Here is a 60948-nt window from a genome sequence, read left to right as displayed (position 1 = left end):
ACATATTTGCGTTTCTCGTTTGGCGGCGACCTCTTGTGGCTGCAGTCATTTTTACAGCTTCAAAGGAGGAAGTCAGGCAAAGTTTGACGAGAGGCAAAAAGTCCTTAAAGGGAGGAGGTCTTCATTCAGAAGCCCGGTGTTCAGGTCCAGTGTGAAACCAAAAGCAGAACAGACCTTTTAACTTTAGTTAAATTACATAACGTAGTACCGAACCCTAACCAAGTAGTTTTATGTGCAACGGTGTGTAGCTGTAACGCTGCTACCTCCATTTTGTTTTGGGAACAGTGATATATGTATCGTCGCTGGCATTTTGGAACGAGGGAGAACAACTGATCAAACTGTGAAGCTGATGTCACTCCAAGATGGTAAATGGGTCATTTACTGACTGATCATGACGAGCTGTTAGATTCAGGGAATTCATTCTGAACCAGCTCCTGTATTATTTTCCTCCTGTTGATGCACTGGTCAAATAGTGAGCAACGTTGGCAAGTTGACAAAAACCACCAGGAAATAATCCTTTATCCTCGCCTCTGGCATCTCTACAGCTATTAGAGCGTTTATATATGTTTAATCCATTAATGAAGGATTATCTTATTTGCTTTGTAAAGACGAGGCTCCGTCTTTAACACTGTGCAGCTCCTGGTGGATTTAAGTAAAGGACCGACTCCCCCAGCAGCTCCCAGAGGACCTGTTGTACTCAAGCTGATGAGACTATCAGAGTGATCAGGAGGTTTCTGACAGGTTCAATCCCTGCGGTAAATCATGTCAAAGTGTCTGAGTGAATCACTGAACCCTGTCCTCAACTTTAATGAGTCTGTCTCGGTCACGTCTGCGAAATTGGATGAAAAATAAAACTTCATCATTCCCTCCAGTTAATGACACGTCAGAAGTTTTGAGGAAGCGACAGCTGTCTCGCCACCCACAGCTCCACCGCTGTTTCCTGTGATCACGACGACCAGCCAACAGGTTTGTTCAGATGCTCTGACACCCACCTAGCTACTGTGATTTCAGCTTCACTTACATCAGATCGTCTGTTTGAAGAGCCGGACGTGACAGCCAGTAATTAAACTGTCCTGTCTCGACCTTTAGTGTGTCGCTTCACAGCACAGTGGGACTCTGTGTGTGTGTGTGTGTGTGTGTGTGTGTGTGTGTGTGTGTGTGTGTGTGTGTGTGCTCACACAGGAACATTAATGTGTGTTAATGAGATTCAAGCATCACTTTCAAACACAGAAATGTGGACATGCCTGAAAACACATCGAACATTTTAAAGAAGAAAAAACATCAAATGGAGTCAGAAGTACGTCACGCCAACATCTTCTTCTGTGGTTGTTTTGAATATACATGTGCACACAAACGGCCGTTAGTTCATGCCAAAGCAGCAACACAAAGCACCGACACTAATCATACACATGGTCTGTTAGTCTGTGCGTCCACCAGGAAACTCTCTTCACCATGTCACACCCTTCACTGACTATCTGAAAGAAACTGTTCATGTTTTTTCAGAGCACTCGATGTGTGAGCAGCGGCGGCCATCTTGTGCCGTGAAGCCGACAGAGGTCAGATTATCCAAACACATGAAACACACGACTGATTCTGCTTCAAATGTAGGCAGCAGGACTGTTGGTACTAAATTGAGAGTTACTTAAGGAAAATGTAGCTCATCGCAGCTGAGTACAACATCACAGTTTCAGTCAGTATTTCTATTTAATCATATTTTATCAAAATGCCTCCCTGTCTGTTTGATTAACTAACATCTTATAGAAGAGATTCCTTCATAGGGCCCAAAGTGTCGTCGCAGCAGAGCGCTGTAGACCTGGTCGAGTCAACGGTGCTATATTTTTTACAGCTTTTTTAAAGGGTGCATTATTCACACAGTCAGATAGACTCTGCTTTAATGATCAGAGAGGCTGCATTCAGTAATATAAAACGTGTCCATGCTCACAGTAATGACATGGCAGCGAACAGCACAGCAGCTAAATTAAAAGCTGTAGTTATAAACTTAAATCCAATCTGAAACAGGACAGAGGAAACCCAGTGAAGCTGTAGCTTTAAATATTATGTGACAGCTCTGATGGAGCTCAGGATTTATCAGCTGCTTCACTCTGAACTGTGTGTGTGATGTTTTCATGCATGAAATCCTGACTGTTGCTGTCGGCCTGTCGAGAGGTAATCACTGCTGTGCTTTGTGCATAAATGTGAGTGTACATCCAGCCTTTAGCGCCTCGCTCTTTACTTAGCACCCAGAGTATGTGCTGTTTAACTGGCCAAAGGAAGTTGCACACACTGTAAATGCACTTGCGCTGTGGACAATATAATCTGGTAGTAACTATGAATTGGGGAAAATACAGTGACGGTGCCCAATCGATCTAACTAGCTAAGGGCAGCTGCAGCTTGAAGTTACTGTTACAGTCATCGTTCTTGGTGTGAACGGCCCTTTAGAGGCGATGAATCTCATCCGTGCTGCTTCGCTCTCAGCTGCAGCTGTTCTGGTGTTGTGTTACAGTTCGACGAAGCCATCGGAGATACATTTTTTGCTAAAAGCAGAGAAACATACTGAGCCCACCGGACTGGAATCTGTCCCTGAAAAACAGAGTCAGTGATAAGACACAACCCTGCTGGAGTCCATTACCCAGTGAGAATGTGTTTGACTTCCTGCTGAGAAGTTAGACACAACTCTTGCATTATTTTTCATGGACCATCATCCTGCAAGTTCCCAAACCACACAGAGACTCGATGGGCAATCTCATGCAAAAGAGCGAAAAGAGAGCTCCCGTTGTTTTCATCATGAACGAGAACACCTTCCACAACAATCTGATCGAGCCGTCAGCTATCAAACAGAGTCGCACCTGGTGGACACAGAGTAACAGAAACAACAAACCAAACATTTACCAAAGAGGTTTTCCTCCACAGAAGAGATTTTGGTTTACAAGGCTTTGGGTAGTTTTTAACGGCTACAAACGCATCCATTCATCTCCAAAGTAGTCGTAGCAGGAGTCAGAGAGAGAGAGAGACCGTCCCGTAACTGGAAGGTCAAACTTTCAATCCTCCAGCAGCTCCATGCGTTCTCTGAAATGTCCTTGGATGAGCGGTCGATTCACTCGTTTTGTTCTGTGTCTGGTCCTCCTCATTGAGAGGCAGCAGACAAAAATCCCTGTGGATCAAAACAGTGTCGACAAATAGAAGAAAACGGCTTTTCAGATCAATCGATGATGAGCATTCCAGCAACTTAGCACAGAGAAACAAGCTTTCGCAGCAGACATGCTATCACCATGCTGTCAACAAGGCTGTCTGTCCTCTCAGTGTTGGACATTTGTTAAAACTTAAACTGCAGGTTTAACTTCTACAAACATATCTCAAGGTATCTGAAGAATTAGAAAAGTGAAGCGTTGGGTTTGTTCTTCCCCTTGATGTCTGACCTTGTATTTCCAAGAGGCACTTTTTGTCGTTGAGGACGATCAAGTCTGATTTGGTACAATCATTCAACCGGTACGAGGTCCGTACAGTTTCCTCTACACATGCACGCAGTCGACACTTGGCACCAAAACAACCCGCCTGGTCTCACAGCTGCAGGAGTTTGCAGGACGAGGAGGAGCCGAACATCGCGGACTCACAACCCCTCGTCACAGAGCAACTTCCTGTCTGCTGGAGTTGCCGTTGGCTGAGGGAGCAATGATGGCGGCGGTGGGCGTGGTCTTCTTGATGGAGGTGAGGCGTATGTGGGAGGTGCTGTGCAGGTAGCTGGCCTGGCGCTCGGGGCGGGGACCTCGACCACATCGCAGCTGACTGAAGAAGAAGAAGAAGAAGAAGAAGAAGAAGAAGAAGAAGAAGAAGGAGTTAAGCAGGTTCACAAAGTATCTGCAAGGCCCTTTACTGGTGCCGCCCCCTCAGAGCCGACCCAAGTTTTAGTCAACGAGAAGAGTCATTGGTAACTTTATCATCTGCTCCTCGTCGGTTGCAAGACAGAGCGCTGCTAACTTCTGACCAGCAGGAGGAGAACGTTTTGAGGAGCAAGAACCAGAACCCAGTGAACGAAGTTGGACCAGCACGAAGCCTCCGTGACCGATGACACGAAAATATGTTAACTGTTACAATGTTGATTTAACGTTAGAGCGCTCTGAGCAGGAATCTGACGCAAAATCAAAGTCACGAGTGCGTCCTGAGTCAAAAGCCAAAGGTCGGTTATTATTATTAGTTATTTGTTCTGACGTACGACCGGCCTGATATGATGTTATACTGTTCCCAAACAAGTCAACATAATGTTCAGTCTCCGGCCACGGTGCAGAGCCGCTCTCGTATCCCATCTGTATGGAAATTAAAGCAATTAATTTTGGTTTTGGATTGTCGTTGTGACAAAGCAGCAATTTAAAGATGTCATCTTGGGCTCTGAGAGATTTTAGTGGAGATTTTTCTCTTTTAATTTTTCACTTTTTTCACATTTTGATGATCAGTTAAGAACATAATCTGCAGATTACTTGATAAATAATAGAATTGTTAATTGCAGCCTTCGTTACGGGGGCGAAACACAAACCACCAGAACGTACGTCTGAAACTTTAGGCTGCAGTTTTAAAGTTAGTGTAAGTGTGAGGGTGAGGCAGAGGTCATTGGTAGATGAAGGACGTCTCCAGGAATTAAACACAAGTCCATGTACTGTCCCCAACAGAGAGTCATACTCGACGGTGTGTGGGGACTGATTTTATTTTTCCCAACAGTCACGACCCTCAGAAACAGGGAAATAAAGATTGTTAATGAACAAATAACTAAGTTCAGATGAAACTTCACTTTCAGTAATGAGAAATAAATCCAAAGACAGGTGAATTACTGCGCGCTTCATGCTACAGCCACATTATAATTACTCCCCAGAGGTGCGTTTTATTTCCCTGCCTGTTCTCTGCTCAGCGTCAGGATTTGCCTGTAAATCTGACCCAAATGAAGCACAAAGCTCATCCCCGGGTTACCGTGTCTCGCTGTGACAGTCGCAGAGTTTGGAGGGATTGTGCCAGAGTTAGCGTGAAGTTTTGAAGAGTTTCCATCCTGCCGAGGCAGAATAATGATAAGTTTCAGGATGCTCAGTGGAAGTGGGAGCACTCAAAAGAAGATTTAGAAAATGACGAGGCCATGATTACTCCGGTCTGCGGCGGCGTTATGGAGCCCATTTACAGCAGCAAATGAAGTATTCAGCGTCCTCCTGAATCTTTCTCTGAGTGCTCACAGTTCGACAAATGTTCAGCCTTCTGGAAAGTTTAGATTAGTCTACAATTGCAGTTTATCGTCGTCTGTACACTGACTGCAAAACATGAGCAACACCCTGCCAATACTGAGCAGCAGCCTGTCTCAGCTGTCTTGATCTTATCCCTGAGGCAGCGTCATATCTTCTTATTTCCATTTTCCAGGCACAGTCAATAAATAAAGAATTGTTCAAGCATTCGCTCGCTGCATGTTTTCAATATTTTACATGTTAAGGCCTGTTCATCTACATCCAGTATTATCAGTGGACAAAGTTAAGGGCGACTGAAGCATGGCAGCATCCAGAGACTCTAACCTGTTGAAGTGTCGGCGGAAGCTCTCACTGAGCAGGTAGAGGGCGAAGGGGTTCACGCAGGACGAGGAGAAGCTGAGGACTCTGGCCAGCAGGGTGATGACGAGGTGAGCCAGCGACAGATCCATCTGGTGGTAGTGGAAGGAGCGGTACATGTAGAGCACGTGGTTGGGGAACCAGCACAGGGCGAACAGGCCCACGAACACCAACACGATCTTGGCCAGACGCTTCCTCGTCTCCATCTGCAGGAGCACAGATAAAAAGACAGGGTGAGAATAAAAATAAATCAGCCGGACGGACGGATGAGAGACGACGAGGGAGACGTTCTGCAGCTCGTTCATTTCAACAACTAACACTCGACGCTGTCATTTCCATGTAATACTCAGGGAGACGTGCTGGGAGCTGCTCAAGTGGCCACTACAACTACTGAGAGCTGTGTGTTGATCCATGTGATTAATGCACTGCAGATACAATACGTAACCCCCGGCTCTGACATCGGGAATGTATCAGGAAGAACAGCCGTTTGGTGACTGATGTTAAATGTGATTAATTTATATGCATAAATCAATGAATATTTAAAGCCGCAGGACATTTGCATATAAATGATCATATTATTTTACATTCAGATGAGCGTCTGTTACATTCAAGCCCTTTTCAGTCAGTTCACATAATGTCGACTGTTTCACAGCGTAGCAGAGTTTTTAAATCTGGAGTCTGAACGCATCACTTCAGGTTCATCACACCTATGGAACAGGAACAGTTCACGTCAGGCTCAGTCATCATCTCCTCCTGATGATATATAGTCAGGCTCAGTCATCGTCTCCTCCTGATGATATAAAGTCAGGCTCAGCCATCGTCTCCTCCTGATGATGTAAAGTCAGGCTCAGCCATCGTCTCCTCCTGATGATGTAAAGTCAGGCTCAGTCATCGTCTCCTCCTGATGATGTAAAGTCAGGCTCAGTCATCATCTCCTCCTGATGATATAAAGTCAGGCTCAGTCATCGTCTCCTCCTGATGATATAAAGTCAGGCTCAGCCATCGTCTCCTCCTGATGATATAAAGTCAGGCTCAGCCATCGTCTCCTCCTGATGATATAAAGTCAGGCTCAGCCATCGTCTCCTCCTGATGATATAAAGTCAGGCTCAGCCATCGTCTCCTCCTGATGATATAAAGTCAGGCTCAGTCATCGTCTCCTCCTGATGATATAAAGTCAGGCTCAGCCATCGTCTCCTCCTGATGATATAAAGTCAGGCTCAGCCATCATCTCCTCCTGATGATATAAAGTCAGGCTCAGTCATCATCTCCTCCTGACTTTGACATTTTGAAGGTGATCTGCTAGAAATTTGATGTTATTCTCAGAAGAAGAGTTTTATCTGCTTTCTACTTGAAACTTGAACTTCGTCTCTCAGAGTTGTAACTTTTATTCTCAGAAAACTTCATGTCTGAATTTATTTTAAAATGTCAAAAACAACAAAAACAGAAATAAAAACGTCTCCAGACAGCTCGTCCGGTGAAAGTCGTTATTCACACCCTCAACGGTCGGTCGAGCTCGTGCATGCTACCACTGTTAGCTCAGCTGAACTACCTGATGCTAACTCTGCTAGCTCAGCAGCTCCAGTGAAGACTGATCTCGGGGCTTCTGCAGACTGATCACAGCAGACGAGCCTCAGGAAGGATTCTGACTGTATGTAAGCGAATGAGAAGATGAGCCTGCTTCTCACTCACACTCAGGCTTCAGGATATTACGTACGACATGTGGTACAGGTCGACAGTGTGTGTGTGAGTCCTCTCAGTGTTCACGGTTGGTTGTTAAAGATCCAGACTCAGCCGCTCTCTTCTGTTAGCTTCTTCCGTCCAGTCTGCAATCAGCTAGAAAGACATTAAATGCTAAAATATCGAGCTACAAATGGCTTCAGGTTTTTTTTTTCCTACTTCAGCTTCCAAGTCCATCATGCATGATGAAGGACGGCAGCAGATCCACACGCTTAACTGCAGTTATTTTACACCAACAATCACATACTTGGGTGGGAAAATGTAATCATGCTTGACGAGGCGAAAGGTCCGACTCCCACAGGACCTGCATGCTAAAAGCTTCCTCCTTTATCTCCGGTGATGAAACAGATGGAAACAGAGCGAGGTGGACGGAGGAGGAGGAGGAGGAGGAGGAGGAGGAGGAGGAAGAGGAGGTGGAGGTGGAGGAGGAGGAGGAGGAGCAGGAGGAGAATGGATCAGGAGTCATTTTTTAAACACCAAATGCATTATGTGTCCAGCGGCTGCAAGGAGTTTGACCTTGTCAGGCGGATGCTCACAGATTGCCGGAGACATACGGAAAAGGTCGGTCGTGTCACTCATGCACTCTACACAGGTCAGCCATGTCTGCACACACACAAATGTCAACAGTGTTCTTCAGAGTGCTTCTCGCTGTACCGCAGACGTCAGACACGTCAGACCTCTGACCTTCAGACGGACTCGCTCCCGATGTTGCAGTGATGGAGACACTTCAGAGCTGGATGTCATTACTCTTTTCTCTCTACATGTTTCCAAATCCATTAAAGCTAACGTGCACGTTAGGCTCTCAGCAGGTATGTTGTTGACACACACACACACACACACACACACACACACAGAGCGCTCGGTGATGGTTTTATTTTTTTCCTCTCAGATGCATCTGTTTGATATTCTGGTGAATCACTCAGTGGGACGTCATCAGCAGTGAACTGGAAGTTTGTCAGTAGCAATCAGCCGGAGCAGCGTCACAAACTTTTGTCTGCCCAGTTGTTCAGTGTCAACTGAAACTGTGTGTACTCAACACAGACACACACACACGCTGTCGTCATGTTTTTAAAGCTTTTTGGAGCTGACGCCTCGTTCTGTATTCATAAATCTGTCATTTTGGAAACACGTATGAGCTTCAGTCCCACTTCCACCACTCAGACATCTGTGACCTATTCATGAACCAGGTGAGACAGCTGCCAAGAGACAGCATGAAACCAGTGGGTCTTTTAAACGGGTCGGACATTTTCAAGCCGTCTTTGTGGCGTCAGAATCAGGTCTCAGAAGCTGAAACAGGGACGACCTCTGCCGAGCGAGAGACCGCTGTCGAGACGACGTTTCAACATTTGTAAGCATGAAACCACCAGCTAATTATAGCTTCTTAACGATGTAACATTGAACCTAAAGATACGTTTCTTTAAGCTGGAACTCATCTGTGGTTTGCAGAAATGTATAATATGGATATTTGCTCTGGTTATTGGGCCGACCAGGACACACTCCAGCAGACAGGATCAGATATTTCAATGCCGGAAGATAAATGAAGGTGCCGGGATCAGGAGCCAGTAATGAAAATCAACTGTAACTTTTGCTAAATAAATCACATAATATAACACAATGCCAGACTTCTTTAAACCCAAATCATGATATTGTCCGAGCCCGACCCGGTAGAACTCCTGTCTGAACCTAACCAGCCTGTGATGGTGATGTTGCAGTAGTCATGTTGGGAGTCAGGGACACTCAGTCCAGTCAGTTGTTTGGATCTGAGGACGTGTTGCATCAGAGAACATGTGGCCCGTCTGTCGGTTCCTGTGGGAGTTGGACCCTCTGACACCTGGAACGCTCACCTGCTGCGACGCCATCCACAGCTAATTTGCAAACAATAAGAAGATTAAGAGAGTTTGGCGAATCGTTTGATTACATTTTGTCTGAGTTAATTTTTTCCCGTTGAACACTTGTTTAATTAATCGGATTCTGCCAGGTGAAGAACAGATGCAGGTCCCAGCTCACGATGAGGAAGTTGAACGAGCGCCCGGCGGCGGCTCACCTCCTCTGAAACGCCTGTTAGAGACGAGAAAACAGTAAATAAAAAAGTAAACCAACAGCAAACGGTGCTGATCACGGAGCAGGGATCATCTCCGCTCTCCCGGCTGCCTGCTGCTGATTTGTGTTTGCTCTGATTTGCTGCCAGCGCTCGGGCAGAGTTTGGCGTTTCTCCCAAGATCCTCTTAGGCACCTGCAGCTTCAGGCCACAACTCATCTGGAAGGGTGGATTATGTGAGCTGTGTGTGTGAATGTGTGTGCGCGTGCATTTTCAGAGGTATTTCCTTGCATATATGCAGCTCCATGTGTGTATGCGCCACACCTGCAGCGTCTGTGGCTGAGTGTATTCAGATGTCTGTAATAGAGTTTCTCCTCAGCTTACTGATGATAAATCTTCAGAGGTCTCCAGCAGAGCTGCTAACTGCTGCTTTTGTCACCGAGCAGGAAGCTTGCAGAGCCACCTGGGAGCTTCGGGGCCACCAACTCCCATTAGAGGCACATTTGAGACGAATCGACACCCGAGGTGACGGCGGTGCAGCGAGCCGGCAAGCTGTCACTTTTCTGTGACACGCCAGAAAATGCTGAAATCCAGAGGCAACATTTTTCACTTTGTGCACTTGTTATCCTGTCAGGTCTGCAGATGAAATATCTCCCATCATGCACTCGATCATGATTCTGCATCGATCATGCAGTTAAGTGGGTTCTGAATCCATTCCTGGAAACCCCACGTCTGATTGTTACCCGCCCCCTCGTCTCCAGTTGATTTCTCCTCCTATGAAAGGGGACGACCCTTCGACACCCTCATGACGTCAGTCATTCATGTGCTCATGTAAACAGATGCAGCTGGACGTTTCCAATATAACGTCTTCAGCTGTGGTGATTATTATCATAATGCTGTTTCTATGAGGGAGCTGCTTCTCTCCCAACTCATTCACAACTTCACAAAATCAAAAATGATGGAAAAAAACAAACATGATCAGCTCAACAGAAGCGAGTGAGACAAAAAAGTACAAAAATCAGAACATCTCTGATGCATTCGGTGGTGAAAGTGTGAACAGAGATGTGACCGAGAGGATGAAGTGTGTGTTCATGTGTGTCAGTGTCACTGATGATTGTCAGACGGTTACTTCACGTCTCTAACAACAGAATAAATTATTCCATGTCCACTCGCTGCCACGACAACAGGAGAATATCAGGAATTCAACTTGTTTCTGTTTGAGTCACTAATTATGTGTACGAGGACGTGAGCTGTGTGTAATGAGCAGACATCTGACAGAAACAATGAACTGCAGCTTTTGTTCAGTGGCCAAGTGTGTTTGGCTCATACATGTGGAGCCAGTGTTCATTGACAGCAGCTCACATGCACCATAAACTAATAACATGCTCAGCTGGTATGATTTATGACCATGTTTAGAGCGCTGAAGCGATCGTTTATGACTTCAACAGAATAATTCTTCTGATTATTCCAGAAAAGATTTTTCTCCTTTTTGAAAATTGGCATAAAATATTGATAGTGGGTGGTCGGTGCTGATCCAGACCTCCTGGAGGAAGAAACGCCTGGAGTCACATCAGACTCTGCTCTGACCCGACGGGAGCAGAGCTCAGAGATTACGTTTGAACTTGTGGGATTAAGAAGTGGATTTATCTTCACTCCTGTTGATCAGCCTGACTGCAGCAGCGATCCGGAGGTGACCTCCAGGGTCTGTGATGTTGACTGCTGACTGGAGCTGGAGGGGAAATGGACTTTACTTCATGAACGTAACGTTACAGAGAGCAGACGGGACAGAAAAGAGGTTCACCTGTTCAGACTCACAGACACTCGGTGTACTCGCTAACATTAGCTTACGGCTAATGTGCAGTGAAGTTATCTGGCTGTTTGGGGCGAACAAACAAATAATCCTGTGGTCGCTTCGCTGCTGCTGATGAAACCTATCAGTGACTAACGTTACATGTTAGTCCCGTTCTCCGACGTCCTTCCTCTCTGACTCTCCTGTAGTCAAAGCGAGAGGCGACCGAGTGAAACGCAGCGTTACCTCGAGGAAGCTGGAGGATTTCTCTGGTTTGAACATCGTTGAACACAACTCAACAACATGTAGAGAAAAGGTTGAGTCGTTTTTAGACACTTCAATGCAGAAATGTGCAACGTACAAATACATTCCTCAGCCGTAGAGGGTTTAACCACACGTGACGTGTTCCAGCTCTGTTCTTACTTCAGTCTATCTGCAGCACACGATAGCATCGAGGTTCAGCAGCAGGGTCTCATCCTCTCCAGACTGTTTAAAATATTGAATGCATAGAGGGAGCACAGTTAGCAGCGCTGGTTAGAAGAAATCAGAAAGACCGGCTGAGCTCGATCTTCATCAATCATGATGAAAATCTAATCTCGCTTTGGTTTCTCCTGATCAGCTTTCTTCCCACCGAGCGCACAAATCAAGTTTGATGCATCTGAGCCGAGACTTTCCAGCAACGGCGAGCTTTAAAGGAAAATCGATCCGTTTGTTTGTCTCCTGGCTTGTTGTGAATCACAGTGACAGAAAGAGTTATGCAAATTCTTGCTTTCATACAACTGATTTGAATTCAGTCACCATTCTGCACACGACTGTCGAAGGAAGTCACAGAAAGGTAAAGACTGCTGTGCTGCACGGTGACGTCAGAACACAGAGTAATAAACAGATTAACACAAATTAATGCTTCAAACGTCCTATAAGGAACTTCAACTAGTTATAAACAGTCTCAGTTTGATACTGATGACCATCAGTGCCAAGATTGTCTATTCCTGTATAGTTACAGATATTCTTATTGCCTGTCCCTGAGTCGGTTTCTGAAAGTTAAACTGAATCGAGGCGTCTCAGCCTGAGGAGTGAAGCTGCTCTGTCTGGTGGTGCAGCAGAGGATACCGGTGTTTCTGACAGCAGCAGAACAGCTGCTTTATACAGTGCTGCCGTCTGTTGTCCTAAACCCCCTATCAGTTAGCATGTTAGCATGTTAGCACACCCTGTTTCCTCGTTTGATTGTTTGGTAAAAAAGACTATTACCAAACAATCAAATCTGTGAGCTGCGTCGGTTTTCTTTGACTCGCATCCAAAGTAAGCACACGCAGCAGATCAAGATCTTTAGACACGAGGCGGCGGTGATCGTACAGCGTTTGTCCACAGGGGGCGCCAAAATCAACACGATAAAAGTTCATCGTAGCTGCTTTAATATACAAATAATTATAAGTGCAGCTTTAAGAAATGCAGGAAAACTGTCAGGTGTCAAAATGGTTGTTAGTATTGGGAATATGGTTACTTTAGATGATGATCCACTCATCTATACTAACAGTCATATAACACACACACACGCACGCACACACACACACACACACACACACGCACACACATACACACACACACACACACACACACACACACACATGCAGCTTTTACTTTTGAATGTGCAATAAACTCAAGAGGAAATGAAAACCTGCCAGATTTCATTCACAGACGTGAATCTGAAAGACGTCACTGCACGCACACACACACACACACACACACACACACACACACACACACACACACACACACCACACACACACACACACACACACACACACACACACACACAGTCTCCTCTAAACGTTGTGTTGCTCGAGGGTTTTTCTGCTCCTCCTTTGTCGGCGTCATGAATAAACATGAACTCTTGCTGTTGTTTTTGCATCAGAAGCAGAGAAACAGAGAAGTTCAGCTGCTGCGACGACTTTCTGTGTTTTATTGTTGCTGCTTTAGTGGCTGTTGTGTGCGTCGTTATTTCTACTACTGTTGCTGTTTTTGTCGTGTCGGTGCTGCTGATGAATGCAAGTGAGACAATACAACGCAAATGCAGAATAATAAGTTTATTATACAATACATATATATATATATATATATATATAGAGAGAGAGAGAGAGAGAGAGGCGACATGTTCTCTGCATTCATGCACTCATAATCCGCTATCTGCCAAAATGATATCAATTATCAGCAACAATCCAAACATTGTGCTTCTGTCATTATAATAAATACTGCACACAGCTGCTGGGTGCTGTGGATTTGGGGAACAGCTTTTCCCTCTGCTAATATTCACTAATGAGAAAACAGCACTTCATTCAGACCTGCAGCCACCGATTATCTGTCAACATATTGATCAGAAACAATTTTCTAACTGCTGTAAAACACAAAAACTCTCAGCCCAACAGCCTTAAACATGAATAGAAATGTGGCCACGAGCTACAAACGAGCCGACGGAGCAGGAAGACGAGCTGCAGGCTGATTTACAGAAGCTGGGCCGTTAATTCAACACGTGAAGGTCCCTCCCAGTGCAGCTTTAAGGGGAAAGGTTGGTCGTTTAACAGTATGTGTTTTACAATGTGTGAATGTCAAGACCTTAAAGTTGTCACTAAATCTCCCTCAGCAGACTGACGATGACACATCTGAGTTACTAAAGACGTGTTGAAGTATTAACCTGCAGGACGATGGTGTCGTTAACTGTGTTGGTGTTTTAATGGACAGCAGACGGAGACAAACGCGTCCTCACAGCAGAGACTCTGTGAGGACGCACAGTCCAATCTCAGCTGTTTTTATTTCATTTGTTTCACTTTAATTCGAACAAAGAGGTTCAGCCTTGGTGAAACTGTGTTTCAGCTTCAGCTCCGGGTCATTTTCACCGACTCCTAACTTTATTTTCTTGCAAGGAGTTTGTGCAGAATGAAGCACAGAAATCCTGCAGGTGCAGCTTTATACTGAACCCTTCACGATGCTTTCAGCTATATTATATATTGTATTTGAATGTGTTTCTCTCTTGGTACATTTTCTCTTTGCTCTCGTCACTTTAGACGAACAGTAAGAATATTTTTACATTGTGTTATTCACAGAGCATCACCTCCGCCGATCACTGCTGCAGTCAGGTCGATAAACAGGACTGAAGATAAATCCACTTTTTAAAGTTCCTCGTCCTCCTTCAGTAAACGGCTCCGGATCAGAACAGAATCTGAAGAGACTCCAGGTGTTTATTCCTCCAGAAGGTCTGGATCTTCATACACACTCTCCTCCTCCTCACTCAGGTGTTCCTGATCAGGTAATTAAGCCCGGCCCATATGTGGGGGAGGTTCAGGGAGAAGGAGCTCTCTCTTCCAGACCGTCAGAGTTTCCTTCTCACTGTCGTTGCTAAGTGTTTCTTTGGCGGAGGCCTCGTCGTCCTGTTTTTGTGGATTCGTCTGTTAGTTCAGTTTGTTCGTCTTTTTTAGTTTTGGGAGGGAAGTTTTGGGTCGTACAGCCCCCTGCGTGGAAGTTAAAGGCAGCTGACAAATATAATATAATAATAATAATATAAAACCTTTTCGGTCCTGTTTAGTTAATTTGTTTGTTTGTTTGTTTTTCTGAAGCTAGACAGCATTAAGTTAATTTATTGTATATCTACCAGTGTATTCGTGTTTTTATAAGATGGAAAATGAACAAAATAAACTAACTTTTTGCTTCTTGCCACTGAACATAAATGTATTCTTGTATTTTCCTTTTCTTTCAGTCTGAATACAGCATGAGATAATTCACAGACCTACACATTAAACATGAATTTGACTCATATAATTCTTTCTTATTTATTATTTATCAGACTTGAATGAGGTGCATCGTCAGGTGTGTGTGATGCAGCACGTCTCTCTGTTAACTGACGGCTCTGAAGCTCTGGATATTATATTTATTTAAGATCAACAGGACGTGTTACATGTTGAACTGAACTGTCGTCGGTGCGTCTGTGAACGTCCTGCAGGACTGTGGTTCGTTCTGAAACACCTCACAGACCTCCTCACGTTGATGACGTCAGCAGGGGTTAATTTTCTCCGTCACTCGTCGAAGATCTCGTCCACTGTCTTCACGATGTCCAACTACATGTTTCTCTGAGCCTCTCTCTCACACAGACCTACTTCCATGTGACTGTCTTTAATGAAACAGGGCCACCAGGCTCAGTCCTCAAAGGATGAAACACATGGGTGGTGCAGGGTTGATGATGATGTAAGATGGCAGGTGTAGCGGGGAAGTGACGAAGCCTGTTGAGCTGGTCCATTACGTCCCGGAGGAGCGTCTGTCTCTGAGTGTCTGCAGCCAGTGAAGCCTCCACTCTGATCTGCAGTATCATCAGTCACTTTGAAAAGATTTTAGATTGTGAGGGGACTTGAATTCTCAGCAGTAGGAGTCTGATCCAGCAAAGTGTTTCATGAAGTGAGAAGTTATTTCTGTGAACTTTTTAAAGTTTTCTCTGGAGACAGTCGACAAACCTGCCACAAAGCACCTGAAACCTGTTGGCTACCAAACATCCCCGTCCACATACTTTTGTGTACTTATGTGTTACACCTGCGATCTGTAGCGGGATACATCACATTATCCTCTGCATACAGGGCGACCTGAAGAAAACAATCTGTTCAACAAGTCTGAAGTTCACCTGACTTCAATAAGCATAGCAAAGGCTGCAGGTAGCGGCACCTAGCACGTCTTCACGGTTCAAAATGCAGTTAACAATCACTCCATCACTATCACACTCACTGACACGAACCACGAGTCCACACGGGTCATGAATTCATGTCACCGACTCACAGAGCTCTGCTGCACGCCAACAGGACAACAGGTGAGGAAGAAGCAGCGAGCAACATCTGGATCTGCAGGAGGTTTTTATAACAGCTCACTAATCAAAGACTGTTAGATTGAGATTTGGTCGTCAGGTCCAGATGCAGGACAAGAAAACAAAGTGTTCAGTCTGGAGTTCACCGGCTTTATTTTTGTTTTATTCAACCAGCTTCTTCTGACTTCTTCGTAAAAACGTCCTGCCGCACTGAAAGCAACGCGCTGTCTGTATGTTCAGAAGTATTTGGACACGCTGTCACTGCAGCCACATGTGACAGCTGAACACTGCGACCCAATCACCTCCTGGTCCCGACACTCCCCTGTTCACATGTCCTGACAGGAACTCACTGTAGGTTTGTGAACTGTGAGCCGCCTCAGTGGAAATACGAAGTCGGCCCGAGATGAAAACGACCTGATAAATGTGTGAGATGTGAACTGAGCGCTCGCTGAAGATGAAACTATGGACTGTTGGTTCTGCAGAGAGTGAACCAGGCGCTGATTTTTCACAGCTCACACTCGTTCAAGGGCAGAAATGTGATCTTTTTAAAATATAAACTTAGAAAACTAATATTTAGATCATGTACCACCATAAAAAAACATTTTGTCTCACCAGCTGGCTTTATCCAAGCCAGCTAGCTCGACCCACCTTGATGTACCTGTTCTTTGCTTCCTTGAAGGTCGGTGCTGTTGAAATCGACAAACGGGGGGAATTCGCGACGCGAAACGAACGCAAAGAGATTTCGGTTGTTGGAGTTTTGCACACACACACACACAGACACACTCACACCTTTGTCTCCTACCTCAGGTCGTCTTGTCCTGGACTCGATCCCTCGACTCCAGGTCACCAGTCGGCGTCCTTCACCACTGGACCATCTTCAGCGCTGATGGACACAAACAACCAGAGAGAGAAGAAGATCAGACCTGGAGAGGAAACTTTGGATGGACCACTTTCTGCTCTGAACTTTCTCTGAGTTTAATCCTTGAATCTTGTTGTTGAGATGTCTTCAGTGTCAAACAGGATCCTCCTGTCCTGTTGTCCCAAATAGTCCAGTGGTCAAGACTCTGAGCTTTGGTCCAGATGACCTTTTGAATCCACAACTTCTTTGTCACGAACGTGCTGAGACCCAGAAACTTTTAGACGCCTTAAATTAAAAACAGCAGGGATGTTTGCCCTCCACGCTTCAGGACATCAGCACAGCTCAGTAAATGCATCTCTGCCACACAAAGACCTGAAACCTGGTCGCCTCCAGACTCCTCAGGAAGTTGTGTCGCTTCAGAGGAACGTTCGTGACAAAGAAGTTGTGGATTCAAATTAATAAACAGAGAGCAGTTATTCTGTTTCTTTTGCCAAAGCTGGAACTGAACCCAGGTCACCTGGACCAAAGCTCAGAGTCTTGACCACTGGACTATTTGGGACAACAGGACAGGAAGATCCTGTTTGACACTGAAGACATCTCAACAACAAGATTCAAGGATTAAACTCAGAGAAAGTTCCATCCAGAGTTTCCTCTCCAGGTGGATGAAGGTGGACTGGATGTGCAGACTCGTCCCTCAGTCTGATCTTCTTCTCTCTCTGGTTGTTCGTGTCCATCAGCGCTGAAGATGGTCCAGTGGTGAAGGACGCCGACTGGTGATCTGGAGTCAAGGGATCGAGTCCAGGACAAGACGACCTGAGGTAGGAGACAAAGGTGTGAGTGTGTCTGTGTGTGTGTGCAAAACTCGAACAACCGAAATCTCTTTGCGTTCGTTTCGCGTCGCGAATTTCCGCCGTTCGTCGATTTCAACAGCACCGACCTTCAAGGAAGCAAAGAACAGGTACGTCAAGGTGGGTCGAGCTAGCTGGCTTGGATAAAGCCAGCTGGTGAGACAAAATGTTTTTTTATGGTGGCACATGATCTAAATATTAGTTTTCTAAGTTTATATTTTAAAAAGATCACATTTCTGCCCTTGAACGAGTGTGAGCTGTGAAGATAAGTGCCTGGTTCACTCTCTGCAGAACCAACAGTCCATAGTTTCGTCTTCAGCGAGCGCTCAGTTCACATCTCACACATTTATCAGGTCGTTTTCATCTCGGGCCGACTTTGTATTTCCACTGAGGCGGCTCACAGTTCACAAACCTACAGTGAGTTCCTGTCAGGACATGTGAACAGGGGAGTGTCGGGACCAGGAGGTGATTGGGTCGCAGTGTTCAGCTGTCACATGTGGCTGCAGTGACAGCGTGTCCAAATACTTCTGACCGTACAGACAGCGCGTTGCTTTCAGTGCGGCAGGACGTTTTTACGAAGAAGTCAGAAGAAGCTGGTTGAATAAAACAAAAATAAAGCCGGTGAACTCCAGACTGAACACTTTGTTTTCTTGTCCTGCATCTGGACCTGACGACCAAATCTCAATCTAACAGTCTTTGATTAGTGAGCTGTTATAAAAACCTCCTGCAGATCCAGATGTTGCTCGCTGCTTCTTCCTCACCTGTTGTCCTGTTGCCGTGCAGCAGACGGTGCAGCGGTCACATGTTGGTCGCTGCCTGAGTCGTGGCCTCCTGCCAGCTCCGGCCCGACGGTCCTGCTCTCTGTCCAAACCGCACAAGAACTTGACAACAGGTTCTGTCACTCGGGGTGCTCCTGCATCATTTCGAAGAATCCCGCAGCTGTCAATCAGCTGTCACTCGAAATGACTCCAGCTGCTGCTGCTGCTGCACCGGCACACGCTGACAGAACCAACAGGAGGGTGGACCTGTCAGACCATCGCTGGACGGTCACGCCGCTCTGTGTCTGTCGTCCACCTCAAACTGCAAAACATTAAATCCTCTGACTCTCAAAGTAAATGTAATATTTTGACTGTGAAGCTGAATGAAGGTTTTCTTTGCCGTTAGCTGAAAAACGTTTTAGTGAAATGATTCAGGAACAACCCCGGCGGTGTCGGAGCTGAGCCCGGCTGCTGGAGGTGAAGGTAAATGGATTCAGCAGCAGTAATTATTTAAAGCGTTTGACTCGTATCTAAAATCATTTCCTCTTTCACCGTCGGTCTTCAGCTGCGTTCTGCTCTTTGTTGGGCTGAATAAAGTAGTTTCATGCCAATAACTAAGTTCAGCCGGAGCCTCCTGCCAAGTCGATGCCTGTGACGCCTGCGGTCTGATTGATTCTCCCAGAAAATGAGAAAAACTGTTTTTAAATGTATTTTTCTGTCGAACACCTGAGAAACACCGACATGTTGTTGTCGTGGAGCCGTCAGTCAGCTGTCACTGTAAATAAGAGTGGAGCTGCGACGGTGACGCCGCCGCTGAGCGACAGTCACTGAGATTAATCCTACAAAAATGTACAAACTCGTTATTTGTATTAACTTATTTTCACTTATATGAATCAAACGACACAAATGTGTGTGTTCAGTGAGATCAGCTGGATTTTACTGAAGTGGTTTCTGACAATTCTTGATTCATGTTTCTTTATTTTTCTTCTCTCTTGTTTTGAGAAAACGTTCTCGATGAGAATGTCGTGACTGTTATTAACTTACCTTCATCACGTCCTCCTTTTCTTTTATAGCCACAAAAAAAAGCAATGCAAGTGATTTTCTCTGATCTCCACGCCGCCAACACTGCGACGCCACATCTGATTCATTCAGCTGATCTGAATGAAACTTACAAATACTTAAACAGAAATCAGGAACTCCTTCACTGCACATGTTCTCTGCTGGTAGCATCCAGAGATGGCTCTGGTTTGTATGGAAGCTGAAAAACGAAATGATCTGTTGTCCCTGACGTTGATGGTGAATATGACTCATGATATTTATATTTAGTATCTCATCAGAACAAAATGTTTCTACTGATACGTTCAAATCATTTCACGTTACTTTCGTGTCGGACCTTCGGCCCGGGCCCCGGGGACCATCTCCCTCTCCCGGCTCCTGCTGCCTCACATGTCGATGGATCTGGATCGTCACACCCTGAGCTCCACTGGATCCTCGCTCTCCTCTGTTTTACTCTCCTTACATCTGTGTGTCTGTCAAATGTGATGCCTCTTCACTCTGATCTCTCTGTTTTACTGCTGATTATCTCGGTTGTCCTCTTCCAGGTCACCACGGTGGAGAGGAGGTCGTGTGCCGTCATTATGTTTCAGAAAAGATCACCGGACCGACCCGGACCGACCCGGACCTTCTGCCACCACAGATCCTCTGCTCTCGTCATTATCGCCCCCTGCCCCCCTGTAATTTTCAGCAGAATAAAACCATGAGAAGTATGAACATGTATTTGTTTGGGTGGTCTAAGCTCATATTCACATTATCACCTTCCCTGACAGCTCCTCTCTCTGTGCGACCTCTAAAGAGCGCTGACCGTGGTGACGTCCTGTCGCAGCACTTCACAGTGTGTGAGGACGGTGATTACGAATCAGCCTCCTCTGATGAAAATGAGTTTGACCCTGGACGAGCAGCAGATGCTGTTCACTGACCTCTCTCCAGCATCGACCACACATTTACGCTCCTTTATAAAATGTTTTGTTCATTTGTTTCACTTCATCTGGTTGTAAATTAATACTGTTGATGGAAATGAGGTTCATTAATAACCTCTGTCACCAGTGTGCACAGCTGAGCTCTTATTATTATAATTCATCAGATACTGAGGAGATAAATGTTTTCAGCTGATCTACAGAAACGTTTCACAGAATCTGAAGTCTGAAAAAGACCCAGTTTACTGTCTGAACAGTTTTCAGAGACTAGAATTAAACTAAAATATTAATTCTCTCTGACTAAGAGATTAAAATGGCAGGAGGTTAGTCGACCAATTAAAAACATGTTAGTTTGACAAAATATCATGAAACCTTCCTGATAGACCCGATACTGCAGTCATGTGGCTGAGTTGTTTTTTAAATTTCACTCTTTACTGATTATTGACTGTCCTTCTGTTTATCTTGAGTTTCTGTATTAACCTGTCCTGATCTTTAAATTCATGTATTTCTGAGTATATGTAGTACATGTACATTAAAGAGTATTTGATTGTGTTTTTTTTTCCTGCAAACAAACAGATGAACTGAACTAAACGTCCTACAAACTAACTGACAAAATATTTTGTTTGTCGACACCAAAAATTAGTCTTTTCTGAAGGATGATGAGGCCTCCAGCTCTGATGTGTGTGTGTGTGTGTGCGTGCGTGCGTGTGTGTGTGTGTGTGTGTGTTATCTCTGGGAACATGATGAATCGGCTCTCTCAGATAAGATAGTAGGCGTGTTTGGTATTGATGTGGGCGTCTGCAAGTTAATTTAGCAATCGGCTTCCGAACCTCTGTCGATGTGAAGATACGGCCGGCCGGCGTCTGAAGAGGCTTTTCTCATTGAAGACCCTTCCCAGAGCATCGCTGCCCCACGGGGAGACAAAGACGATCTAAGTGTAATGAGATCAATAAGACGACGCGAGATGTGACGAGACGGATCGAGACGAGAGGGAGGAGGACACGGAGGACGTCGCTGAGAATCTGCTCACGTTTTAATCGTTTCTAATCTAAAACCACATTCATTAACATGAACAACAGCCTCGACTCTCCTGGTTTCAGTCTATCTGACTCTCAGTCAGGACCCAGTCTTGTCCTGATGAAGCTGAGCATGGTCCGGTCAGAACGAAGACTGGACCTGAAGCTGTGCGGTTTAGAAATGTTGTTTATTCCAACTCGTGCTGTACGAGTAACTCGTCTGCTCAAGATTAATGTGCCCACACTGTCAGTGGCCTGTCAGCCGTCCGGCCTATTGACAATTGTCAATAAAGACTTGTTTGAAAGCTGCTAGGCAGGTATTAGCAGCAATGCTAACAAGGCAGAAGCGTGCTGCTTTGATCATCTGTGCAGTCCTGTGAGGAGCTGGACTCGAAGGTGGCCCGGAAGACGTGGACAGTACAGCCTGTCCGTCTCGCAGAGAGCAGTGGAGGTAAGCTGACAGACGAGGGCGTCCACATACATTTGGCCATATAGTGAAGCTGATACTCAAGATCTGGGAAACAGAAGCAAATGTTTCCTGTAGGAATAACTGAGTGGATCAATATGTGAATGATCAGCGCAGCTCGTCTTGCGCAGAGCGACGGGGCTGTTGTCTGATGTTGTCTGATGTTAGAGCTTCACGCGCTGCCCGACCGTCACAGTGTGGGTCTCATGTTTCACTGGTCGTCTCTGATCCTCCTCCTCTCTCGGCTCTCAGCGTCAGGAGCTGATTCACTGTTTGTTAGTCTCCATTAACCCGGAGTCTGTCGGGGTCAACCTCACTGCAAAGTGTCCCTCAGAGCTGCAGTCACACAGGGTTCATGTCCCTGAAACGACTTCCACCTTCAGTATTTATGAGTTTTTAGGCCGACATCTTCTATTAATGGTCTCCACACAGAGAAGAGGAGAGCGAGACAGCGACGACTACCACTGGTTTATGTATCACACTGGATCCACGTCTGGAGCGGCAGGACCAGCGCCGACACGTGGAAACATTCACGTCTCAAGAATGATTTTTCCCGTCTGAAGTATTTTGAAGTATTCATGTTAGAAACAGCGTCTCTGTGCACTGGTGCTGTCGGATCAGACGACCCGTGGTGCATTTAAACCGGCAATAGACGACCTTTTTACTTTAACGTCTCGTGCTGCAGTAATCAGTGATGTCACAGTGTGCTGGCTGCAGAATAATGACATCATCCATGTAGATTTGTTCCCTCACGGCACGAAGGAAGTAAATCTGCCACTGCGTAACCCAAACAGGAAGAGGCATTGTTTTCCCCGGTCACCATCTTCAGGTTCGATTTTTCGCTATTTCTACTATAAATTAGTTTTGCAGCCGCCCAGATTAGCAAATGCACAAGTTGATTAAGGAAAAATAAAGTCAGAATACAACAAAGTCAACAAGTCTGGATTCTGTGATTTCTTCCAATCGATAAACAGCGTTCAGTTTAACGTCGATCGACTGGGACGTGATGCTCTTTGCACCCACACCTCCAGCTCGGCCTCCAGCCCGGCCTCCAGCCCGGCCTCCAGCCCGGCCTCCCGCCAGGCCTCCAGCTCTGCCTCCCGCCCGGCCTCCCGCCCGGCCTCCCGCCAGGCCTCCCGCCCGGCCTCCCGCCAGGCCTCCCGCCAGGCCTCCCGCCCGGCCTCCCGCCAGGCCTCCCGCCAGGCCTCCCGCAACTTCAGAGGTAAATATTGTAGCCGTGAGGGAGGTTCAGTGCAGGACTGTGAGTAATCACTTCACACCAGCTCCATCTTCACAGACGGAGGAGAGGTCAGAGGGAGGAGGGCTGAATTATTAAACAGCGGCAGCAGCAGCAGCCAGTCGGCTCAGCTGATCGATGATGGAGGCGGAGCCACAGCTGAGGACAACAATAATACTGTGACTGTGATCCTGTTAATCCAGGTGTTTCCTGTTTCCTGTTTCCTCTCTCTGATCGGACAGTCTGAGGATCGAGAATGAACGGGATGTGCTCAAGGTTTGAAACCTGCAGAATCTCCTCGTTCATTCGTTCATTCATTCATTCATTCATTCGTTCATTGGTCCGCGGCTCACCTGTCTCTTGGTGTGTTCGCTGAGCTCGCCCGGCATGTCGTGGGCGCTCTTGATGAGCGTGCGGGCGATGTGGTAGTAGTAGATGGAGATGATGGCCAGAGGGATCAGGAAGTAAACCAGGAAGATCATCACAGAGTGGATCTTAGGATGCATCTGATTGGACAGCGGGTACGGCACGCAGTTCACAAAGGTGACGTTAGTGTTGTCTCTGTGACCCTGAGGAAGAGGAGGAGGAGGAGGAGGAGGAAGAAGAAGGAGGAGGAGGAAGAGGAGGAGGAGGAAGAGGAGGAAGGGAGGAGGAAGAAGAAGGAGGAGGAGGAGGAGGAGGAAGAGGAGGAAGGGAGGAGGAAGAAGAAGGAGGAGGAGGAGGAGGAGGAAGGGGAGGAAGGGAGGAGGAGGAGGAGGAAGAGGAGGAGGAGGAAGAAGAAGGAGGAGGAGGAGGAGGAGGAAGAGGAGGAAGGGACGAGGAGGAAGAGGCGGAGGAGGAGGAGGAGGAGGAAGAGGAGGAGGAGGAGGAGGAAGGGGAGGAGGAGGAAGGCGAGGAGGAGGAGGAGGAGGTGGAAGGAAGGAAGGGAGAGGAGGAAAGAATTCAAGAAAGAGGAAATAAGAAGAGAGTAACAAGGAGAGAGGAGAGAGGGAAAAGGAAAGGAAGTGAGGAGACAATGAGAGAAGAGGGAACAAGGAAATGAGGGGAGGGGAGGGATGAGGAGATGAGAGAGGACAGACAGGAGAGAGGACAGACAGGACAGAGGACAGACAGGAGAGAGGAGAGAGGACAGACAGGAGAGAGGACAGACAGGACAGATCGCATCACATCAGTGAGGATCATAAAACAGATTGTGAGTTAAATGGACGCAGCTGTCGGTCATAAATCTGACTCTGAGTCAGTTTATAGCTGTTTGTCTGCTGGAAGCTCCTCTGAGACGAAGCTGATGGTGACGAGCCGTCAGCAGGACGTGATAGACAACAGTTGACTCGGGAGCAGGACGAAGACAGAGCGTCTCACAGTGTGATCAGGTGATAAACAGTCACGGTGAGTGTTGTTGTGTTTTACCTGCATGGCGACGACTTGTGAGAAAATGGCCTCGGGGACAGCCAGCAGGACGGACAGCAGCCAGATAGAGACCGCCTTCAGACACGTCCAGAAGACGGCGCTGGACGTCTGGATGTCCATTGGGTTCACAATCGCCTTGTACCTGATGGACACAGAGACAGAAATGTCCTTTTAACATGTAAACACAACAGCAGACATGTTTCCATGAGCAAACATCATGATGCTGCGAGACACAACGAGATGAGAGGACGGTCCAGCTCCTGATGCTTCAGTCACTGTTCACCTGCTGAGGTCTGACTTCTCTGACACACTGCTGTCTCTGTCTCTGTCCTTTCCCCCTGTCCTTTCCTCGTCTCCACCACTTGTTTCCTCCTTCCTTCCTCTTCTTCCTCTTTCTCCTCCTCTCCTATCTTCTTCCTCTTCTTCCTTCTTCCTTCTTCCTCTTCCTTCCTTCCTCCTCTTCCTTCTTCCTTCTTCCTCTTCCTCCTCCTCTCCTTCCTCCTCCTCCTTCCTTCCTTCCTTCTCCTCTTCCTCCTCCTCCTCCTCTTCTTCCTCTTCTTCCTTCCTTCCTCTTCCTCTTCCTTCCTTCTCCTCCTCCTGCTTCCTCTCCTCTTCTTCCTTCCTTCCTCTTCCCCTTCCTTCCTTCTCCTCCTCTTCCTCTCCTCTTCTTCCTTCCTTCCTCTTCCTCTTCCTTCCTCCTCTTCCTTCCTCCTCCTCCTCTTCTTCCTTCCTTCCTCCTTCTACTCTTCTTCCTTCCTTCCTCTTCCTCCTCTTCTTCCTCCTTCCTTCCTCTTCCTCCTCCTCCTTCCTCCTCCTCCTCCTCCTCTTCTTCCTTCCTTCCTCTTCCTCTTCCTTCCCCTTTTTCCTTCCTTCCTCTTCCTCTTCCTTCCTCCTCCTCATCTTCTTCCTTCCTTCCTCTTCCTCCTCCTCCTTCCTCCTCCCTCCTTCTTCCTCCTCCTCTCCTTCCTCCTCCTCCTCCTTCCTCCTCCTCTTCCTCCTCTTCTTCCTCTTCTTCCTTCCTTCCTCTTTCTCTTCCTTCCTTCCTCCTCCTCCTTCCTCTCCTCTTCTTCCTTCCTTCCTCTTCCTTCCTCCTCCTCCTCTTCCTCATCTTCCTCTTCCTTCCTTCCTCCTTCTCCTCTTCTTCCTCCTTCTTCCTTCCTTCTTCCTCTTCTTTCCTTCCTCCTCCTCCTCCTCTTCTTCCTCCTCCTCTTCTTCTTCCACGTCCTCCTCCTTCCTCCTCCTACTCCTCTTCTTCCTCCTTCCTCCTCCCTCCTCCCTCCTCCTCCTCCTCCCTCCTCCTCTTCTTCCTCCTCTTCTTCCTCCCCCTCCTCCTCCTCCTCCTCCTCCTCCCCCTCCTCTTCCTTCCTTCTTCCTCTTCTTTCCTTCCTCCTCCTCCTCCTCTTCTTCCTCCCCCTCCTCCTCCCTCTTCCTCCTCCTCCCTCTTCTTCCTCCTCCTCCTCCTCCTCCCCCTCCTCTTCCTTCCTTCTTCCTCTTCTTTCCTTCCTCCTCCTCCTCCTCCTCTTCCTCCTCCTCCTCCCCCTCCTCCTCCTCCTCCTCCTCTTCCTCCTCCTCCCCCTCCTCCTCCTCCTCCTCCTTCTTCCTCCCCCTCCTCCTCTTCTTCCTCCTCTCCTTCCTCCCCCTCCTCCTCCTCCGCCTCCTCCTCCTCCTCCCCCTCCTCCTCTTCCTCCTCCTCCTCTTCCTCCTCCTCCTCGTCCTCTCCTTCTTACTGTATGTCTTTCTGTCTGACGTCCAGCAGACAGGAGGCTGGAGGACTCAGCAGTGTGTCTCAGCCTGGTGAAGACTTTGTATATTTCCGTCAGGATTTAACGAACTCGTGTTCTGTCAGATTACAGTCTGATTACTCGTCCAACAGATCCACTGTCTCTCCTCACGCCGCCTCTGATCCAGAGACGAACAGGGTCGCAGCGAGGTCGGATCGGGCCGGGTTCACTCTGTGGCACAGCTCGCACCTATAAATCCTCCATCGTTGTCCCGTATCTCACCGTATGTTTTATTGATGCAGTGGGTTCATTGATTATTTATGTCATGTAGGAGCTGTACGTTTTACATTTTGTCCCCAGGCGGGAAAGTTTGGTGCATGAAGTCCAGGCTGAGACGGTGATGCAGGTGTTTGTCAGGTGTTTGTCAGGTGGTAGAGATCCTGAAGGTCTGCAGCAAATGTTGGACAGAATACTGAACAAAAGTTATCCACTATTTTCTATTTTATTTTATGTTTCTGCAAACCACAGATATGTTGAAATTCATGGAAATTTATGTAAAATCATCTTCAAACGTCTCTCCCAGTCCAGCCGGAAGTGAATCCAGAGCTGTTGGTGAAACATTTGGAGAGCTGGCATCATTTTGAAAGGTTATAGGCTGATTTTTTTTGTTTAAACACACTGAATTATTTATTTCCTTTTCTCGCCTGAATGTAAAAATCAGCCTGCAGATGAGCTGTAACTGCCTCTGCTAGCTAGAAAACACAACGGCTCCACATCATGTCGTCTGACATGGTTCAAGTTCAAATTTAATTACAATATCGCTGATAATGACACTAAACACATGTTTTTCTGGGGAAATATTCAGCTGCCTGTCAAAAAGAAAGACAGTGACCTCATATTACTCCTGCCTGAGAGTCAGAGGGGAAATCACCTCTCTAGTTCTTTATTTCCTTATTTACAGAAACTTTGTGCAGATAAAACAGTCACAACAAGCTGAACAGACTATTCAAAGAGCAAAATGAACACAAAGACGTGAACTTGCATCGTTTAATTGCATTTGAAATCTGATTGGCTACATGATGCATCAATCATCCAGAGGCTGGCGTGTGAGTGGCTCAGGAGAGAGGGGCGGGAACAAAGAGTGGGTCTCCTGTCTATGAGACCACTCATTGGCTGTTGCAGGACACAGGGCGGGCGTAGAAGCTCATAACTGGTCAAATGAGCTGTCAATCAATAGGTCAGAGGTCGGCAGCCATCTTAGGTAGCTTTGATGGTGTTTTGCTCTCAAACAATCAATAAAAGCATGAAGACTCAACATGTGACTGAACTTGATCTGGAGGACGTTTCAGAATAAGAGAAGACACTTCCTGTTGGAGTGTGACACATTATTGGTGAGTGTTGTAAACGTCTGTCTCTTGGCCAGTTTGTGTGTTTTCACATGAGACGCTCCGGCATGAACAGGGTGGTCTGGTGACGTACCGCTCCACTGAACACTTGAGGTGTTTCCACTGAGCTGCGGTCGTGTTGTTCGGCGAAGCAGCCGGACGACCTGCGGCTGGCTGCTGCGGTCCGAACACGTTCGTTTGTATGTTTCAAACGAACCATCTGACCTTCAGGTGGACTTTGTGCCTAAACCTTAAAAAAAGAACGTGAACCTTCAACATATCCACGGTGGCAGAAACATGTATTAACGATGTTTCTTCTGGTGACTGGTTTGTGTCCACACAGGAAGTCCTGGAAACACTGAACAGTGTAAAAAACAAATGTCTTTAATTAAAGTTAGAGAGCAGGATTATCTGAATCGTCCTCGTGCTGCAGCATCAACATCTGCCTTCAGTGGAACGAAGACACTAAACTTCAGTGTGACTCTTACTTTCAGTCTGAAGACTAAATGTCCCTCAACAACAACCCTGGAGCCCCACAGCAGTAAACACGAGCAGTAATCTACAGGACGACCTGAGACGGAGCCGGAGGGAGCTGCAGCTTTACTTCAGTTCCAGGGTCAGTTTCACCCGTCTGCATTCAGACAAACCACTGCTTCAGCTCTGTCATTCACTCAACACGGAGCTGAAACAGGATCATTATCTTCTAATTAAGATTAATTATAACAGACCTAATAATTCAACTCTGTCTCCCTGAAATTATGGTAATTACATACGACTGAATTGCAAATATAGTTTGAGAGAAGCGAGGAAAGATATCTGGTGAAAAACATTCAGACAAGAGGTGGAAGGTAACAGAGTATAAATACTTAGTTACTGTCCTTCAGTCCATGTCTCAGGTGTCTGTCCTGTACCTGAGTATCTCTGAGACTTTCCCTCTCTACATCTGAACACAAACATCTGAACTTTCTCCTCCTCACAGCTTCAAACAGCCTCGTTACTTTAGTTTGATGCATTTGAGGTGAATTATGGATCATTGTTATTTGGCGTCATCGCACGCCGCCTTCCCAACATCACAAGACTGATGTCGACCTATCAGAGCACATCACGCACGGCAGACGCAGCGAGACGAGACAAAGACGTAAAGACGTGAACAGACAGAGAGGGAGGCTGAATGGGGAGAAAAGGCGTGTTAGTGTCTCGTATCTGCAGAGAGTTTCTTATTTTCTCTCTTTGTTGCTGCTCGGGACGCTTTACCAACCCAACATGTGGCTATTTGACGTCCTGGGAATGAGACTCAACTATCAACTGTCTTTGTGGTGCGTTCAGGAACAGCTGGGACAAATCCTACTGACTCTACCTTTAACTTTAATAGTCTTTGAATTATATTGATATGACGTGAGCTTCAGTTAGCTTTGACCACAAATGTCCTTCAGAGGGAGACTTTTTACTCTGATACTCTGAGTACATGTCAGAGCCTGTACTCGATTACTTTTACTGGAGTAAAGAAGCTGAATCAGCACTTCTACTTTTACCAGAGTCTGTTTTTACACAAGTACCTGAACTTCTCCTGGAGGAAACACTGTGTGGACTTTCTCAAAATTACAGTCACGTAAGAATAAAAAATACTAAACCACGATAGATTAATAGTTTAACAAAATGTACAATGAGTTAGTGCCAAATGAAATAACAATAAAAATCAGATAAATTGAGGAAAAGAAGTTGGAGAAAAATTAGAATAAAATAAAATAAGGTAGTTAAATGTGTGAAAAGGTGTGTGGTGCATCATTAAATATCCACAGTTTAATTATAAAGCTCTTCATGAGTTAAAAACAGTTAGCGGTTGCTAACAAGTGTCTGAATGAGACTACAGAGGTTGTCGGGGACATTAAACGTCCTCACAGCGAACACGGAGACTCGTCTCCTCACTAGTCCGTCTTTACAGGCCCACTTTAGTTACACACTGTTCTCACTCTGACTTTACAACTTGTACATTGATCAGTTTATAGAAACCTGGATAGTAATTGTGCAGTAAGACGCTCAGTGGTGGAGACGTTTGAGTCATGTGACCGTGATGTCGTCTGTTTGTAGCCTAACATACAAAAACATGTCAGAGCTGCTCTATTTAAAGTCATATTGCTGCTGAACATGATCCAGGAGTTATTTTGTTTCCATCTAAACATATTCAGCAGTCGTATGAAAATGTACTTTCTAATAAAAGTCTACTTGTAAGTTATGTGAATTATGAGTCTGAAGGATCCTCTGACCCTCTTTATGGCTCCATTAAGTATATAGACACAGATTTCACACACGATGAAGATGTGGCAGATGAGATGTACGGAAGTCTTTATGATTTAGTTTGAGCCGTAACTCGCCCAGGAACCAGTATAGAAGAGTAGTGTGTGTGTGTGTGTGTGTGTGTGTGTGTGTGTGTGTGTGTGTGTGTGTGTGTGTGTGCTCATATACTCATACACTACCTCCTCTGTGTCATTGTGCGATATGATTGGAGCTGATGAATGCAGCACAGAAACACAAAGTCAGACCTTGAACAGAAGCGTCACCTTCTGCAGCGGAGGCCTTCTGTGTATCGCACCTGCTGGATCCAATGTTTTCTAAACCTTCATATTTTTTTCTTTTTCAAGGAAAGGTCACACCGACTGCTTCACATTCATTCAGCCACACACACTGGAGGCAGGAAGCTGCTGAGCACATGCACAGCTGTTCATCCACAGAGCGGTCAGAGAGGTGATCTGTCTGAGAAACACTGACGACTAATCAGGACTCAGCGAAGGTGGTCGTCAATTAATCACAGGGTTTGTATCATGAAGTGTCCTTCAGCAACACACAGGTTTGTGCTCAGGGTTAATGTATGGCTTTAAAAACTGATATAAACTATATATTACTGGAAATGATATTACTGATATTACTGATTTTATTGTGAAGCAGTTTTAGGAAATGAAACGTGTCTGTAGCTGAATCAGCGGAGCCACTTTGTTGGCGTCGATTCTTCGATAGGACTGTGGAGATCGAGACAGGAGCGTCACTGGTTTAAGACACACCTTCACGCAGGTGGACCAGCTGTGGTGGAAATGCAAATCCCAGCTGCACCAACTCAAACTGAGTAGAACTGGGCCGGCAGGCGTGATGGAAAAATGGCACGTTGCTGAAATGGATCTGGTGAACATCTGGGAGTAAGAGAAGTCGGTTTTTGTTGGACGTTGATCAGGGGCGGACTTACCATTAGGCAAAACTAGGCGGTTGCCTGGGGCCCCAAGTTCCTGAGGGCCCCATAAAAATCCTCATACACTTATGGTTAATACAGTTATTACTTATTTGCGCACATTAATTATGTTTTTGATTAAAATCCTCTCACTAAAATGCAGCAGAATGCTAATCGTATTATTTGTGTGTCGGGCCCCCCCTTCAGTCTCCACTACATTGGATCAGTCCATCTTACTGCACATGTGCAGAACGGATCCAGGAAGACAGCAGCAAAACGAAAACAAACGGCGCGAAGTGGCGAGAGAAGAAGAGGAGAGTATAGAAGAGAAAAGTAAAGAAAAGAGACAGATGAGAAGAAGCTGCCCCAGCCGAGCTGACAAGAGGAGAGAGAAGGAGGAAACAGAAAGCTGATCTCAAGTTACAGGAAGTGACGACTGTCCCTGAAGACATGTTTTGTAGTAAGAGCTAACAGAGAGGAAACTTTTTCTATTTTGCTAAGTGTTGACGTAACCGTCTGTGTCTTCCTGTTTCCGTCAGTGTGACGAGCTGAAATCCATGTGGGATGCAATCATTGTATCATTGTATTCAAAATCATGTTGGGATCATGTAACTACACTGGCTGCATGAGATACACCTCTTGTTTTTACGTTTTACATCTCTAAATATTTTTTAGTAATTTTTATTAATTTGTATATGTAAATATTAGCATTTTAGCTCAATAGCTTCTCAATAGCTTTAAACACAGTATCTCTGCTTTAAATATCCCACATTTTTATTTTGAAAACAGGAAGTCGGTACACGCTGTAGCCGTCTTCTCCGTGTGTTTACTGTAAAGTCTGTAATACGGGTGCACTTGAAATGTGTGAGTGGCTGCGAATGTCGAATATCCAACTTAAAACTAACTTCACTGAAGTCTTGTCATGATGTATCTTCCAGCTGGCCCAAGACGATTGTTTAAAGAGTTTTGGCTGAAGAAGTCGCCCCACAAAGGAAGACTCTTTCAGTTTATCACAAATATTAGCATTACATCATCATTTTGAGGGTACATGGTTTTCACTGGGCAGGAAGGGTTTGAAATATGTAACCAGCAACGTAAATGATGTACAGTAGTGGAGTAGAAAGTGCAGTATTTGCCTCTGAGATACAGCGGAGCAGACAAAACTGAAGTTGCATGAAATCCTAAAATGTCTACGTCAGCACTTGAGTAAATATACTTACACTTCACCACTGGGTCAGAGCCTGATACTGTGTTTGTGTGTTTGTTTTCAGAATGAGGGAGAGAGACAACGTGAAAAAGGGACAGGAAGAGAGGGACAACAGGTCAAACACATAATACATGTGTATTCTGTTAAAACGTATGTGTCTGTATAATTGACCTGTTGTTTTGTGTGTTGTCTTCTCATTTCAGAGGGCCCCATGCCTGCCTTTGCCTTGGGCCCCAAATTTCTTAAATCCGCCACTGACGTTGATGCAGCACTGAAACTACATGCTATTCTGTTAGCTTGTCTGTTAGCTTGTTGATTGCACCTCGCTGATGTGGTTTTATCTTGAAATGGTTTGCACGGAGAGAATCAGGAGAATCTCAGCTTTCTTTCGAGGCGTAAGCTGTGCGAACTCGCCCGACCCAACTTTCCATCAGCACGGGGGTCAGGAGTTCAGGACTACATCTCCATTTTTTTGGGTGAACTGTTCCTTTAAACACTTTCAGGGCTAACTCACTGTCAGATTGGGGGAAAGTGAATAAACAACACTTTCGCTGTCGGGCCTCCAGCGGCTCAAACTGCAGCAGGGGGCCGACGTCGTGTCGTCTTCATAAGCGGAGCTGCACACGGCGCTCGCATGGTCCCGTCCACCGACATCAACATATGTTACCATAGCGACCAAGCTGGTGAAAAATAGTCCTCTTTTTGTTAAAGGAAGGTTTTGTCGCCGAGTCCATAATTGCAGCTCTGAATGCAGACAACACTGTCCGTGTGTGGAGACGGTAATTTCCTGACTGATGTAACCTGGAGGACGATGAGTCAGACGCAGGGACGGAGCTGCTTCCTCATGAATACTCAGACTGACCTGGGTTCAGTCGAGCTGCCCTCTGGTTTTACTTTTGAAATGATAGAAATAAAGGAAGAGGAACATCTCGTAAAAATCAAGTTTTGGAGTCGAGCAACACACGGATCGCTCTTCAGCTCCTTCCGTCCCCTCTTAGTTTCATGACCTTTCTCAATCCTTCTCGTCTTCCTCTCGTCAGTTTCCGTCCTCTCCTCTCCTCCGACCACCCGACCTCTCACAATAAGCCGTCTTCTGCTATTAAAACCTTTTCGTCAGGTGATTTTGAGACCTCACCGACACCCCAAACGGGTGCATATATTCTTCCTCTCCAGGTCTCCTGCCGTTCAACGCTTCAGCTACAGGAAGCTGAAAGGAAAATCAATTTCACCAACAAAGCTGGTGAGAAATCCTTTCTTCCTCTGCAGCTCGGCTTTGATTCCTTGTCTCTGTGACACAAACCCTCCGTCCTCCGGGCCCGCAGGAATACTTTGTTCCCTCTGTTGTCAGGATGACGTGACCTCTGACCCCTGGTTCCTGCACTGGCTGCTCAATGATGTTGGTGATGTCACAGTCAATCTCTCAACAAGACATCACAGAAACTAAAATAGATCCGGTGGACAGGAGGACAGCTCTGCCTTCTGATGAGATACTGGTGGTGTCCACACACCAAACTGACACCAGAGCTGCTTCTTGCAGGCGACAGTGGACAGGTTTCCATCAGTGTCGCATGTTGACCACATTTTGAGAAAATCAGCAGAATCTGTTGTTGCAGTGATGTTATTAGGATAATTAGGAGTTATTATAGCAGAAGAAGAGCATGTAGGGGGGTCGACAGTCACGCTCCTGAAGAATATGATGGTTCAAGGACAAGCCACCGACAAGTCGTCAAGTCGTGATCAGAGGCTGCCGAGTGAAGAGGCAACTGGCTGTGGAGCCAGAGGAAGGACTGCAGGAGGGTCGCCATCATATCCACGACACACCGATGGGAGAGGGTGCCCACCTGATGACCCCTCCCCCACTCAGGACTGCAGACACCAGGTAAGTGCTGATTATTATATTATAAGTGTTACAGCTGTTGATGATCATCATTTGTCTTCTGTTCTGCTTTCAGACGTCTGAAGGCAGGAAGAAGAGAAAATGTGTCTCCTGTCAGAAGAAGTTCTGTTCACCGGATGATGTTCACAACCTGGTAAACCTGATTACACTTCCTTTTAGATTGTTTTAATCAGTGGATCTTTACGGACTAAATGAATATACATGATTAGAGAATGGACACAAATTAGGACTTAATGAGCGCTTCAGAGGTCAGGAGTCTCTTCTGCTTTCACGCCGGCAAATCTGAATGAATCATTCTTCAGTTCTTCTGGTTTCTGTTAAATGAGCTGAACGACTGACTGGTGCAGAAGCTAACTGATCTAACCACATGTAACATGTCCATACTGACAAAAGTAAAAGCATGTATGTCCTCATGAGCCTCTGTGAACTAACGTTAGCTTAAAGCTGGTGGTTCTGACCAGGTGGAAACGTGTTCGTGGACTCATTAACTGAATAATATCAACGCAGATTCTTCAGAATTCATTTTCACTTACTCACTAAATCTGTTTCTGCTGCACTTGGTGGACAGGTTTTCAGATTTGCATGAAAACAGGTTGATGTTGAACTTAACGTCAGACTGAAGTTAAAACCAACTGGAGGCTGATGTCTTCATGTCTTCATGTCTTCATGTCTCATCACAGCCGGCCGCCCAGCTGCACTCAGCTCTGGTGTTCGTGGACAGATTCATCTGAAAAGTGTGTTTGTGTGCATCAACTCGGCAGGAAGTGATCGGGCTCCAGGAGCCACTCCAATCTTTATGCTAATTTAGCCTCGTTATGCTCGTCAAGGACCTTCAGGCGAGTTAGGAGCCGTTATGGGCTCGTTAGTGGCCTTTAGTGTCGTTAGGGGCTCATTAGAGGCCATCAGGGTCAGACACAGAGCCCGCAGCTGTGTGGTGAGGAAATGAGTTTCCCGTTAACAAGCTGATATTACAGCGTTTCAGTCGGACAATGACGCTGCCCGTCAGTAAACAGGAGGCGGGACCAGGAGACGCAGCGCTGCTCTGGAATTAAAAACACGCCATCATTTAGTCTGAAGTCAGGACATGTTCATGTTCCAGTGACTCTGAAGGAAGCATTGTCTTTAAGTTTATTATTATAGAGACACAGCGGATCTTAATGCAGGCTGGTGCTGCGGCTCCTTCTCAGGTTTAATTATCACACATCTGAGACTCTTCTTGTATTTCTGAGCTTCTCTTCAGTTTCATTTTTCAACATGCAGATGACACTGACGACTGGAGACACGTTCAACACTGATTTTCAATACATTTACGATAAATACTGTTACGATAAAGTCAGCAGGTTAAACTCAACCCACAGGTGATTACACACCTGATGCACAGAGTCTGCAGGGAGACGCTCGTTGTCAGGCCGTTAATTCAAACTGCTGCCTGCTGCAGTTCATTCGATCACAACGCTGCAAATACATCAGGAACGTGAACGACCAGGTGAGTCACTGTGCTCCATATAAACATCTTGTCACAGCCGGTGTGTACGAGTGTGAAGCAGCTAGCTAATAAATCAACCAGACATCGTGATAAATGATGATATTTAAAGCCAGATGTTGGAATTCAAAACAAGTTTGAATGGATGGTGTTGATGATGAAGGTGAGCGATGCGTCGAGCGGCTCTGTTTAAAAGAAAAAGGTTGTTTTCTGTTTATTTCACTGACATTTAGCAGCTGATCTAAATCTCCACAACACTCTTCAATATATTCATGAAGTGAAGAGCGTTTGTCCAAATCCAGTCCAGATCTGTCTGCAACAACAAACTCTGATTTTATCACCAAATAAGACTAAACCTGATCGTGACGCCAAAACAGGTGTTTTAATCCAAACCAGGACGTTTTCTAACCATGAACCATTTATCTGTGTTTAGTGCCGAAAACTAACCAGAGTAGAAACACAGAGTTGTGATGAGAAAATTCAACATTAAGAAACTTTGAACTTGCTAACATTTATTCTGGAGATTGGGTTGAGAAATAATCAGAATATTTTTATGATTTTATGGTTCAGAAGTTAAAAATGCTGCAGTTAAAGAACAGATGAGGGCACGTCTATTTCAACAAGGGAAGTAAGAAAGCAATAAAACATTTCTGGTTATAAACAACCTCAGTGGCCATTCAGCTTTACATTTCTGAGTTGCCCCTGAATGCACCATGAAGCCTCAGCACAGGTTTTTATTACATTTTTATTTTGGTACAAACTTTTAGCTGCCTGTAAAGTGGATCAGCTCGCTGTCTGGGGCACAGCGGTGCTTGGAGCTAAATGCTAACGTCAGCATGCTAACATGTGAGCGTGTGACGTCACTGCTAACGTGGCGCAGGTATACTGTTTTACATATTTTTCCCATGAGCTTCGTTTGTGAAAGAAGCTGTAAAACAGAGGATTCATTTTTGTTTTTGAGCGTCACAACCGTCGTGAAATGACTTGTTTCACTGTCAGAGTTTGAGACGTTCGGTCTGATAACATTTGGAGAGTCGAGAAGAGCCGCGCAATTACATTTTTTGATGTCTTTTCAAGTTAGCCGGGTGCTAATCCAGAAGTCTCTAGTGTGCAGGCGGCACAACACGGATGATCTGCTTAAATTATTCGCCGGGTAGTTGGAGCTTATTCGGCTTCATGCTTCAATAGGAATGAACGAGGCTCCGTCTCCAATGCTGCATCCAGATATGAATTGTTAGATCCGTGTTAGCATGCTAACATTTGCTAATAATGCCTGCAGCTGAGGACGATGGGAATGAAATCACTTTTTGTGGGTATTTGGTTATAAACTGATGAATTCAACAAAATAAATGTAAAGTCAGAAGATCAGCGAAGTTCTGACAGTTCATCCTGTGAGGAGCAGCGATATCAGATGCTTACGTGACGTGGTGAACAGGAGTCGGATAATATCTGGCAGATTTATTGTTTCATATCGTTTAAACCAGAGTCGGTGAAGGAAGGCCTCGTGTAAAGGTCGACTGCAGCTCAGTGATCTGTCCCAGCTGTGTTGCTCCCAGCGTCCACCTGCAGGCTCACAGCTACAAACAAAGTTCAGCTTTGACCTCCTTCTCTTCCCTCTCTCTCTTACTTTAACAGTCTCTCGCCCCCCAGCTCCTCTGCAGTCACCTCATCTTTTATCTGCAGTCAGCCGCAGTAAATAAATGCAGGGACTCTGTTGGCTGCAGCTGGAAGTGTGCTTCACATGCCGACAAACACGCACACACACTTTACACTGAGCGTCGATGACTTCCTGTTCAGACGTGAACAGTCCGTGACGCTGACTGACTCGTCACTCGCTGCTCAGTCTGCATGTTTCTCTTCGTTCAGCAGCAGCGGGACGCCGTCTGAATCTATAAATACGTTTCTACAACCAACAAAGAAACAAGCGAACACACACAGTGGAGTTCTGATCCGCTCCACATGTTGCAAAACCAAACAGGAAAGATTCGTGCTGTCATCATGTTTCCGGACGGTGTGACGCATCGATTAGGACTAATGGATGAGTCAGACTTCCACTCAGGGTGACTCAAGTCCTGTCGCTTACCTAACTTCCTTTACCTAAACAGACAGATCCGTTTTGAGGGCAGTAAATGAGTCCAGCCGAGACCTCCGAGTGAAACTCCGAGTGAAACGGCAGAATACAGTTCTTGAAATCACCGTCCACACACGTTATCAGCCTGATAGTCACGGTGCCTTCCAGAACCATTGGGAAGATAAAACCAAGTGCTGAGTGGTAAATGAACCGACCCGCTGGGAGGAACGTGGAGTCCAGTGATCTGACACCACTGTGATCACGGCGAGGTTCGGTTTGAGGCACAGACACACACCACACAGACGACAGCTGACTGCCGACTTCCTTCAGAGGGAGTAACTCTCCACACCAGCAGGTGGCGGTAGTCTGTCGTCGTCATTTAAAAAGGGGAAACTGGAAGACTGCAGATAAACTGTTGTTACGATAAAGCAGTTGTAAATGGGGGGAGTCCTAACACTGCAGTGTTCAGGTGTCCACATACTTTTGGACATCAGAGGTGAAGTCTGTCAGCTCAGGAGACGTTTCATACAGAAATCACTGGTTCCAGCTGGTGAAGTGAAAATCTTTAGTCGTTCTTATCAAAGTAAGAAGACAGTTAACAGATGAGTGGACGGTGAACTCGTATTAAATTATTAGATATCGGATCACACTCCCGCCACACTCACTCCTGGTTGAACTCCTCACCTCTGACTGTACGTGTTGTATTAAACCGATCAGACTTCATAATCTCATTAGAAGTTATTTGAAAATGCACATTTCCTTCGTGCCCCCGCGGTGTTACATGCGTGTTATTGGATGTTTCACTGGTTTATCTGGTTTACCAACAGTGTGGGCAAATCAGTTTGTCCCCGCGGCGCCCTGAAGGTTCTGGCTGTCAGCTCCTGTTTACGTCCCAGAACTCAACCAGATTCTGGCATTTTCTTGTTTGCTCTCCTCTGCTGGTGAGACGGAGCTGACCTTGGTTTCTAAGTCTTCCTCGCCGCTTTACTTGGATGAGCGTGTCGGAGCGACACAGAGGGCTTAATATTTCATACAGAATTAAGCTGTTAATTGCTAATTACAGGAGCGTGTCATGCATCATCAGAGGGACTTAGTGGTGAGGACGGATCAGGTCCTCTCCACCGTACAGACGCAGGCTGATCACTGGTCAGCAGTGATGACATGACGAGCAGACAGGAAATAACATCTTCCACGGTGGCAGCAGCAGATATCACACACACACACACATACACACACACACACACACACACACACACACACACACTCGGCTCCTCGCTGGGGGGTGTATTATAAACCTCTGTGCATCTGAAGTGTTTGTCGAGTGTCAGCCGGTGAGTTGTTTCCATCTGCGGAGCCTGAGTCAGCCTCCACGACGCTGACGGCATAAATTAAAAAGCGGTTCTGGTTTAAAGTGGCGGGACGCCGACGGCTCGGCTTCACCTGTCGGAGGACGGACAGCAGAGATCTACAGCCAGGTGTCGGTCCACAGTGCGGCTACATTAAATCTGATCCTGTGGGTTCTTACTGGTGAACAGATCTTCACCTTCACAGCGAGTATTTGTGGAAAGTTTAAAACACCTCAGATCGGTTGTCTGATAGTTCATCACATTGTTGCGTGGTCATTACAGAGTCACATGAATCTCTCACGTGTTGCATCAGTCGAGGGACATGAAACACAGCAGATGTACGGACGAAAAAACAACTAAAAAACACAAAAATGCATCAAAATTTAAAGGGAGAGTTCAAACCAAAATGTAAATCCAGTCATTATAATCATCATGTTGTTTCTGCTTCAGTATTCAGTTTGAATCTGTCTGACCAGGTTCAGTAAATCTGTCAAACCCTTGATCACTTTCTCTTCAGTGGTATTATGCACATATCTTTATATCTTTTCCATAGTGATCCTTCTGAAAGTGTGTTCTGGTCTTTGCATGTACACACCTGGATTACTTCACTTCACTTTGTGACCTGTGCTCACCTGTGTTTTAGCTTTTGTGTTGCTCCTTTGTATTTTTTATTTTGCACTTCCTGGTTTTTTGGATACTGTTCTATTAAAAGCCTGTTTTTCGTCCCTCGTCCTGCCTCCTGAGTGTCTTGCATTTGGGTCCCCACCATTTTTCCATACCTGATACCGGACCCTGTTTTTGTGTATATACTGTAATATATGATCTTGATTTGATGACCTGTTGCAGTGATTGTTTCTTGATGAAGATCTTTGTGACTGAAACGTCGACCTTTTCTTAATAAATCAATGCAGAGGTAAACAAAAACAGCGTGGCAATTATTATTTTTCATTGGACAACGACACTTCACCTGACTTTCCATCAGCATGAAGGTTATGACTGGATTTTGGGGTGAACTGTTCCTTTAATTTAATTTTAAAAATATGCATCAAATGCACAAAAAACTCTCCTGCTATTCATTTATATATCGTCAATTTCTTTTTGCATCCAGAGTCTGCAGCTCATGTTGATCGTTGATTGTTCGGCCTCAGCCGGACAATAAAGTTGTGTTGCAAATTGCTCGCATGGTTTGAATTGTGGGCGGACATTAGGCGAACGTTACTTATGTAGGAGGGAAGTCAGAGGGAGGCAGAGATCTGGAACTGGACGAGACTTCTGCCTCACAACAATCACTAATCATGTCGGCCATTTTCACCTGAAGCTAACGTCTGCAGCCACAAATCATAACTGTAAGTCGATCAGCTGAGATCTGAAGAGGTGTGTGTGTGTGTGTGTGTGTGTGTGTCAGTAGATATCTTAAAGCTGCCATGTGAAAACTATGACTGTAGATTACAACAGACGTGTGAGGCACTGCAGATGGATCTGTGTTTTGTTGTTTGGAAAGATGCAGCTGTTATCGTGCAGCCTGCTGCAGTCCGATCAGTTGAAGGACTTTCTGAATAAAAGGAGAATTTGAATGATGAAAAAGACGCCGTGTGCAGCGATGTGGATCAGTGAGGATGTTGAACCGATGCATCGAGAATCGTTGACAGCTGAATCTTTATGGACTCGTGAGGCCGGTGAGGATCCACACGTCTGATCGACACACAAATAAAATATCAGATAATTCATCAGAAACACTCGTCTGCAGGTGACGAGCTGCAGTCCGGCTCCTGAGGGAGAGACTGATGAAGCGCTTCTGGTTAAAGTGCGATTAGGTTTATAAAACTAAACCAATTCAGGTGAAGATCATATTACACTGATGATGAATGTCTCTCCACACACACACACACACACACACTTCCTGCTGCAGCATTAAGGCGTCGCTGCTTCAGTTGGACATAAACTGGTGCAGAATCATTCATCATGGACGTCTTTCCTGTCCTGTCGGACCTTACATCACTGTCTGAAATATGATACCGCCGCTGCTGCTGCCGCTGATCCTGGAGACTCTCTGCTCCCTCCGCTGCTCCACCTGATGGACTGAAGCTCGCTGCTCTCTGACTCATTCAGAGCCTCTCTGCCGTCTGTCATTCATGTATTCACCTCCCTCCATCGTGCTCTCAGTCCAGCCTCCTTAAAACTGAAGCTGCTGATGCTGATGTGACACGTGACCACCTACAACCACAGAGATCAGCAGCCGGTGACACTGAGCCACTGAATTTCATTTAAAACTCATTATTTCTTCTTCTTTGTTTCTTTCCATCAGATTCAATTTCTCCTGTGTGGGTTTTCAGTTTCATCATTCTGTCATCATCTGTTGTTCCTCGTCATCATTTCTTCTCTAATAAATACAGTACGATGGCTCATAAACACACACGCACACACACACACACACACACACACTGCAGCAACCCAGCCATCAGAATAAATGTGAGCTCACTATGTTCCTGCAGAACGTTTAGGTTGATTTTTCTGTTTTCCTCTCTGGTCACAGCGCTGTGCTGCAGCTCTGGTCAGGCTCGGTCAGTAAGAGTCAGAAAACATCGTGGTTTGGATTAAAACACCTGTTTCATCGCCACAGAAACAGCTGGAGATGTCTCCAGGTGTTTGTCTGAAGTCCAACGGTTCCTCGTGAAGACAGAAGTCGACACACAAGCGTGAAGGATGAAAATATGAAAACGTCCAACAAGCCTCAGTCTCGTGTTTGTGGTCTCTCCTCCAGGCTCAGTATCTGCTGGAGCACAAACACAGGAGGAGATGCCTGCGCTGCCGTTTGACAACACTAATGTTTGGATTAGTTTAATATTTGACTGAGGACTTTGAGGTTTGTTCTGTGCCGTCTGTTATCAATATTTCACCTGTTAATAAATGCCTAAATCTGCCTGCGTCATCTCCTGGATGCAACAGTTCTCTGTTTGCCATCCTGACCATCTTCTTCTGTTTCTGCTGCTCCGCTTCATTCAGACCAGAATGGACTTTATCTGACACAAATCAATGCTGCGCCGCAAATCAGCTTAACAATGCAGCAGAGAACATGTCAGGCTTCAGTAAATCACAAATTCATTAAACAGTCATTTAAAACAGACTCTGCTTCATGTGTGTCTCCTCCTGATCAGACGTCCCTCCACTATCTCCTCACAGGGAGGACAGAGTGTGTCAGGGTTCATTTCAGAGCTGCTCCTCAGGAAACGAGTGAAAACAGCTGCAGTTCAGTTCATCTTCATGATCACAGTCGAAGCTCAGAGTCCTGCTGAGAGAACCGAGATGAGACGACCGAGGAATCCTACAGATGATATCAGGAGATTAAAACACCTGAGAGCTGCAGAGGAGCTGCACACACCTGCAGGACCTGACCACGTCACGTAGACGTCATCCTCTTTATAAAGCAGAGGAGGCAACAGTCCACACAGTGTTTCCTCCAGGAGAAGTTCAGGTACTTGTGTAAAAACAGACTCTGGTAAAAGTAGAAGTACTGATTCAGCTTCTTTAGTCCAGTAAAAGTAATCGAGTACAGGCTCTGACATGTACTCAGAGTATCAGAGTACAAAGTCTCCCTCTGAAGGACATTTGTGGTCAAAGCTAACTGAAGCTCACGTCATATTAATATAATTCAAAGACTATTAAAGTTAAAGGTAGAGTCAGCAGGATTTGTCCCAGCTGTTCCTGAACGCACCACAAAGATAGTTGCTTGTTGAGTCTCATTCCCAGGACGTCAAATAGCCGCATGTTGGGTTGGTAAAGCGTCCCGAGCAGCAACAAAGAGAGAAAATAAGAAACTCTCTGCAGATACGAGACACTAACACGCCTTTTCTCCCCATTCAGCCTCCCTCTCTGTCTGTTCACGTCTGTGTTCAGACACTCAGGTGCAGTACAGATACCTGAAACATGTACTGGAGTACAGTAATGAAGTATTTGTACTTTGTTACCTTCCACCTCTGGGAATAAGTATATATTATCACGATAAACAATAAATATCTATATATTTTTAAATCTCCTCAGCAGCTCTTCATAAACGCTCAGACAGGAGACAAAATCACATATCTGAATACTTTCACCACATGCCTGATATGAATATTAAATCATATGAGATGATGACTGAGGGTAAAGACGAGCATCAGAGACTTTCCTTTAAAACACTTCACGTCAACATTAATGATATCACATCGTTACGTTGCTCTCAGCTTCCTCTGACGACACTGAGCTCAGGGCCTCTGTATTTTCTTCTGGGTCTTAATAATTATTTAATTAAGCTTTAGTTATTTCTCTGTAAACAAGCAATGAAATGCTTTAAAACACTATTAATCAGCAGTTGTTTGTTGCAGGTGCAGCTGATGTTCCTAACCTCAGTATTTTAAAGCCCGGCTGCTCTGAGCATCAGCAGTTACAGTTCCTCTCATGTGGGAGAATAAACTCCAACCGAGTCGTTATCACTGACTCATGATTCATCTAGAAAGAAAAATATGAATAAAACATCAAGTTACATCTGTAAAGTCTCCTCTCAGGTGTCTGCAGTGAATATCAGGGCGGAGCTGCAGCGTCAGGCTGATCGTCTGCAGATGAAATAAACTGATTTAAATGTGCTTCTTCGCTCTGATGCAGCTTCAGTGATCAGCCTCTGAACACAGAGTAATCTGAATCTGCAGAGTAACTAGTAACTAAATGTGGTTAATGTAGTGAGAGGAAGTATGACGTAGAGGAAAATGGAAGTACTCGAGTATTTCTGAAGAACAGTACTTATAGATATCATGAATATCGGTGTGAAACATCAGTGTCGTGGCTCCAGTCAACACACACAGTCTGTTTGTCCTGCACCAGAGGGGAGTGCAGGTGTGATCCAGGCTGCAGGTGTGATCCAGGCTGCAGGTGTGATCAGTGACGGAGGAAGTCTGCACATCTGGAGCAGAAATCTCAGTATTTAAGTAGAAGTGGAGCTTGGACTGTTGGACTGTTTGACTCTTTCTGTGAGGAGCTGATCTGATTTATTTCATCTTTATCGATGCACCATATTTTAATTAATCAGGTTTATATGTGAAACAAATGTAGTGGAGGAGGAAGTAAAAACAGTGGAGGATGGCAGAAGAAAATACTCGATTACCTCAAATTAGAGGAACAAAACATGGTGCTCTGATGTTAAATTCACATCATTCATCTCGGCTCATTGAGATCATGAGGGTCTGACCGCTGACAGATATTAAAAGAGAAGATGGAGCAGAAATGTGACCAAAGCACAGCTTCAGTAGTATCATCAGTCCATAATTACACGTGTGAAACATCAAACTGTGGATGAAACGTCCTCTGAGACCTGCTGAGCTGTGAGAGGATGGACCAGGGAGCACTTACCTGTCCGCGCTGAGCGCCGTGAGCGTGAACACGGACACGCCGACCGAGGTGAGCTGGATGACGGGGATGAGTTTGCACGCCGCCTCGCCGAACACCCACTCCTCGGAGAAGTAGCGGAAGGCGTCCACCGGCACGCAGGTGACCAGCAGCAGCAGGTCTCCCGCCGCCAGGCTGGAGATGAAGATGTTGGGCACGCTCCGCATGGCGCTGTTGGTGATGAAGATCTTCACCAGGGTGATGTTGCCCAGCAGACCCACGGTGATGATCACGATGTACACCGAAGTCATGACGCAGCGCACGGCGAAGTGCACCGTCTCCGCTCCGTCCGAGGACGCCCACCAGCCGGGCTCCTCGGTGGAGTTGGGGCTCAGAGCCTCCGGGTCTCCGGGCAGCGCTGCGGGAGCGTTGGCGAGGAACTCGTCGTCCATCGCCGCGGGAACAGCAGGAGTTATCCACACAGGAGCGATCCGGCGGGGACGGAACGGGACGAGAGGTCCGGCTCAGCCCGGCGCGCAGCGGGAGGCTCCGCGCGTAAAGACGCAAAGGAAGCGGAGACGTTTAGTCCAAAAACAACCTGCTGGGAGAGGAGAAAGTTTTACCAACTACTGGAGCTGACTGACTGACTGTCTGACTGACTGACTGACTGAGAGCTGAGAGACTGACTGACTGACTGAGAGCTGACTGTCTGTCTGACTGACTGACTGTCTGACTGAGAGCTGAGAGACTGACTGACTGGCTGAAGGGTGAGCGGCGACTGACGCTGCTAAACACAGGGAGGCACGACTGTGAATCTGGTAACATGGACTCTCTCTCTCTCTCTCTCTCTCTCTCTCTCTCTCTCTCAATGTGTGTGTGTGTGTGTGTGTGTGAGAGAGAGAGAGAGAGAGAGAGAGAGAGAGAGAGAGAGAGCAGGAGAGGGGAGGAGTAAAGAGACGATAGATAGACAGATAGATAGATAGATAGGTAGATAGATGACAAAGGCAAATAAATGAAAAAGGAGGAAAGACATGGGGAAGGCTGATGGTCTGCTCTCCCTGCTCTCCCTGAGGCCCTTACACTCCAGCCTCGCCTGTTTGGAGCATCTGTGGTCCTGGTTGTTGCTGTGTGTCTCGCTCGTCGGCGGTAACTGTTGCCCCAACACTGCTGTCTGACGTCGGTTTGAGGTGTCTGAAACCTTGTAAACAGACGTCCACAAACTTTTGGCCACGTGTGAGGTGAGAGAGAGAGAGAGAGAGAGAGATGAGCTGTAACAGTTTTCTTCTGGTTGCATGTTGGTGACTCTGCTCTCATTATTCTGCCTTCATCGTCTTTGTGCAGCGGTTCAGTGTTAAATCATCTGATCCAGTCTGAGTGTTTCATATGTGAAGATCCAGTGTTTTGCTCCAACGTGTCGACCTGTCACCGTCGGCCATTTTGTTTTTTGTGCGTCTTTTGCTCTTTGACGCTCGTCTGTTCTCCGTCCTGTTCTCTTTTCCCTCCACACCAGCACCTCGTCCCCATCATGAGCTCCTCCCTCTCCTCAGGCTGCGTCCAAACCTCCAGACTTCTCTTGCAGACTCGACGGGAAGTCCTCGAGTCTTGAGGGCACGATTCATCCGGCCCACGAGGGCTCTCGAGTGGACGCCTGGTGAGTGGACTTCACCAGACTTTAGTGATCATCTTCCACATTTAACCACCTCATGACACAGAAGTCTGTAGAAGCAGAGTTATAGAGGTGAGCTAAGTGATTTCATTTGAGTGGTATCAGCAGTTCATCTGACTCGTGGTCAGACTTGATGTGATGAACATGAACACGTCAGGATACGTACGACTGAAGTCCACCAGGGCTCAGTCTGCAGGTCCTTCTCCTCCCTATCAGAACCCTCACCTGTGTTCCTCCACCTCATCCCCTCATTAGTTTAGTTTGTACTGAAGTCCAGTTTCTGGTCCAGTCTCTGTCGAGTCGTCTGTTTCCTGATCCTGCCATATTCACCTGTTCCAGCTGCTGTCAGCTCCAGGTGTGGTTCAGGTGTGTCGACCTGCTCCTCCAGAGGTTAGCGTAGCTGCTTTAGCATCAGCTAATACATGAGAATCTTTTAAATTCATTCTCAAAACAAATCAGAGTCACCAGAGCAACCGCTACCTGCTGCTAACTGTTATCATTATGACCATTACTGGACCGGGCTAGCAGGTTAGCATGCTACTTACTGTAGCTATCTAACACAATGCAGCGACATCACATCCTGTTGATGATTCTGATTCATCTTTGAACGTTGGTCGATGATCTCGCAGCGATCACTGACGCAGGTCAACAAACGATCGAGGGGACGTTGATCTCTCGTCTTCACGATGTGATTTCTTCAGCTCCACCTTCCCAACAAATCCTGCTGAAGGCTGAGATGCATTTTCAAGATTTTTGCTCAGACCCCCTCGTCTGTGACCGAGCTGCAGCAGCTGCAGGAAGGCGACGGCGGAGATTGAACTCACATCCAGGAGTGGGATAAAAAAACACTGATGGGCTTATCTTCTGCTAACACCTGCATGTGTTTTCTTTCAGGAACCCAGCGGTTTACTTTGTGTGGATTAATTCAGCGTATCATTAAATGTCCAGGTTTCCTCCAACACTATAGGAAGACATCCTCTAATCCTGTGTGCCTGCAGCACCATCAGGGGAAGAAAGAGGAGAGAAAATGTGGACAAATATCAGTGTTGTGTTCAGAAATGTGCTGAATTCTGGTGTCTTAAACCAAATAACTTGTTTTGATTTGATTCTGTAAAACTGTCTCAGCTCTGACCTCCATCATCAGACTCATGAATGCACTTAATGAAAACAGCAGCGGCAGGTTCAGGGATGAAGTCGCACTCTGAGGTCATGCGTGCTCTGTAGTGAACCACCTCAGGTAGTTCAGGAAGCTCACGGTTTAATCATCATCAGTTATGATTCAAACATGATTCATGAGTTTTATAGCTGCACTTTTTTCCTCACTTAGATTTTCCTGGCGACTTTCGTCTCTGTGCTGGAGGTTTGATGCCATCTGGAGCTCGTGATTCTGGCGCTTCATCGAGCACAAACAGACTTAAAAGTTGACGTCCACGGGCCGAGTGTCTCTCCCCGCTCCTCGCAGTCACAGATGGCAGAGCGTCCTCACAGCAGGCGACGGCTCCACGTGAGCTGCGATCTGAGCCAGAAGGTCTTGACTTCAAGAGAACCTGATCGATACCGTTTGATCACATATGATCAGAGGCGTCGTTTATAAGAAGGAGTTAATGTGTCAAACCAATGTGAACAAACTTTAAACCCAGGAAACATTAATGACGTTCAGTCCAGTCGTACGCGCTGACCGGCCCAGTCGTCAGAATCAAATGTTCACAGTTAACGTTTCTGCGGAGGTTTGACATTTGTACCAAACGTGTCATTTCACGTTCACGTGAGGAGGCGGAGGAGAAGGTGGAGACATGTCCAGATGTTTCTGAAGAATCAAAACCGGCTATTTCTCACGGTTTTAATCCAAACCACGATGTTTTCTAACACTAACCAGGTGGTTTCTGTGTCTAAACTCAACCAGAGACATAAACAGACGAGAGGAAAAAAGAAAATTCAACGTGAAGAAACATTCAGTTCAATCTAATTAATATATATTAATAATAATTTCTACAAACCACAGATACGTACAAATCTACACTAACCAGGTGGTTGTTGTGTCTGAGCCCGACCAGAACATAATCACAGCGTTCGGTTCAACATATCTGTTGTTGTACACACTGTCCACATTTATAGTGGTGATTGTGTTGGAGATGATTATTAATAAAAGGTTCATTATGTTATACAGAAACTTTCATCTCACTGTGCTGTGATCAGGAAGTCATGAAACCCGGTGCTGATGTTTCATCTTATTGGACCCGTCTGGATTTAAAACACGTCTCAGTTTATCACAGTCGGGCGTTTTGATCACGACTGTCGGGGAGAGTGAATATTTATCGATCCGCTGGAGATCGACTTATGTGATGTTTGACATTTATTAAAGGAGCAGTCTGTAGTTTTGCTGAAGAAATGTTAATGAGCAGAGAAAGATCCTCATTGGCTGATTGTTTTTCTGCCTAAACAAACTAAATAAACAAACTCTCTTTGTTTTCATGACTGAATAAACAAACTGACCTTAAAGGACGACACACTTTACACTGTTTTACTGTGTTTACATGTGGCGGACCCTGCCACCTGTCTAGCTTCAAACACTGTTCTGGGACCTTATTTTCCTCTGAGGACCAAAAGTTTGACCTCATTAATATTGTAAATATTAAAATTCTCAGTTTGAAATTCTTCTACAGAACTACACAGAGCTCCTTGTAAGATGAATTTCTGAAGATATTGTACATTGTTACTTATTTATAATACGTACAGTGAATATATGATACCTCATTTTATTTATCTGGCTCATTTATTCTTTTTGCTTTGAAGCGTTTCTTGTTTTAATCTTGTTCCCTTCAGCTGCTGCTCGTCTCTCAGATGTCTTATTGTTGTTTGTGCTTTTATTGGGATTGTTAACGGATGTTTCCTAACGAGGTTAATGACGGTTGGACAGCGTGTCTGCTGTTTGTAATATGATACGTAAAACAACAACACGCTTCCAAAGATGGTGGATGTTCTTTCAGTTCTTATGTAACGGGCCGCCTCGTGACTGGGCCTTCATAGAAACAGAGTTAACGTTGAGCAAAAGAACATTTAATAAAGAGTCAAATAACTTCAGGAGGAGTTTCAGCTTCAGTGTTCTCGTATAACACAATGAAGACAAACTGAACAAGGACCACAAATTGAACAGAATCGCATCATTTCCCAGAGGGCGGGTCGGCCCGGAGCGGAGAGCTCGGCTGTACCGTTATGAGAGTTTATGGCCCGTTTGGTTTTTAAATGAACTGGTGACCTGAGAGGCAACAAAGAGAAGACTCGAACAGTTTGACGTTCTCAGACGGACTCATATTGAGTTAAGTGTTTTCTTTGGTCCAAACATTCATGGAAAACTTTATTGTGTTCGGTTTGTTTAGGTTCACGCGGGTCAGGTCCAAGTGAACCGTGGTTTGGAAACGAAGTGAAGTTTGGAGAGCGGTTGTGGTTTCGAGGTTTGGGAGAATCCAGGAGCTGATGGGTCGACGAAAAACTCTGCGCCAAGCCCACCCACCTCCCGGCTGATTCATTTTTACACAGCGTCCCTCCCACGGTACCAGATCTCATCCCGTCATTTGATGATCGGACCAACAGAGCTGGTCTGACGTTGGCCTCCACCTTCCAGAGCTGCTGCAGACAAAGAGAAGCTAAATCCAAACCCAGACGGTGGACGGAGTTCAGAAGCAGAACTTAATGCTTTGGTTGATGTTTGATTCCAGCGTTTCTAGGAGAATATTAAAAGATTTCTTGGGTTACTTCTTTCCACACAGAAAAACAAGGAAGTACTTTAAGTCGAGCTGAGCAGACGGTCCGTCCTTTAAACTGTCCCCAGCAGCCTGAAGCCTGACGGGCAGGAAAAGACTCCTGAAAGCACTTCCTGCCAAGCCCGCAGGAAGAGCGCCAGGCTCTGAGACCACCTTCAGTGTGGCCAAACCGTGTGGTCACACCGGCCCAAACGTTTTCCAATAAGCTTTCATTGGGAAAGAAGCAGCTGTAAAACCATCGATAGCCTACATGTTGTACAGGTCTGAGCTGAAGGGCCATTAAATTATTTTATCCCCGTTCAAGTTCAAGCTCGGCGCTAAACAGGAAGTTAGCCGGCTCATTTGGTGGAAGAGTCTCACGTGCGTTTTTATAAACTTTAATCTGATGAGAGCCGGACGGTCAAAAGTCATCTCATCTCATTTTATTTTGAAAATCCTCAGGGATCCTTGTATCCAGACTTCCTGACACTTGAAGACTTTGTGAAGTCCTTCGACGCCGAGAGCTGTCCAAGTCCATGATTCATCAAATCTACAAGAGGTCTCAAGTGGACTGTCTGTGGACTCTGATGTGTTACAGTGCGATGAGACGATGTATAAGAGATGAATTATAGAAATAATAATATAAGAAGCACCCATGATGTCGTACATGATGTACAGTTATTAACTGTTGAAGACAAACTGTCCCTGTTATTGTCTCTCTGAGTTCAGACTGCACATAATAAACTGAGTTTGTTGAACAGTAACAAGGTTATTTTCTAACTAAGAAAATAAAGGAGCCAGTGACGATGTGAACGTCCTCAGCTGAGGGTGTCCTCTGGATATATAACATTCACAGTGTTAATGTCTAACTCAGCAGACCCTGAACAGAAACGTGCGTCGAGTCTGGGTCAGAACTTTAGTTTCATCCCCTCAGATCCGACACTGTGATGATGACCGTAGTCTGCGAGTGCTCAGGTCCAGAGGGAGAGCGACGTTGTGATGTCTGGCAGCGTCTTCACCTGACTGTGTCCTTCCTCTGCCTTCGGTCGAGCTTGTTTTGTGTATAAAGCTCGATATAAATTAATGTCATGTGATTTATGAGCCCTGTCAGTTAAAATGGAGTCAGGCTTTGTTTACTGCCGAGCAGCAGTACACATGGAGGGTGGACCCACTGACTTCCTCCTGCAAGGAATCAATCTGTCTCTCCAGACGTTCATCCAACCATCTGCAGCCTTCACTGATTCATTCATTAACTCAAAACTGTGTCTGCTTTAAAACACACACGTCTTTCTGTGACTCGTGGTCTGTCAATCAACACAAAACCAAAGACGAACAGTTAGGAGCGTGCGCTCACGGACGAGGTGAGGTTTTAAACGTTTCTTCACGTTATGTTTCATCTCGTCCTCCGACTTCCTCTGACATTAAACGTCCTCACAGCGAACACGGAGACTCGTCTCCTCACTAGTCCGTCTTTACAGGCCCACTTTAGTTACACACTGTTCTCACTCTGACTTTACAACTTGTGCATTGATCAGTTTATATAAACCTGGATAGTAATTGTGCAGTAAGACGCTCAGTGGTGGAGACGTTTAAGTCACGTGAGCGTGATGTCGTCTGTCTGTAGCCTAGCATTAGCTTTTTACTGCTACACATTTAATTTGTGTTCATCTGTGGAGATTATCTGGATGAACAGAACCTGGAAGGATCAGAAACTTGTGATTATTTTCTGTAATAATCCAAAATCTAATTCAATAATCCCACAGAGGAAGCAGAGTGATGCTAACTTCAGTTAGCTACAAAAATACATCATGTTGCACCTTTGAGTAAATACAAACATTTTCCTTTGTTTATTCTGGGAGAACAAACGAGGCAGAAATATAAAAAGTATCCTGAGGGTGGCGCCACACCAGGCTCATGTAGTCATTAAATCAGCTGCGTACGGTGGCCATTTTAGGACATCTCACCTTCAGCTCGTCAGGCTCAGCTCAACAGGTTTAGACTTTAGCCAGACTTTGATGCTTAGTGCTATAATAATGTGCTTATATTATCATCCATAGCTGTTAATCTTTGTTGACTGACAGCTACTTTCAGAGCTAATCTGTACCAGACAAGTGGACATATTGATCAGTGACGCTATTAAAAAGTCACACGTGGCCTTTAATGACTGTAAATTCATTTTAAATCAGGACAACAACTCAATCAAGAATGAAACAAAGACAATTGTCGGACATTTTTAATCAATCATCTCAAGACAAAAACAAATAGGAGAATAACTGGTCACCTGAACGGTAGCAAACAGAGACAGAGTTTCGTTTCATGTGTATGCGTTGGTCATAAAGTGTGCCTCTTTTTCTTCCACATAGCTGCGAGGTGATGGACAAAGTGAGTTCACTACAGAGACGGACGACAGCTGATGAAAAATGAAATGAGTCTTAGCTCCATTTTAACCTTTAACATTAGTAAAAATCAAAGATATAAAAATGAAAGATGAATTTTAAATGTCGTGTCCCGTACGATGCGTCATAGTGGATCGATTTTCACAAATTACCCTGAAACTGGTGGTGAAAAGAAGCATCAAGACATATTAAAGATACAATCCCAGATTTTCTCAACATAACCCTGAAACCCGACGTACAGAACCTCCCAGCGCCATGTTGATCCAGGAGTGTATCCTTAAGTTCTGCATCAGACCAATAATAATAATAATAATAATAATAATAATATACTTCAATCTCTACAGTAATTCACCAGAATCTTATCAATGACTCAAACTTGTCAAAATACACCATCTGCTCTCCAAGTTACTAACTAGAAATCAATCATTCCAAGACAGTTAACCACAGCTTCATGTACAGATCTGAACCAGTTCTTTGCCAAGACGAGCCCGAAGGTTTCAGCCTGGAGAATAAGTTTGGTTATGAGAGTGAAGTTCGGCCGACCTGAGCAAAGTGATTACCTTATGAGGGTTTAATTCAGCCTGTTTCACTCCGTCAAATACAGCAGCCTGGTCAGGTGGTTGGATGGGTCGTACACTGGACTATAACTGTCTGTGAGTGTGAAGCGTTTGTTTCTGAAGTGGTAGTTGGGATCTCTTGATGGGTTGTATGAGGTGCTAGATGACCGTCAGCTCTCAGGGAAGCAGAGCGTCGTACCGCTAAACCACACCGACAGCAAGACGTATTTTAGCCGCCTAAAAGCAGGCACACCAAAAAATATGTATCTGTTGAAGTGTTCGCTTTATTTTGAACATTTCTGGTGCTTTACATTGTCGCCAGACAGCCGCTGTGAGCCCGACCCAAACAGTTGATCTGTGGCGTTGTACAGTGCTCAGCAGGCACAGCTTGTACGTTGTACAGTTGAGGGATTGTAGTGCCAAAGGAAAGGGCTGTCTGACGAATGTAAAGCGCCAAAATGTTCAAAATATAGCGTACGCTAAAATGTATATATATTTTTTTAGGTGTGCCTTCTTTTAGGTGGCTAAAATACGCCTTGCTGTTTAACGGTACAATGCTCTGCTTCTCCACACGGGGGAGGGCTGACGGTCACTTATGTTACGTGATGGGACGTGAGTTACCTAACTTACGTAACACGTTACGATACAGATTGTAGTTACTTTAACCCAAAGTCAGAACCAAATATTTTTTATGCCCAGACTTAACCAGGCCACAAGCGTTTGACAAAGTTAGTAACAGTCCAAACGTTATAATACGTCATAATACATCGAGTGTTAGGGATTATTTCTAACTTCACCACCGAGGTCGCTGACCAAGCTGCCGTGTTTGACGAGATGGGAGTGAGAATGTGTTGTTTAATTTACTCTAAATGGTTAGCCCTCAGACTATTCAGTCGAGATAAGAGATGTTAATAGCACCAGCTAGCTAGTTCATCCATGCATCCCTATGAAAAAGGTGGTGTTAGAGGCTTGGTGGCGTAGTGAGTCACGGGCCTCAGCTGGACAGCTAGCCGCTAGCCTGCTAGCCAGATGGAAACAGGCTAGCACTAGTCAAGTTTCCTAATTAGCTTGGTTGCTAACTGGACAATACGTTTATTTAGGTGACATATTTGCGACATCGAACATAGCTTCCCCTCTTTTGGACTCTGTGTTCGCTCCTCAAAGGTTAGCCAGTCGGATAATTGTGGCGTTAAGATGGTTGTCTGTCCGTAGAAGGATTATCTTGGATCAGGGCTTTATTCCAACAAATGGCCCCAGATTGATCAAATCCATTTAAAATGAAAAGTCTCCTACGTGAGCTGAACAGTACAGATGTGGAGTTTTATTCCATATAAACGAGGCTGTAGTCTTGGTGACAGAACTTTTAGAGGCAAAATTTAAAACCATCCTCCACGAACATACCAGAACGCAGACGAACCCAAATTACAGGAGTCACATACCTGTTTCAAATCCTCTTAAAGCCTATCAGACTGACCAGGCCTCTGGTAGTGTGGGTCGGGATCAATCGGAGCGGTCCCTCGGTGCTGGTAAAATGCTTATCTGAGGCTTTAAAAGGATTTGAAATGAGGGTTTGATCCACTTTTGTCTGGTAATGCAATTTTGTACCTGAGATGATAAACAGATTGCTGAAAACTTCATAACAAAAGTTGGATGGATGTCTGATTAAAAAATAAAACATTACAAAACATAAGAGGTAATCATTTTCAAAATACACTGACAGTGACACTGAAGGCAAAATTACATGAAGTATTATGTGTAGTACTACAAGCTAGGAGAAGGATGGGGGGGGGATCAGACATGGACAAAAACTCAACCATCGTTTCAAATAGATATCTGCACTGATGAGCACTGAGTTGTGCTTTTCATCCATAAAAATAAAAGTTACTACATCGTATATGAGACCAATAGTTCAGGGCACTGAAACTAAAAACTTCAAATTTCTTCTCTATGAGTTTGCTGAGTTTGTCCACGTCTGTTAAGAAGAACACCACACAGACCTCATCAGCCTCATCATGAATGTTGAGACATCCAGTTTGTGGGACTGTATTAAAAATCTGAGCATGAAAAATGTGCAGTATTACTTCCGACTGGCAGTTGATGGTATTTTTAGATACTTAAAAGACATTGCAACTTGTAGTACTGTTATATATTTTAAATATTTTCATTCCAACACATTTGTTTACGCAAATTTAAATAATATTTATCATTGATCCTTCAGACCATACATTTCTTGCTTTTTAGATCATTACATCAACCCCTTTTATGTCAGTTTTGTATCTGAGAAAAAACATATTTAGTGATGGTATAATTGTACATTGTTGTTTGAAGATGCATTTGCACCTCATGGAAGTAAACAGAGACATTTGTTTTAGCATTTCTGCCGCATGACAGCTTTTCTCCATTCGACAAGTCAAGTTATTTGAGACTCACCAAGCTGAAACAGATGTTTGATAAGTCGAACAACCTCATCAAAAGTCCACAACAAAGTCACGGCGCTCATGTTGATTGAAGGTCAGATTGTTGCCGGAGGCAAAAAACAGACGAGTACTGGAAGCGATAACTGTCACACATGGGAGTGTCAGGAGCAGTGGCACCTGCAGTTCACTCGCCCATGGGTAAAGTTACTGGATCACAGTTTTCTTAAAAATGACAGAAGTGAGAATCCATGGCCAGCTCTATAGTCTGCCTGTCATATTTGATCAGCACCATGAAGGCAGTCTAGACTGTAGTGTTTTTCTGGACTGTTCAACAGAATTATGTGACTAGCTAAATTGTTTGCATTGTTGGCTGTTTTTTACATTACATGACGACGTTAAGCCTTTTATAGAGCTGATTAGTTCCACTGTTGGACCTCTGTCAGTCAGTCCAGAGAAGATTCATCAGATTTGTTCGATGAACTGGATACATTTAATGCACGCCAGGCAAAAGATATGCGCAGCTAAGGCTTCCAGTGTGTTTCTTACGTAATAGTATCAGATCTGAGGTAAGACTGGGTACAACTCCAAGAACAGGGTTTTAGGGACCCTCAAACTGTTATGGGCCACCAGGTTTGTGACAAACTGAGCTTATCTTGTGCTCTACTGTGACCATGGCCACAGGCTTTAGTAGCACCCTGAAGTTGATGCCTGCCTTTCAGTCATCTTGTGGAAAAAAAGAGAACCAAAAATCTTTCTATCCCATCCCCCAACAGTTCAGAGTCAGAGGTACATATTCTCTGGCCACCACGTCCTTACAACACCCTTGGACACAGCCAGTACAGACCCACTGATATCTGAAATACAACTAGGGATGTACTCTATAGTTAAGGGCAAAAGACGCCCAGCGAATATTTCAGACTTGCCATCTATGACGTTGTCGCACATTCTCAAATTTCTTGGTGCAACTGACTCACGATGGACCACAGGTGAGGTTTTGCTCTCACGTTAGCTTCCTGTTTGATAAAAGTCCAGCAGCAGCTAACCAAGAGCCCAATAAAAACTGGCAGAAAGTGTCATATATTTTCACCCTTAGTCATCTTACGTGTGCTTGTGTGTATGCGTCATTGGTTGTTGAGATAACCGAGCCGTCGGCAGAGTATCTCAAATATCTCAGCAATACAGAGAAGTATGGTGATCACAGTGAAGGTGTACATGGCACTGAGGAAGATTGTTTTCTCAAAGTGTTCAGGCACCATGCACTTGGTCACATTAAAGGTCTTTTCCAAAGCACTGGCATCACACATGTACAGCGGGTGGACCTGAGGAACAGAGAAGAGAAACATGGGGTGTTGATACTTTCATGATTGTCTGAACTTTCAAGCCCTTAAATACATCTCTGTTATATTCTCAGTCAGTACTTGCGAGCTGTACTTAGCATGTACTGGGCAGGACCACCGATCCCAGTCACAGGAATCTTGATCCATGTTGAAACTGAAGTGTTGACAAATACACCAATCAACCACAACATTAAAACTACTGACAGGTGAAGTGAATAGCATTGATCATCTCGTTACAATGCAAGTGTCTACTGGTAAACCTTGGGTTCTGGCATTCATGTGGATGCCACTTGACACGCACCACCCATCCAAACACCGTTGTGGACCAAGTACGCCCCCTCATGGCGATGGCAGTGGAGCCCCCATGACAACGCGCCCTGCGACACCGCAAGAACCTCTCAGAAATTGCCCAAGGAACATTACAAAGAGCTCACGGTGTTGATCTGGCCTCCAAATTCCCCAGATCCCACATCTGAACTCGACTGGTCAGGGCCTAGTTCGATCCACAGTGGGGCCTCCGTGGATTGAACTTGTTCTGGCATGTCTCATGGATGCCTGATTAGATTTGGATCTTGGGTAGTCGGAGACCAGGTCGATGTCTTGAGCTCTTCGTTGCATCTTTGGATCATTCCCAAGTACTTTTGCAGTGTGGCAGATCAATGTTATTCCCATCACCCGTCAGTGGTTTTAATGTTGTGGCTGATGGGTGCAGTTCGCACTGTGTAATATTCTCAGTCTTATTATACTCAAGTCGGGATCGACCAAGAACTTGCTAGCTATACCAAGCGATTACGAGTCAAGAGCACCAATTTCAGAGGAGTCAAGGATGAATTTAAAATAATGTCATCTTGATCCATGCACTGCAGTGTTGACAAATATTTCATCAACACAGTCATGTTTCAAACTTCTCCTGGCACCTCATGCCTGAAGGCATTCTTTTCAGAATCGGGGTACTGTGCAGGGTTTTAGAGGAAAATAATGTCATCATCATGTTGCAGGAATCATCTTGAAATGTAAAAGATCAGACCATGGCCTTTTTCCACAACCAAAGCTGGTGTCATTAATGCCAGAGTGGATACATGGATTTATGGTGGACCGTCCCAACAATCCATCTCTTTGGTTGACTAAGATTGAACATTGAACAAGTGCCCAACGGTTCTCTGCTGCTAAACTACTTGTTTATTCCACCATTTTTAAATGTTACATTGGTAATATGTCTTCCCTTAATTCTGTCTGTTGTTGTGAAATCTCCCAACAGGATGTCTCAGAACTTTACAAATGGACTAAGCAAGGAAGAACTTCCTAACTTTTGGTGGGGAACCAGGCCATCTTGACAACTGCACTGATGGAGGTTTCTCCAAAGGGTGGCATGCTTTACAAAGTGAAATTGTTTGAGGACCTTGTTCTAGTGCATGAACAGGGAATAGCTGATGTGATTCGGGGTCGTCCCTAGTCTAACTTATTTAGAGGTGTTGCAGTTATGACCAACTGGGAGGAACCCTTGACCCGGAGCTTTGGTACCCCCAGGAGGAACTTTCCTGGTGAAACGGGAAACCCCTTTGTCACCATCACCAAGACAGTGAGAGGGAACTTATAAATGGATGGATTCATGACTGTGACATGGATTAGCACTCTGTTGGGTACATCAAATTTTTAATAATTAGAAATTTACCGACCTGGAAGCCGAAGAGGTGGCTCTGTAGCCAGAAGGCGATGACTTCAAGAATGATGCGTAGAAGAACAGAAATGATGTAGAAGACAGTGTAGATGGGTCGTTCGAGGATCTCTTCCTGGTCAATGTTCTTACAGGCTGCGTAGAGGTGGAACACTGCCCCAGGAACTAGCACTGTTACCAGCTGTAACGCCCAAAACACCTGGAGGGTGAAGGACATGGAGGCATGAATGGAAGGAGACAACAGAATATAGAATGGAGGAATCCTGACATATATTTTGGAAGAAAGCAAGAAAGTAGAAAATATTGAGTGAAGGAAAAAGTTCTGGGGTTGGAGCAATAAAAGGAAGGAAGAGAGGTTTGTCATCACTTGACACACGTTTTAAAACTGTCCATCCAGATAATGCAGGTAAACAAAGATGGTATTTGTGTCTTTTGGTAACTGAGGCCGTCGGGTTCAATTACTGCTGGAACGTTTCACCTCTCGACTCGTTTTTTCTTCCAATATGGAAAAGCTGCACACAACCTGTCACTGTTCATTTTAACCATTTGTCCCTGAGGATGCCTCAGGTGGAATAATCAGAATTTACCTGATCTATGTACAACACTTTACCAGACCCAGTTGAATCAATAAAAGGTTATCACAAGAAAAAAAAACTCTTGCTTAGTTGTGTACATAATCTGATGTTAGAGATGTAAAACCAGGGGGCTACAGCACCATGCAATGTACTTGTGTTTGTTTTGTTGAGAAACTTAAATTTAGATTTGTTTTGATTAATATAGCAAGTCGCTTGAGTGGTAAACTGTTTTTTAAAAGTAACTTAGTAAAGCAAAATGTTATTTTATTTAGGCATATTTGAGTATAGCTGAAATTGTGAGTGTGTCACATGTGCTATCATATGTGGCTGTAGCTATCAGCTTATCTTATTGTAGCGTACTACTCAGAATACACTGAATGGACTGAAATGGTTCTGTTGGAGGGCTTTAATCTGTGTAATGTGGTTGATTTGGTTTAATTTAGCTGCATGCAAAACTGTGGTGTTACGGTTCTGACTTTTAAAGCTGCCGTTATGCTGTAGCTTTAGCGTAGCTGATATTATGTCTCTGTCTCTAAAATAGTTTTAAACTTTGACTAAGTGATACGTTATGTGATCTTGCAGGAACAGAATTTAATTTAGTTCTACCTGCGGTGCTGGTTTCTGTTCTAGTTGTAGCGCTGGATAACACAAACCCACAGTGGCTATTTTGCCACAGTTCTCTACATAATATCATATTAGAGGCTGAAGTAGTCGTACCAGTACATCTCTGCGTACTTCAGTTGTACCGTTAGTTTAGTTTAGCTGTACCTGAGGTGTTATCGGTCTGAACTGGTTGTAGCAGTACAGGTTGAGTTCTCGTCGGTCAGGATCGCAGCTGAAGTGCAGAGCCTCATTCCCATAGACGGCGAAGCCAAGAACGCCCAGGAAGAACATCCGCACCGAGCCGAAGAACAAGGTGTGGAACTGGCCTATCACCGTAGGAGGCCTGAGCTGGAACACACACACACACACACACACACACACACACACACACACACACACACACAGGTAAGTGAGTGTGAACAGCACACACACACACAGGCCCAATTATACAACCCAACACATGAGACGAGGACACACTCATATGTATGCACACAAACACACACACGTGTACAAACAAGCATTCACATTTTCATTGCACAACATGCGACACACAAACGTGCATGGACACACACACACACACACACACACACACAGTAAGAGACAAAGAGAAAATAGCTTTTGTCAGCCAGATAAATGCTGCTGCACAGAGGCTCGCTGAGGCCCTGAGCTCTGAAGGCTAAAACAAAACCCATTCAGAGGAAACATTTCCCATCTCGTCTCTCTACCTGCTCTGCTCTGACACCAACACTGAGTCATGTTTACCAGAAAAAAAAGGCCCAAATGACACTCGCACAAAGCAGAGAGCCATTAGGCTTTCAGACGTGTCACTCTGCTCCATAAAGACGGAGGTAAAGGGAGATGGATTAAAAAGCTGAGGATGAAAACAGATCAATGTCCTTTTCGTTTTGTGAGCCTTTCAGAGGGATAATTGTTCAGTGTCGCTCCTCTGTAACTGTCAAATGCTGAAAGGTAAGAAGTGTCAGCGAGCTGTGTGAAAGTGGCAAAAATAAAAAAAAACCCTGCAATTAGCCTTTGTGATGTACTTACGCATCCTTCATAGAAGTTTTTGATGTAGTTTAAAGACATGGTTGGCCTGTCGGTCTCCCCTGTTTAATTCCGGGGCTGTTCTGGGCCCTCATGGCCGGTTCGCTGCTGGCACCAGTTAAAGGGCCGCCAGCAGTCGGGCTCCAAAATCTCCCACTGACCCCTCTCTCTCTCTCTCTCTCTCTCTCTCTCGCTCTCTCTCTCGCTCTCTGCCCTGAAAGCCCGTGTCAATGCATATTTTTTTTGCCTTTTATCCCTCCATCAATTGACTCGCTCAGTAGAAAAAGGACAACAGGGACAGAGGGGCCAACAATGAGCCGGGGGGGGGGATGTGGTCCCTGCATTATAATCCCTATAGAACTATGTCAGCGAAAAAACAACCTCCTGTCACACACAATGCAGAGAGAGAGATGGCAAACATGCAACAAAAATACAATGCAGCTCCCAGCTGGCTAAAGGAGCTCAACTGAACTTTTCTTATTTTACAGATTTTATTTTGAAAAGCACCTGTTAGGATTGATTAACTTTAATAAATCATCTACTTTTACATGTGATCAATAAATCATTTATGGTCATTAAGATACTGTTTATGACACAAAGCTCAGGCTACTTCTTGGCTTTTGTGTAGTTTGTGGACACATGACCAAATCACAAAATAAAAGTCAGAAACAAGAGTGATGACAACACACCCTGCACTGCAAATACTTCTGGAAGAGCA

At 45.3% G+C, this 60948-nt stretch overlaps 2 protein-coding genes across 2 annotated transcripts in view; both read right to left on the bottom strand.

The window, feature by feature from the left end:
- Nucleotides 1-280: 280 nt before the first annotated feature.
- On the bottom strand, nt 281-44855 carry nmbr (neuromedin B receptor). The gene is made up of 5 exons (XM_084376816.1): nt 44245-44855; nt 24539-24680; nt 23485-23700; nt 5541-5779; nt 281-3783 (listed from the first exon to the last, which is right to left on the bottom strand). Exons 1-5 carry the CDS (start codon nt 44670-44672, stop codon nt 3621-3623), a joined length of 1188 nt encoding a protein of 395 aa, XP_084232942.1. The 5' UTR covers nt 44673-44855; the 3' UTR covers nt 281-3620.
- An 11001-nt stretch (nt 44856-55856) lies between these two features.
- The window catches only part of gje1a (gap junction protein epsilon 1a), a 5299-nt gene continuing 207 nt past the window's right edge, over nt 55857-60948 (bottom strand). Inside the window, exons 2-4 of the mRNA XM_084376846.1 lie at nt 59352-59534; nt 58010-58207; nt 55857-56315 (exon numbers count right to left, since the gene is read on the bottom strand). Coding sequence (XP_084232972.1) covers nt 56118-56315; nt 58010-58207; nt 59352-59534 — 579 coding nt within the window. The 3' untranslated portion in view covers nt 55857-56117. The remainder of the gene's footprint in view (nt 56316-58009; nt 58208-59351; nt 59535-60948) is intronic.

Source organism: Pagrus pagrus (genome assembly GCF_965226575.1).
Source record: "Pagrus pagrus genome assembly, chromosome: 16".
NCBI classification, from domain to species: Eukaryota; Metazoa; Chordata; class Actinopteri; order Spariformes; family Sparidae; genus Pagrus; species Pagrus pagrus.
The sequence above is the reverse complement of the archived record's forward strand: the minus strand, read 5'-3'. Positions and strand labels throughout refer to the sequence as shown.

Coding starts and splice junctions, on each gene's coding strand:
- nmbr (XM_084376816.1), bottom strand. CDS start 44,672: ATGGACGACGAGTTCCTCGCCAACGCTCCCGCAGCGCTGCCCGGAGAC. Junction 5,780..23,484: donor GCGAACACACCAAGAGACAG/GTGAGCCGCGGA, acceptor GTGCTCCTGCAG/ATGGAGACGAGGAAGCGTCT. Junction 3,784..5,540: donor TTCCGCCGACACTTCAACAG/GTTAGAGTCTCT, acceptor CTTCTTCTTCAG/TCAGCTGCGATGTGGTCGAG.